Source organism: Phyllobates terribilis, unplaced genomic scaffold (genome assembly GCF_046119375.1).
Source record: "Phyllobates terribilis strain yellow unplaced genomic scaffold, ASM4611937v1 Scaffold_4__5_contigs__length_816908805, whole genome shotgun sequence".
In the NCBI taxonomy this organism is placed as follows: Eukaryota; Metazoa; Chordata; class Amphibia; order Anura; family Dendrobatidae; genus Phyllobates; species Phyllobates terribilis.
The window spans coordinates 782639163-782701107 of record NW_027362764.1 but is presented as its reverse complement, the minus strand read 5'-3'; the positions used below and the strand labels follow the sequence as shown (position 1 = coordinate 782701107).

Below are 61945 nucleotides of genomic sequence, written 5' to 3'. Positions count from 1 at the left end.
AATCCTCTCCTGTGAGATACCGACTGCTGAGCCGTGTATCTAATCCTATCCTGTGTGATACTGTCTGCTGAGCCGCGTATCTAATCCTATCCTGTGTGATACTGTCTGCTGAGCCGCGTATCTAATCCTATCCTGTGTGATACTGTCTGCTGAGCCGCGTATCTAATCCTATCCTGTGTGATACTGTCTGCTGAGCTGTGTATCTAATCCTCTCCTGTGTGATACTGTCTGCTGAGCTGTGTATCTAATCCTGTCCTGTGTGATACTGTCTGCTGAGACGTGTATCTAATCCTCTCCTGTGTGATACTGTCTGCTGAGCTGTGTATCTAATCCTGTCCTGTGTGATACTGTCTGCTGAGACGTGTATCTAATCCTCTCCTGTGTGATACTGTCTGCTGAGCTGTGTATCTAATCCTATCCTGTGTGATACTGTCTGCTGAGCCGTGTATCTAATCCTATCCTGTGGGATACTGTCTGCTGAGCCGTGTATCTAATCCTATCCTGTGAGATACCGACTGCTGAGCCGTGTATCTAATCCTATCCTGTGTGATACTGTCTGCTGAGCCGCGTATCTAATCCTATCCTGTGTGATACTGTCTGCTGAGACGTGTATCTAATCCTCTCCTGTGAGATACTGTCTGCTGAGCCGTGTATCTAATCCTCTCCTGTGTGATACTGTCTGCTGAGCCGTGTATCTAATCCTATCCTGTGAGATACCGACTGCTGAGCCGTGTATCTAATCCTATCCTGTGTGATACTGTCTGCTGAGCCGCGTATCTAATCCTATCCTGTGTGATACTGTCTGCTGAGCCGCGTATCTAATCCTACCCTGTGTGATACTGTCTGCTGAGCCGTGTATCTAATCCTCTCCTGTGTGATACTGTCTGCTGAGCCGTGTATCTAATCCTATCCTGTGTGATACTGTCTGCTGAGCCGTGTATCTAATCCTTTCCTGTGTGATACTATCTGATGAACCGTGTATCTAATCCTCTCCTGTGTGATACTATCTGATGAGCCGTGTATCTAATCCTGTGATACCGTCTGCTGCCTATGAGATGCAGTGATGTAGGCTCAGTGTGATAGTCATGTGACCGTGTCGCCCAATAGCAGGGCTCTATGGACTGTATGTCTCAGGCTGTGGTATAGCGCCGCCACCTTGAGGTGAGATCAGGGAATGACAGAGTCGTGCGATCAACCGTTTAATAAATAACATGTGAAGAGCTGGAAATAGAGCTGACACTGACGCCATAAATATACATGAAAGCCGCACAGAAATCCATCACATCGGAGGCAGAGAAGTGGAGGACAACAATGGAGGCGCGGAGGACGACGATGGAGGCGCGGAGGACGACGATGGAGGCGCGGAGGAGCTGACACTGACGCCATAAATATACATGAAAGCCGAACCGAAATCCATCACATCGGAGGCAGAGAAGTGGAGGGCGACGGTGGAGGCGCGGAGGACGACGGTGGAGGCGCCGAGGACGAAGATGGAGGACGACGATGGAGACGATGGAGACGCCGAGGACGAAGATGGAGACGCCGATGGAGACGCTGAGGACGAAGATGGAGACGCCGAGGACGAAGATGGAGACGCCGAGGACGAAGATGGAGACGCCGAGGACGACGATGGAGACGCCGAGGACGACGATGGAGACACAGAGGACGACGATGGAGACGCCGAGGACGAAGATGGAGACGCCGATGGAGACGCTGAGGACGAAGATGGAGACGCCGAGGACGAAGATGGAGACGCCGATGGAGATGCTGAGGACGAAGATGGAGACGCCGAGGACGACGATGGAGACGCCGATGGAGACGCCGAGGACGACGATGGAGGATGAAGCAACAGAAAAAAACAGTGTTCTGCACAATCAGAAACAGATGGAATTGAGTGACATCAGATTGCGTCCTGAGCTCCGCTCTGCCCCAGCCAAATATTACAGACACATCCAGAGCTGTCATCCACATTCTGTTTCTGGATCACTGCAGCTCTGGATGTGACTAGAGTAAAGTAAAGTATATGAAAAATCTCTGAGAAAAAAAAAAAAGGCAAAAAAGAACAATTTACCGGAAATAATGAAACACTTGTAGAAAGTCCGAGCTCCAGTGGAGAGAAAAGTTCCATCAGGAGCCGCGACAATTCACAAAAGCACAAATGACATAAAAATATATAGCCCCGCCCACATTCAAACCCAGCCCCGCCCCTTCTTTAAACCACACCCACCTTAAAGAAGCCATACCCGCCTAGACCGGTCTCACACCCGGGTCTGAATACTGATCACCTGGGCGATTCCTGTGGAATTATCCGGATGTTGTGCCCCGCCCCCGAGTTCATAAATTTCTGACTCCGCACCTTAAAGGGATTTTCCAGTTTGTGTTGCAATTTCATAAGATAAAAAAAAAAATCTCCAGCTCTCTGCTCGCTGTCAGCGGCTGAATCCATTGTTGTTTCCATCCGGAGGCTAAAATCACCCAGAACGTCTCACCGCTGAGGGTTTAGCACAATGTATCAGTCTGCAGGCAGCACATACTCATCTCCTGTCCTCCTAGTTTGTTACAGTGTATCAGTGCAGGAAAACCATATTAGTATGGAGGTGAGACAGTAACAAATCCTCCGCTGTGAACAGGTCTAGATAACATTGAAGCCTCCGGATAGCCGTGTTCACACGCACAGACAGCGGAGCAGGTCGCCGGCCCGTTACCCGACGGCGCTCCTGACGATGCCGCCGGCCACACTCCGGGGGATTGTCCTCATTTATAAATATTCATTATTAAACATTTACATTGAAATTATTTATAAATTAATATTTAATCTAAAAATCTACTTAAAGCTCAAAACCGACGACGACCAATCAGCATCCGGGAAACCGAGACCCTCTATGAAATAGAAACGTTCATGAGCTGCAGTCACAGAGATCGTAAAGTGCAACAGGTTTACCCCCAATCACAAATCTGCCCCAAGTGGTAGGGGTTGGAATGACAAAACAGCGCCACTGCTATCAACAGGTTCCATGTGGTATTGCAACACCACTCCATTAAAGTGAATAGGACTGAGCTGTAATACCACAAAGCACCTCCCGTGGCGCTATTATTCAAGTCATGATTCTGTAATAGCCCTTTAAAATAAAGGAGGTAGCTCAGGATCATTAATGTATGTACACAGTGACCACCAGCAGAATAGTGAGTGCAGCTCTGGAGTATAATACAGGATGTAACTCAGGATCAGTAATGTATGTACACAGTGACTGCACCAGCAGAATAGTGAGTGCAGCTCTGGAGTATAATACAGGATGTAACTCAGGATCAGTAATGTAATGTATGTACACAGTGAGTGCACCAGCAGAATAGTGAGCGCAGCTCTGGAGTATAATACAGGATGTAACTCAGGATCAGTAATGTAATGTATGTACACAGTGACTGCACCAGCAGAATAGTGAGTGCAGCTCTGGAGTATAATACAGGAGGTAACTCAGGAACAGTAATGTAATGTATGTACACAGTGACTGCACCAGCAGAATAGTGAGTGCAGCTCTGGAGTATAATACAGGATGTAACTCAGGATCAGTAATGTAATGTATGTACACAGTGACTGCACCAGCAGAATAGTGAGTGCAGCTCTGGAGTATAATACAGGAGGTAACTCAGGAACAGTAATGTAATGTATGTACACAGTGACTGCACCAGCAGAATAGTGAGTGCAGCTCTGGAGGATAATACTGGATGTAACTCATGATCAGTAATGTAATGTATGTACACAGTGACTGCACTAGCAGAATAGTGAGTGCAGCTCTGGAGTATAATACAGGATGTAACTCAGGATCAGTAATGTAATGTATGTACACAGTGACTGCACCAGCAGAATAGTGAGTGCAGCTCTGGAATATAATACAGGAGGTAACTCAGGATCAGTAATGTAATGTATGCACAGTACAGACCAAAAGTTTGGACACACCTTCTCATTTAAAGATTTTTCTTTATTTTCATGACTATGAAAATTGTACATTCACACTGAAGGCATCAAAACTATGAATTACCACATGTGGAATTATATACTTAACAAAAAAGTGTGAAACAACTGAAAATATGTCTTTTATTCTAGGTTCTTCAAAGTAGCCACCTTTTGCTTTGATGACTGCTTTGCACACTCTTGGCATTCTCTTGATGAGCTTCAAGAGGTAGTCACCGGAAATGGTTTTCACTTCACAGGTGTGCCCTGTCAGGTTTAATAAGTGGGATTTCTTGCCTTATAAATGGGGTTGGGACCATCAGTTCTGTTGTGCAGAATTCAGGTGGATACACAGCTGATAGTCCTACTGAATAGACTGTTAGAATTTGTATTATGGCAAGAAAAAAGCAGCTAAGTAAAGAAAAACGAGTGGCCATCATTACATTAAGAAATGAAGGTCAGTCAGTGCGAAAAATTGGGCAAACTTTGAAAGTGTCCCCAAGTGCAGTTGCAAAAACCAGCAAGCGCTACAAAGAAACTGGCTCACATGAGGACCGCCCAGGAAAGGAAGACCAAGAGTCACCTCTGCTTCTGAGGATAAGTTTATCCGAGTCACCAGCCTCAGAAATCGCAGGTTAACAGCAGCTCAGATTAGAGACCAGGTCAATGCCACACAGAGTTCTAGCAGCAGACACATCTCTACAACAACTGTTAAGAGGAGACTTTGTGCAGCAGGCCTTCATGGTAAAATAGCTGCTAGGAAACCACTGCTAAGGACAGGCAACAAGCAGAAGAGACTTGTTTGGGCTAAAGAACACAAGGAATGGACATTAGACCAGTGGAAATCTGTGCTTTGTTCTGATGAGTCCAAATTTGAGATCTTTGGTTCCAACCACCGTGTCTTTGTGCGACGCAGAAAAGGTGAACGGATGGACTCTACATGCCTGGTTCCCACCGTGAAGCATGGAGGAGGAGGTGTGATGGTGTGGGGGGGCTTTGCTGGTGACACTGTTGGGGATTTATTCAAAATTGAAGGCATACTGAACCAGCATGGCTACCACAGCATCTTGCAGCGGCATGCTATTCCATCCGGTTTGCGTTTAGTTGGACAATCATTTATTTTTCAACAGGAAAATGACCCCAAACACACCTCCAGGCTGTGTAAGGGCTATTTGACCAAGGAGGAGAGTGATGGGGTGCTACGCCAGATGACCTGGCCTCCACAGTCACCAGACCTGAACCCAATCGAGATGGTTTGGGGTGAGCTGGACCGCAGAGTGAAGGCAAAAGGGCCAACAAGTGCTAAGCATCTCTGGGAACTCCTTCAAGATTGTTGGAAGACCATTTCCGGTGACTACCTCTTGAAGCTCATCAAGAGAATGCCAAGAGTGTGCAAAGCAGTCATCAAAGCAAAAGGTGGCTACTTTGAAGAACCTAGAATATAAGACATATTTTCAGTTGTTTCACACTTTTTTGTTAAGTATATAATTCCACATGTGTTAATTCATAGTTTTGATGCCTTCAGTGTGAATGTACAATTATCATAGTCATGAAAATACAGAAAAATCTTTAAATGAGAAGGTGTGTCCAAACTTTTGGTCTGTACTGTATACAGTGACTGCACCAGCAGAATAGTGAGTGCAGCTCTGGAGTATAATACAGGAGGTAACTCAGGATCAGCAATGTAATGTATGTACACAGTGACTCCACCAGCAGAATAGTGAGTGCAGCTCTGGAGTATAATACAGGATGTAACTCAGGATCAGTAATGTAATGTATGTACACAGTGACTGCACCAGCAGAATAGTGAGTGCAGCGCTGGAGTATAATACAGGAGGTAACTCAGGATCAGTAATGTAATGTATGTACACAGTGACTGCACCTGCAGAATAGTGAGTGCAGCTCTGGAGTATAATACAGGATGTAGCTCAGGATCAGTAATGTAATGTATGTACACAGTGACTGCCCCAGCAGAATAGTGAGTGCAGCTCTGGAGTATAATACAGGATGTAGCTCAGGATCAGTAATGTAATGTATGTACACAGTGACTGCACCAGCAGAATAGTGAGTGCAGCTCTGGAGTATAATACAGGATGTAGCTCAGGCTCAGGATAGTTACATTTCACGTTATCTTGATGGTGTTTTGCGAGGAGACGATCTGATATTTATATTGTCTGTGATTTAATGAGACCTGGATCTGAGCCAGAAAAAAAACTAATGAAGAACTTTGTACAGTTAAACTTTGAATTTACAACCAAGGAAACAGCAAGATCTGGGGGAAAGTCCAGACGAGCTCCAGCACATGATCTTGACAGTCACATCTTACTGTAAACTCACATTCAGAGCTGCATTCACAATTCTGCTATTATATCAGGTCCTGAACTCCAGTCACACCAAGAGCAGATTTTATTTCTTCTGACCCTGAGCAAATGACTCTGCAGCATAATCTACACACAAGGAGCCGGCGGGGGGAGGGGGACATGCTGTCGCTGCAGATGAGTCCTCCGTGGCTCGGACGCCGGACTTTGTAGGAAGCAGATGCAACTTTCTTTACAATGGTTGCGCATTTAGGACGCCCCCTTTTTGTACAGCAGCTTCCCTGAAAATAAAATCATTGGCTTTCTATCCAAAATAGATGGTGGGGGTAGTAGTGCTGCTATGTTCAGCAGCCCAGTCAGGTCCGCGCCATGGACTTCAGCCCCAGATGACCACGAGCCCACCAGCACTCACGCATTTCACATCACACCGCCGTCGATCATCTATACGTACGCACGTGCGGCTCCGCATGCATCGCAACCGGATAAATACAAGAAAGATCATAATAAATAAAACACAGAGGAGCGCCCCCTGGTGTCGCCCCTGGAGACGCGTTTCGCTCCGCAATATTGCACAGAACATCTTTTTAAAGCGGCCGTCGCTCTACCTGAGGGTCACGGACAGGAATGGTACATGGGCTAACACTCTAGACCTGGGTGATGGTCCTAATCCTAATAGCTGCTCCGGTCTATGCAGGTTCAGCAGGTACAGAGTTGGGGGGGCACAGGCACCCGGCGGCGGGGGCTGCGCTAGTCGTCCTTGGAGTTCATGGTGACCCCGCTCTCGGCTCTCAGCTTCTGGCTGCTGTTGTCATTGTAGTCGATCCAGTGCAGGACCTCGTCCGGGAACTCAGGAGACTCCACCTGCGGATACAGCACAAGCAAAACATCCGTCAGACCTAACGAGGGTCTTCTTCAGACATGGTCAGGGGTCTCCCAACCATTGGGTAACTGTCCATCTAACACGGCCTGGATGACTGCATAGAATATATACCTGCCCCTCCGAGATGGAGGATACAGCAAAATGAGTAAGCAAAGATGCCTCTGAATAGTCACTCTGAATAGTCGTCATCTGTGATCTGCGGAGGGACGTAAATACTGAAATAGCCAACAACAGATCTGGAAACATGTCGGTTCCTCCAGTCGCATCCAGAGCTGTATTCACAATTCTGATCCTAATCTGCACAGATATGGAAAACAACAGGGGTCCTGCAACCTGGGGGGATACATCTGCAGTACAAGGTGCGATGCAACCTAAAGCGTACCTGGAGCTATAGGTGACTGTTCAGACTAGCCTGTCGTGCGTACATAAGGAATAACATTTTTTTCTGGCCATTATAGGTCTTGTATCCTGAATTTTTCACCAGTTTTCCCTCTGCAGGCTCACTCTCTAATTTTCAGTTGTCTCTGAGCTAGTGGGTAGAGACTGATAAGATGTCTCCTACACACATCACAAAGACATGAGGGAGTCCAGCTCTCCTGTCTCTATGTAGCACATGCTCAATAGTAGCAGAATGGAGACCGTTATACAGCAGTACTGAGCAGTATAGCTGTGAACCCAGCGCTAAGGTGAGAAAAACATTTACTAGAAAGTAAGAGCATGAAAAACATTATACAGCAACATTTACTAGGAAGAAGAAGCAACACGGCAAAAATTATACAACAGTACTGAGCAGTGTAGCTGTGAATGAGGCACAAGAGCAAGACACTTACTAAAAATTACTAACAGCATGTTTGACATTATATTGTAGTAATGAAAAGTGTAGCTGTGAATCCAGCACTGAAGTGAGTGAAAACACTTACTAGAAAGCAGCAGCATGCAAGATAAAGAACAGTGCAGCTGTGAATCTGGCTGTGGGGTGAGATAATTCACTTATTAGGAAGCAGCAGCATGGAGGAAATGATACAGTTCTGGAGTAGCTGTGAATCCAACACTTGGGTGAAATAAAAAGAAAAAAACTCACTAGAAAGCAGCATGGAAAAACATTAAAGAGCAGTACTGAGCATTGTAGCTGTGAATCCAGAACTGAAGTGAGAGAAAAATTTACTAGAAAAAGTTGTACTGAGCAATGTAGCTGTGAATCCAGCACTGAAGCGAGATAAAACACTTCCAGTAAAGCAGCAGCTCGGTCTGTGTGTGTCTGTCCCTCTCCCTAAAGTGTATAATCTACCAGTCATATGTCGCCCCCGGCAGGGTGTTACGTCGCTGCGTACCTTTCTCTTACACATGGTCTGCACCACTTTATCGGGAGAGTTTCCTATGAGGTGCTGCCGACTCAGAAGAATAGCACAGACGAACCCGTCCCTGGGGGCTACGAATCGTTGCTCCACGTAGAAGGCCTTCTCATCCCAGCAGATCAGACGCGTGCGTATCTCGAAAGCCTCCAGAAGACGAAGAGAGCGCCGGTAGCGTATGGTGCAGGCCGCCATCACCATCCCCGCGCCCATAGCATGTATGGCCCCAAAAAGTCCACTGCGCGTAAAGAAGGAAAGCCGGGCGAAGTCGGCCTCTCGGAGGTATCGGGAGTTATTCATGTGCAGGAGGAAGTCCAAGTCATGAGGAAGGACCAGACCGGAGAAGATGTGCTCCTTCAGGAGGTCCTTCACCACCGGCTGCAGACGAGACCTCAGCACGGACAAAAACGCTCGGACGAAATACCAGACGTCCAGCAGGGAGAACAAGACCGTGGTCAAGGCCAGAACCAGCACCGCGACCCACATGTCCTCAGAGATGGGGAGTCCGAGGTCAACGAGCGGGAGAACGACTATGGAGGACCTACGGGAGGAGACAAGATGGAGAGATCACGGTTAAATGTGGTGACACAGGAGGACTGGGGGTTATACAGGCAGATGAGCGCAGTCACCATAAAGTAACGGACAGAAAAAGGGGCTCCAGCATCGCCGGTTACCATGGAGACCTTGTGTGACTTCCCAGCACCGTCCACAACTATAACCCATAGCTGATGTAGATATTGATGAGGACAGTGATCTGGTCTCCATGACAACGCTGATCCTCTCAGTAGTGCAGTCTCAGGCTTCGGTCCTGGAAATCTCAACATGGAAGAAAAATAGATAATCTCCCCCAAATGCAAACACCAGTGAAAATGAGGGGTATCCATCCGACCGAAGAACTGAACTCAAATGTATCCAGCACCTCTAATGGCTGGAGATGAACTATAAGAGGCGGGAAACATCCCTGACGGGAATAACTATGGCGAACCTGCCCAGCAATATCAGACATGGCCGACGGGAGGCTACACATAAAAGAAAGGATGTATTCATCCTCGTCGCTATGGAGACCAAGATGGCAGCCAGTAACTCTGCTCTGGGTCATGGATGACAGGGACTTTTTTGCAGTTTGGGGGGAGGTCATGGAGTGGAAGCAGCGGCGCTCACTGTCAGACTGGAGATCTTCTGCTCCTTCACCACTGATTACCTGGGGTGCGGCTCCGCCATTACCCCTCCCTGCCGCCGTATGCCCTGATGGAGGCTTCTGCGTCCTGCGCCATACATCTACAGCACCGGCACTAACACGGGCCGCCATACGTGTACACTGCAGGGAGGGCGCGGGCTCAAGAGATGCGGGTGTCAGCCATAACATGCAGCTACAAAAGACAGGATCAGATGGAGAGTCAACCCCCGAGACGACACGGTCACCATCAACCGGGGCATCTAAGAGGTTAGAAAGGAGGGGCGGCCGGTCTGTGTCCAAATCAGCACCACCGCAAGACGTCAATGGGTTTCTATAGCCACTAGGGCATCGGAAAGACCTCCATGTCTTCCTGGTGCAGGGACTTCATCAGGGGGCAGACACGGCCCCTGGAAATGACGGAAAGACCTGAACTGCTGATTTACCAAATCATTTATTTCGTCCTCCAACCCTACAACAAAAAAATAAAAAGTGGAAACAAAGTCAAATCTTTTGTATATTCCACCTAAGAAAAAAAGTTGCATAAACCGAAAAGTGGTACCCTGTATTAACCCCCCCCCCTCACACTCACACTCACACTCACCCCCCGAAAAAAAACTTTATAGATGGGAAATGTTACGGCTCTAATAATTGGGCTTATATTTTTCATAAGTAGTAAAATCTAAAAAAAAATAAATGAAACTTGGCGTCGCTGTAATCGCACTGAGCTGCTCAATACCGTCCTCAGTATTTTTTCCGCCTGCTCTCTTGGCAATAAAGAAGCAACGTAAACAAAAAAAAAAAAATCAGGTTTTGATGTGTTTTTTTTTGCTGCATTTTTGTCACTGTCCATTTGTCTCTTGTGCTGATAAAGTTTAGAGCATAAAAAAATAAACTAATTCAACTTCCTCAGGTTTTGCAACCAAAAACGCAGCAAAACCTGAGACCTGAATTTTTTGCAGCATTTTGCACTTACTCGTTGCTTTCAATGGGTGAAAAACGCTGCAAAAATGCTGAAAGATGTGACTGCTGCATTCTGCAAAAAACACTGCAGTTTTCCAATTCAGTCAGAAAAAAAAAACGTGTGTGAGATTTCTGAAATGTCACAGACTTTGCTGGACTGTAAAGACTGTAAAAAGCAGATGAAAATTTGCATAAAAAAAAAAAAAAAACGCTGCAAAAATGCAACGTGTGAACATGGCTTTATAAGTATCCAAAGGACCCCCCAACACAACGGAAGAACAACGGCTCCAACAACAAGCAGGAAAAACTGCTACGCGCGGTCAGCAGTATAATGCGGCAGACCGGACGGCGAAAGACCGGACGGCGAGAGACCGGACAGGCGCAGGTTGAAGTCCACAAGGGGATAGAAAAATAATAAGCACATGTCATAGGTCTGCCATCGCAGCACAGGGCACAGGTCCGCCATCGCAGCACAGGTCCGCCATCGCAGCACAGGGCACAGGTCCGCCATCGCAGCACAGGTCCGCCATCGCAGCACAGGGCACAGGTCCGCCATCGCAGCACAGGGCACAGGTCTGCCATCGCAGCACAGGGCACAGGTCAGCCATCGCAGCACAGGTCCGCCATCGCAGCACGGGGCACAGGTCCGCCATCGCAGCACGGGGCACAGGTCTGCCATCGCAGCACGGGGCACAGGTCTGCCATCGCAGCACGGGGCACAGGTCCGCCATCGCAGCGCGGGGCACAGGTCCGCCATCGCAGCACGGGGCACAGGTCTGCCATCGCAGCACGGGGCACAGGTCTGCCATCGCAGCACGGGGCACAGGTCCGCCATCGCAGCACGGGGCACAGGTCCGCCATCGCAGCGCGGGGCACAGGTCCACCATCGCAGCACGGGGCACAGGTCTGACATCGCAGCACGGGGCACAGGTCCGCCATCGCAGCACAGGGCACAGGTCAGCCATCGCAGCGCGGGGCACAGGTCCGCCATCGCAGCACAGGGCACAGGTCTGCCATCGCAGCACGGGGCACAGGTCCGCCATCGCAGCACGGGGCACAGGTCTCTGCTGTCAGCATCGGGGTCCCTGCAGGTGAATCCCCTTCTGCCCTCACCAGAAAGTATGTGCACCCCCCACGCACCTGCAGCGGCTCCAGCAATAACAGGCGTCACTACAACTCCCAGGAGGCTGACGTGCATATTGGGAGTTGTAGTTCCTCCCCAGCCATAGATTGCAAACCCCTCATAGACCAATGGCGGTGCAAAGTGCCGGCAGCTCAGGCGCCCCCCCACAGCCAGAACCCCCGGAGACCACCCGACAGCGAGCGGCGGATGAATGGAGGAAGCGTCAGACCTTGTCCTGCAGCGTCCGGGGACTGACAGCTCCCGAGGACCGTACCACCTCAGCCGGGAGGGGGAGCGCCGCACAGGAAGTGGGCGCCGGAGAGGAGCAGAGGCCACAGCGGCCGCGGCCAGGGCGGGACCCACAGCGTAATACTGGGGCGACTGTGCGGGAGAATGCGAGCTCGAGAATCAGGGTTATTACAATCTCCCCTCTACCAGGATCCTAATGGAATCTTCCACCGTCTATAACTGGAGCTAAGCGGAGGAAACTGCGCGTGTCCGGGAGAGGAGAGCAGGGGGAGAGCAGGGGGAGAGCAGGGGGAGAGCAGGGGGAGAGCAGGGGGAGAGCAGGGGGAGAGCAGGGGGAGAGCAGGGGGCGGCCCCGCTTGTCCGGGGGAGGAGAGAGACTAAGAGTGACCCCTGCTTGTCCTGGAGGAGGAGAGAGAGAGAGAGTGTGACCCCCGCGTATCCAGGGGGGGGGAGAGAGAGAAAGAGAGTGACCCCTGCATAGCTGGGGGGAGGAGAGAGAGAAAGAAAGTGACCCCCGTGTATCCAGGGGAGAGGAGAGAGAAAGAGAGTGACCCCTGCGTATCCAGGGGGGGAGGAGAGAGAGAGTGACCCCCGCGTATCCAGGGGGGGAGGAGAGAGAAAGAGAGTGACCCCTGCGTATCCAGGGGGGGAGGAGAGAGAAAGAGAGTGACCCCTGCGTATCCAGGGGGGGAGGAGAGAGAAAGAGAGTGACCCCCGCGTATCCAGGGGGGGAGGAGGATAGAGAGAGTGACCCCCGCGTATCTAGGGGGGAGGATAGAGAAAGAGAGTGACACCCGCTTGTATGGGGGGGGGGAGAAAGAGAGTGAACCCCGCGTATCCAGGGGGAGGAGAGAGTGAAAGAGAGTGACTCCCGCGTATCCAGGGGGAGGAGAGAGAAAGAGAATGCCCCTCGCGTATCTAGGGGGGGAGGATAGAGAAAGAGAGTGACCCCTGCGGATCCAATGGGAGGAGAGAGAGAAAGAGAGTGACCCCCGCGTGTCCAAGGGGAGGAGAGAGAGAAAGAGAGTGACCCCCGCATGTCCAAGGGGAGCAGAGAGAGAAAGAGAGTAACACCCGCTTGTACGGGGGGGGGGGAGAGAGAGAAAGAGTGACCCCCGCTTGTACGGGGGGAGGAGAGAGAGAGAAAGAGTGACCCCCGCATGTCCGGGGGGGAGGAGAGCAAGAAAGAGTGGCCCCCGCGTGACCGGGGGGAGGAGAGAGAGAAAGAGAGTGACCCCCGCGCGTATCCAGGCGGAGGAGAGAGACAGAGAGTGACCCCCCGCGTATCCAGGGGGAGGAGAGAGAGAAAGAGAGTGACCCCCGCTTGTACGGGGGGAGGAGAGAGAGAGAAAGAGTGACCCCCGCTTGTACGGGGGGAGGAGAGAGAGAGAAAGAGTGACCCCCGCATGTCCGGGGGGGAGGAGAGCAAGAAAGAGTGGCCCCCGCGTGACCGGGGGGAGGAGAGAGAGAAAGAGAGTGGCCCCCGCGTGTCCGGGGGGAGGAGAGAGAGAAAGAGTGACCCCTGCTTGTCCGGGGGGAGGAGAGAGAAAGAGAGTGACCCCTGCTTGTCCGGGGGGAGGAGAGAGAAAGAGAGTGACCCCCGCGTGTCTGGGGGGAGGAGAGAGAGAGAAAGAGAGTGACCCCCGCGTGTCTGGGGGGAGAGGAGAGAGAAAGAGAGTGACCCCCGCGTGTCTGGGGGGAGAGGAGAGAGAAAGAGAGTGACCCCCGCGTGTCTGGGGGGAGAGGAGAGAGAAAGAGAGTGACCCCCGCGTGTCTGGGGGGAGAGGAGAGAGAAAGAGAGTGACCCCTGTGTATCCAGGGGGGGAGGAGAGGGAAAGAGAGTGACCCCCACGTATCCAGGGGGAAGGAGAGAGACAGAGAGTGACCCCCGCGTATCCAGGGGGAGGTGAGAGAGAAAGAGAGTGACCCCCGTGTATCCAGGGGGGAAGAGAGAGAAAGAGAGTGACCCCAGCGTATCCAAGGGGAGGAGAGAGAGAGAAAGAGAGTGACACCCGCTTGTACGGGGGGGAGGAGAGAAAGAGAGTGAACCCCGCTTATCCAGGGGGATGAGAGAGAGAAAGAGAGTGACCCCCGTGTATCCAGGGGGAGGAGAGAGAGAAAGGGAGTGACTCCCTCGTATCCAGGGGGGGGGGGGGGGAGAAAGAGAGTGACCCCCCCGCGTATCCAGGGGGAGGAGAGAGAGAAAGAGAGTGACCCCCGCTTGTACGGGGGGAGGAGAGAGAGAGAAAGAGTGACCCCCGCTTGTACGGGGGGAGGAGAGAGAGAGAAAGAGTGACCCCCGCTTGTACGGGGGGAGGAGAGAGAGAGAAAGAGTGACCCCCGCATGTCCGGGGGGAGGAGAGCAAGAAAGAGTGGCCCCCGCGTGACCGGGGGGAGGAGAGAGAGAAAGAGAGTGGCCCCCGCGTGTCCGGGGGGAGGAGAGAGAGAAAGAGTGACCCCTGCTTGTCCGGGGGGAGGAGAGAGAAAGAGAGTGGCCCCCGCGTGTCTGGGGGGAGGAGAGAGAGAAAGACAGTGACCCCCGCCTATCCAGGGGGGGAAGAGAGAGAGAAAGAGAGTGACCCCCGTGAATCCAGGGGGGGAGGAGAGAGAGAGTGACCCCCGCATATCCAGAGGGGAAAGAGAGAGAGAGTGACCCTCGCGTGTTCGGTGGGAGGAGAGAGAGAGAGTGACCCCCCGCGTATCCAGGGGGAGGAGGGAGAGAAAGAGAGTGACCCCTGCGTATCCAGGGGGAGGAGAGAGAGAAAGAGAGTGACCCCCGCGTATCCAGGGGGAGGAGAGGGAAAAAGAGAGTGACCCCCGCGTATCAAGGAGGAGAAAAGAGAGAGAGTGACCCCCACGTGTCTGGGGGGAGGAGAGAGAAAGAGAGTGACCCCCTAGTGTCTAAATCAGAATACAGGGGTTATTACAGATATCATAAGATGACGTCTGCCACCTCATCAGAAACATCACATTCTGTTCTTCTCATTATCCTGATGACATCACATTCTGTTCTTCTCATTATCCTGATGACATCACATTCTGTTCTTCTCATTATCCTGATGACATCACATTCTGTTCTTCTCATTATCCTGATGACATCACATTCTGTTCTCATTATCCTGATGACATCACATTCTGTTCTTCTCATTATCCTGATGACATCACATTCTGTTCTCATTATCCTGATGACATCACATTCTGTTCTCATTATCCTGATGACCACATTCTGTTCTTCTCATTATCCTGATGACATCACATTCTGTTCTTCTCATTATCCTGATGACATCACATTCTGTTCTTCTCATTATCCTGATGACATCACATTTTGTTCTCTGCTCATTATCCTGATGACATCACATTCTATTCTTCTCATTATCCTGATGACATCACATTCTGTTCTTCTCATTATCCTGATGACATCACATTCTGTTTTTCTCATTATCCTGATGACTTCACATTCTGTTTTTCTCATTATCCTGATGACATCACATTCTGTTCTTATTATCCTGATGACATCACATTCTGTTCTTATTATCCTGATGACATCACATTCTGTTCTTCTCATTATCCTGATGACATCACATTCTGTTCTTCTCATTATCCTGATGACATCACATTCTGTTCTTCTCATTATTCTGATGACATCACATTCTGTTCTTCTCATTGTCCTGATGACATCACATTCTGTTCTCATCTCATTATCCTGATGACATCACATTCTCTTCTCATTATCCTGATGACATCACATTCTGTTCTCTGCTCATTATCCTGATGACATCACATTCTATTCTTCTCATTATCCTGATGACATCACATTCTGTTCCCTTCTCATTATCCTGATGACATCACATTTTGTTCTCTGCTCATTATCCTGATGACATCACATTCTATTCTTCTCATTATCCTGATGACATCACATTCTATTCTTCTCATTATCCTGATGACATCACATTCTGTTCTCTGCTCATTATCCTGATGACATCACATTCTATTCTTCTCATTATCCTGATGACATCACATTTTGTTCTTCTCATTATCCTGATGACATCACATTCTGTTCTTCTCATTATCCTGATGACATCACATTCTGTTCCTTTCTCATTATCCTGATGACATCACATTCTATTCTTCTCATTATCCTGATGACATCACTTTCTGTTCCTTTCTCATTATCCTAATGACATCACATTATGTTTTTCTCATTATCCTGATGACATCACATTCTGTTCTTCTCATTATCCTGATGACATCACATTCTGTTCTTCTCATTATCCTGATGACATCACATTCTGTTCCTTTCTCATTATCCTGATGACATCACATTCTGTTCCTTTCTCATTATCCTGATGACATCACATTCCATTCTTCTTATTATCCTGATGACATCACATTCTGTTCCTTTCTCATTATCCTGATGACATCACATTCTGTTCCTTTCTCATTATCCTGATGACATCACATTCTGTTCCCTTCTCATTATCCTGATGACATCACATTCTGTTCCTTTCTCATTATCCTGATGACATCACATTCTGTTCCTTTCTCATTATCCTGATGACATCACATTCTGTTCCTTTCTCATTATCCTGATGACATCACATTCTGTTCCCTTCTCATTATCCTGATGACGTGACATTCTGTTCTTCTCATTATCCTGATGACGTGACATTCTGTTCTTCTCATTATCCTGATGACATCACATTCTGTTCCTTTCTCATTATCCTGATGACATCACATTCTATTCTTCTCATTATCCTGATGACATCACATTCTATTCTTCTCATTATCCTGATGACATCACATTCTATTCTTCTCATTATCCTGATGACATCACATTCTGTTCTCTTCTCATTATCCTGATTACATCACATTCTGTTCTCTTCTCATCCTGATGACATCACATTCTGTTCTTCTCATTTCCTGATTACATCACATTCTGTTCTCTTCTCATTATCCTGATGACATCACATTCTGTTTTTCTCATTATCCTGATGACATCACATTCTATTCTTCTCATTATCCTGATGACATCACATTCTGTTTTTCTCATTATCCTGATGACATCACATTCTATTCTTCTCATTATCCTGATGACATCACATTCTGTTTTTCTCATTATCCTGATGACATCACATTCTATTCTTCTCATTATCCTGATGACATCACATTCTATTCTTCTCATTATCTTGATGACATCACATTCTGTTCTTCTCATTATCCTGATGAAATCACATTCTGTTCCCTTCTCATTATCCTGATGACATCACATTCTGTTCTTCTCATTATCCTGATGACATCACATTCTGTTCTCATTATCCTGATGACATCACATTCTGTTCTCATCGCATTATCGTGATGACATCACATTCTCTTCTCATTATCCTGATGACATCACATTCTGTTCTCTGCTCATTATCCTGATGACATCACATTCTGTTCTTCACATTATCCTGATGACATCACATTCTGTTCTTCTCATTATCCTGATGACATCACATTCTGTTCTCATCTCATTATCGTGATGACATCTCATTCTCTTCTCATTATCCTGATGACATCACATTCTGTTCTCTGCTCATTATCCTGATGACATCACATTCTGTTCTTCACATTATCCTGATGACATCACATTCTGTTCTTCACATTATCCTGATGACATCACATTCTGTTCTTCTCATTATCCTGATGACATCACATTCTGTTCTTCTCATTATCCTGATGACATCACATTCTGTTTTTCTCATTATCCTGATGACATCACATTCTGTTCCTTTCTCATTATCCTGATGACATCACATTCTGTTCTTCTCATTATCCTGATGAAATCACATTCTGTTCCCTTCTCATTATCCTGATGACATCACATTCTGTTCTTCTCATTATCCTGATGACATCACATTCTGTTCTTCTCATTATCCTGATGACATCACATTCTGTTCTCATCGCATTATCGTGATGACATCACATTCTCTTCTCATTATCCTGATGACATCACATTCTGTTCTCTGCTCATTATCCTGATGACATCACATTCTGTTCTTCACATTATCCTGATGACATCACATTCTGTTCTTCTCATTATCCTGATGACATCACATTCTGTTCTCTGCTCATTATCCTGATGACATCACATTCTGTTCTTATTATCCTGATGACATCACATTCTGTTCTTCTCATTATCCTGATGACATCACATTCTGTTCTTCTCATTATCCTGATGACATCACATTCTGTTCTTCTCATTATTCTGATGACATCACATTCTGTTCTTCTCATTGTCCTGATGACATCACATTCTGTTCTCATCTCATTATCCTGATGACATCACATTCTCTTCTCATTATCCTGATGACATCACATTCTGTTCTCTGCTCATTATCCTGATGACATCACATTCTATTCTTCTCATTATCCTGATGACATCACATTCTGTTCCCTTCTCATTATCCTGATGACATCACATTTTGTTCTCTGCTCATTATCCTGATGACATCACATTCTATTCTTCTCATTATCCTGATGACATCACATTCTATTCTTCTCATTATCCTGATGACATCACATTCTGTTCTCTGCTCATTATCCTGATGACATCACATTCTATTCTTCTCATTATCCTGATGACATCACATTTTGTTCTTCTCATTATCCTGATGACATCACATTTTGTTCTTCTCATTATCCTGATGACATCACATTCTGTTCCTTTCTCATTATCCTGATGACATCACATTCTATTCTTCTCATTATCCTGATGACATCACTTTCTGTTCCTTTCTCATTATCCTGATGACATCACATTCTGTTTTTCTCATTATCCTGATGACATCACATTCTGTTTTTCTCATTATCCTGATGACATCACATTCTGTTCTTCTCATTATCCTGATGACATCACATTCTGTTCTTCTCATTATCCTGATGACATCACATTCTGTTCCTTTCTCATTATCCTGATGACATCACATTCTATTCTTCTCATTATCCTGATGACATCACATTCTGTTCCTTTCTCATTATCCTGATGACATCACATTCCATTCTTCTCATTATCCTGATGACATCACATTCTGTTCCCTTCTCATTATCCTGATGACATCACATTCTGTTCCCTTCTCATTATCCTGATGACATCAAATTCTGTTTTTCTCATTATCCTGATGACATCACATTCTGTTTTTCTCATCCTGATGACATCACATTCTGTTCTCTGCTCATTATCCTGATGACATCACATTCTGTTCCTTTCTCATTATCCTGATGACATCACATTCTGTTCCTTTCTCATTATCCTGATGACATCACATTCTGTTCCTTTCTCATTATCCTGATGACATCACATTCTGTTCCTTTCTCATTATCCTGATGACATCACATTCTGTTCCCTTCTCATTATCCTGATGACGTGACATTCTGTTCTTCTCATTATCCTGATGACGTGACATTCTGTTCTTCTCATTATCCTGATGACATCACATTCTGTTCCTTTCTCATTATCCTGATGACATCACATTCTATTCTTCTCATTATCCTGATGACATCACATTCTATTCTTCTCATTATCCTGATGACATCACATTCTATTCTTCTCATTATCCTGATGACATCACATTCTGTTCTCTTCTCATTATCCTGATTACATCACATTCTGTTCTCTTCTCATCCTGATGACATCACATTCTGTTCTTCTCATTTCCTGATTACATCACATTCTGTTCTCTTCTCATTATCCTGATGACATCACATTCTGTTTTTCTCATTATCCTGATGACATCACATTCTATTCTTCTCATTATCCTGATGACATCACATTCTGTTTTTCTCATTATCCTGATGACATCACATTCTATTCTTCTCATTATCCTGATGACATCACATTCTGTTTTTCTCATTATCCTGATGACATCACATTCTATTCTTCTCATTATCCTGATGACATCACATTCTATTCTTCTCATTATCTTGATGACATCACATTCTGTTCTTCTCATTATCCTGATGAAATCACATTCTGTTCCCTTCTCATTATCCTGATGACATCACATTCTGTTCTTCTCATTATCCTGATGACATCACATTCTGTTCTTCTCATTATCCTGATGACATCACATTCTGTTCTCATCGCATTATCGTGATGACATCACATTCTCTTCTCATTATCCTGATGACATCACATTCTGTTCTCTGCTCATTATCCTGATGACATCACATTCTGTTCTTCACATTATCCTGATGACATCACATTCTGTTCTTCTCATTTTCCTGATGACATCACATTCTGTTCTCATCTCATTATCGTGATGACATCTCATTCTCTTCTCATTATCCTGATGACATCACATTCTGTTCTCTGCTCATTATCCTGATGACATCACATTCTGTTCTTCACATTATCCTGATGACATCACATTCTGTTCTTCACATTATCCTGATGACATCACATTCTGTTCTTCTCATTATCCTGATGACATCACATTCTGTTCTTCTCATTATCCTGATGACATCACATTCTGTTTTTCTCATTATCCTGATGACATCACATTCTGTTCCTTTCTCATTATCCTGATGACATCACATTCTGTTCTTCTCATTATCCTGATGAAATCACATTCTGTTCCCTTCTCATTATCCTGATGACATCACATTCTGTTCTTCTCATTATCCTGATGACATCACATTCTGTTCTTCTCATTATCCTGATGACATCACATTCTGTTCTCATCGCATTATCGTGATGACATCACATTCTCTTCTCATTATCCTGATGACATCACATTCTGTTCTCTGCTCATTATCCTGATGACATCACATTCTGTTCTTCACATTATCCTGATGACATCACATTCTGTTCTTCTCATTATCCTGATGACATCACATTCTGTTCTCATCTCATTATCGTGATGACATCTCATTCTCTTCTCATTATCCTGATGACATCACATTCTGTTCTCTGCTCATTATCCTGATGACATCACATTCTGTTCTTCACATTATCCTGATGACATCACATTCTGTTCTTCTCATTATCCTGATGACATCACATTCTGTTCTTCTCATTATCCTGATGACATCACATTCTGTTTTTCTCATTATCCTGATGACATCACATTCTGTTCCTTTCTCATTATCCTGATGACATCACATTCTATTCTTCTCATCATCTTGATGGCATCACATTCTATGCTTCTCATTATCCTGATGACATCACATTCTGTTCTCTGCTCATTATCCTGATGACATCACATTCTCTTCTCATTATCCTGATAACATCACATTCTGTTCTCTTCTCATTATCCTGATGACATCACATTCTGTTCTCTGCTCATTATCCTGATGACATCACTTTCTGTTCCCTTCTCATTATCCTGATGACATCACATTCTGTTCCCTTCTCATTATCCTAATGACATCACATTCTATTCTTCTCATTATCCTGATGACATCACATTCTCTTCTCATTATCCTGATGACATCACATTCTCTTCTCATTATCCTGATGACATCACATTCTGTTCTTCTCATTATCCTGATGACATCACATTCTGTTTTTCTCATTATCCTGATGACATCACATTCTGTTCCTTTCTCATTATCCTGATGACATCACATTCTATTCTTCTCATCATCTTGATGGCATCACATTCTATGCTTCTCATTATCCTGATGACATCACATTCTGTTCTCTGCTCATTATCCTGATGACATCACATTCTCTTCTCATTATCCTGATAACATCACATTCTGTTCTCTTCTCATTATCCTGATGACATCACATTCTGTTCTCTGCTCATTATCCTGATGACATCACTTTCTGTTCCCTTCTCATTATCCTGATGACATCACATTCTGTTCCCTTCTCATTATCCTAATGACATCACATTCTATTCTTCTCATTATCCTGATGACATCACATTCTCTTCTCATTATCCTGATGACATCACATTCTCTTCTCATTATCCTGATGACATCACATTCTGTTCCTTTCTCATTATCCTGATGATATCACTCTGTTCCTTTCTCATTATCCTGATGACATCACATTCTGTTCCTTTCTCATTATCCTGATGACATCACCCTGTTCCTTTCTCATTATCCTGATGACATCACATTCTGTTCCTTTCTCATTATCCTGATGACATCACATTCTATTCTTCTCATTATCCTGATGACATCACATTCTGTTCTCTGCTCATTATCCTGATGACATCACATTCTGTTCTCTGCTCATTATCCTGATGACATCACATTCTGTTCTCTGCTCATTATCCTGATGACATCACATTCTCTTCTCATTATCCTGATGACATCACATTCTGTTCTTCTCATTATCCTGATGACATCACATTCTGTTCTTCACATTATCCTGATGACATCACATTCTGTTCTTCACATTATCCTGATGACATCACATTCTGTTCTTCACATTATCCTGATGACATCACATTCTGTTCTTCACATTATCCTGATGACATCACATTCTCTTCTCATTATCCTGATAACATCACATTCTGTTCTTCTCATTTTCCTGATGACATCACATTCTGTTCTTCTCATTATCCTGATGACATCACATTCTCTTCTCATTATCCTGATGACATTATATTCTCTTCTCATTATCCTGATGACATCACATTCTCTTCTCATTATCCTGATAACATCACATTCTGTTCTCTTCTCATTATCCTGATGACATCACATTCTGTTCTCTTCTCATTTTCCTGATGACATCACATTCTGTTCTTCTCATTATCCTGATGACATCACATTCTCTTCTCATTATCCTGATGACATCACATTCTCTTCTCATTATCCTGATGACATCACATTCTGTTCTTCTCATTATCCTGATGACATCACATTCTGTTCTTCTCATTATCCTGATGACATAACTCTCTGTTCTCTTCTCATTATCCTGATGACATCACATTCTGTTCTTCTCATTATCCTGATGACATCACATTCTGTTCTTCTCATTATCCTGATGACATCACATTCTCTTCTCTTCTCATTATCCTGATTACATTCTAGTTTACATTTTTGGATGGAATCAGTTAACAATCAGCGCTCTGCTCCGGCTCCTCCATTATTTCGCCCTCAGTCTGTAGATATCTGCGCATAATAAAACCTGATCAATAATTCACCTCCATCCTGCAATGTAATATCCTCAGCAAACTGCAGGAGAACGGGTGCTCCGCTGCGCCACCTTATGGCCGATACCTGACAGGACACTTACCATGTTATTATTTGTATCAGAAGTTTCAGTAACTGTGGAATCTTTTATATTAACTTGTAACTTATCGCCGTTATTATTTTATTTTCACTCTGCGAAGTCTTGATTTTTATTTTCTTCATTTTTATTGTCGGAAGAGGGGAAGGCGAAGATTCCAGTTTTTATCATTTTGTATTTTTATTTTCCTTTTTTTGTGTGTGTGTTTTACAGATGCTGCATTTTTAGTTTTTTGGGGTTTTTTTGCCGCTCTCTAAGAGAAACCTCAGTCTGCTGCTTCTCTCGTTTCATGGTAGATACGGCCTTCTCTAGTCGCTGCCAAAGCTGCAATCAGAATCTCATTTATAATTCCACAATTACAATTTACATTTACAATTTTACAATTACAATACAAATCTGACTGTCTTTAAAAACTGTTTCTATCATCTGTCTCCTGATACGTTCCCTGTATCCACTCTATGCGCTGTCTATCCACTGATCCCTGCTAATTTCATTCTATCTGTCCTCGGTATGTTTTGTCTAATCTGCATCTCAATCCTTTGATCCCAATACACACTGGTCCCTTTCTGTCTGTTTCCTGAATTCATTAGCCTCTGTGTCCTAATTACTCCCCCCCCCTCCACCCATGCTTTTGTGAGCAGTGTTCCTGCGACTCCCCTACCGCACACCTGACCCACCTCATGTGCTGGTCAGAGCTCCATAAATCAAAGGAGCCAGGTGTGGCTTTCAAAGGGTCGCTTTTTAAAGGGCTAGAAATGAAATATGCCAGAAATGGGCCAGAAGGTACAAAGAACTATTTACTACTTGTACTTAGATTCTCTCTCATTCTTCCTTACACTTTCATTATGCTTACATATGCCCTTACTGTTTTTGCCCCCCTAATCCTCACTCTCCTTCGCTATCCCCACACCCCAGCACCTTCTAACCAAATCATCATCTCTCCTTCCCTCCTACCTCCCCACCTAACCTCATCTACAGACCTGCTCCTCATCCTCAGATCTATCCTACCAAAACATAAAACAAGCCGGACACTCTCTTTCTCCCACCTGTTCTCCCTCTCTCTGCTTCTCCTCACTGCTGGCGACATATCTCCCAATCCTGGACCCCCACAGCGTGCACCTTCCACCAATTCCCCCACCTGTCGCATCAAACCAACTGAAAACTACCACAACCCCTCTTACGCAAAACCTGTCCCCCTGACGCGCACCCCGCTGCTCCCTATCTCTGGAGCACTGTGGAATGCACGCTCTGTCTGCAACAAGCTCCATTTTGTCCACGACCTCTTTACCTCTCGTCATCTCTCCTTCCTGGGCATCACAGAGACATGGCTGACACCCTCTGACACTGCCTCCCCTGCTGCGCTGTGTTACGGTGGCCTCCACTTCACCCACACTCCTCGCCCTGGAAACAGAGGAGGAGTGGGTCTTCTCCTCTCTAACAACTGCACCTTTAGCCCTACTCCTCCTCTTCCCTCCCTTATTCTCCCTTCTTTTGAAGTCCACTCTGTCCGCATTTACTCTCCCTCCAACCTCCAAGTGTCTGTCATATACCGACCCCCGGGCCCGATCACTGCCTTTATCGACCAATTCTCCACCTGGCTTCTTTACTTTCTGTCTGCTGACATTCCCACAATCATCATGGGCGATTTCAACATCCCCACTGACACTCGCCAGTCAGCAGCATCAAAACTCTTGTCGCTTACTTCATCCTTTGGACTTACTCAGTGGTCCTCCTCAGCCACCCACACAGACGGACACACACTAGACCTCATCTTCACCCGACTAAGCTCCCTATCTAATCTCACAACCTCCCCCCTACCCCTATCTGACCACCATCTACTCACCTTCTCATCCCTGTCCTCCTCACCTGTCACCCATGTCCGGCAGCTAGCACACCCCAGAAGAAACCTTGCACATCTAGACAATCACACACTCTCTGACTCTGTTCTACCACTGACATCCATATCCTCACTCCACGACACAGAAAGCGCCACTGCTTTCTACAATGCCACTCTCGGATCAGCTATTGATGCAGTCACCCCTCTTGTGCATGGCAGAGCGCGACGAGCCAACAGGCAACCCTGGCACAACAACCTCACTAAACAGCTTCGACAAGCGTCCAGGGTTGCAGAGCGGCATTGGAAGAAAACACTCAAGATGACTTCACTGCATTCAAACAAGCAACACTTGCATTCAAATCAGCACTCGCCTCTGCTAAACAGGCCTACTTCACAACCCTCATATCCTCCCTATCCCACAACCCCAAACAGCTATTCAACACTTTTAACTCTCTCCTCCGCCCTCCACTGCCCCCTCCGACCTCCCTCATTTCCGCCGAGGAGTTTTCCACACACTTCAAAAACAAGATTGCCCAAACACGGCAAGTCTTTACTGTCTGACCACCACAACCCCTTTGTTTTCCACACAATTACCCCCATAACCTCCCTTCCCAACATCACGGAAAGAGACCTTACTCGCCTTCTCTCCAAATCACACCTCACCACTTATGCACTCGACCCCATCCCAACCCACCTCCTCCCTAACATCACCCCCACACTCGTCCCATCACTAACCCATCTCTTCAACCTATCACTATCCTCTGGTACTTTTCCTGCTGCCCTCAAACATGCCACAATCATGCCCATCCTCAAAAAGCCATCCCTCGACCCATCCGCCCTGTCCAGCTATCGCCCCATATCGCTGCTCCCATTTGCCTCCAAACTCCTTGAGCAACACGTTCACGTCGAACTTTCCTCCCACTTTTCATCTAACTCTCTCTTCGACAACCGACAATCCGGCTTCCGCCCCCATCTTTCCACCGAAACTGCCCTTACCAAAATCACCTATGACTTACAGCCAAGGCTAACTGACAATTCTCTGTACTCCTTCTTCTTGACCTGTCCTCCGCTTTCGATACAGTTGACCACTGCCTCCTACTACAGATCCTCCCTTCCTTTGGCGTCAAAGACCTCGCCCTATCCTGGATCTCCTCATACCTTTCTAATCGCACATTTAGCGTCTCCCACTCCACCTCCTCACCCATCCCTCTCTCTGTTGGAGTCCTTCAAGGCTCTGTCCTAGGACCCCTACTCTTCTAAATCTATACCCTTGGCCTGGGAAAGCTCATAAAATCCCATGGCTTCCAGTACCATCTGTACTCTGATGACACCCAGATATACCTCTCTGGTCCAGACGTCACCACTCTGCTGTCCAGAATCCCAGCATGTCTAGCAGCCATATCCTCCTTCTTCTCCTCCAGCTACCTCAAGCTCAATGTGGACAAAACTGAACTCATCATCTTTCCCCCATCTCGCGTATCTTCCCCACCTGATCCTTCTCACAATAAATGACATCACTCTTTCCCCTGTACCGGCAATCCGCTGCCTCGGAGTAACCCTTGACTCTGCCCTGTCCTTCACACCCCACATCCGAGCTCTCGCCACCTCCTGTCGCCTCCAGCTCAAAAATATTTCCAGAATCCGTCCTTTCCTCAACCCTCAATCTACTAAACTGCTTGTGCATGCCCACATCATCTCCCGCCTCGACTACTGCAACATCCTCCTCTGTGGCCTACCTGCTAACACTCTCGCACACCTCCACTCCATCCTTAACTCTGCGGCACAACCAGTTCATCTCTCTCCTCACTACTCCTCTGCTACTCCCCTTTGCAAATCCCTTCACCGGCTCCCATTTCCCCAGCGTATCCAGTTTAACCCCTTACTTACCGGGGACGTATTAGTACGCATATCTGCGTACCGCCGGTTCAGTGAGGGCTCCGGCGCTGAGCCCTCACTGAACCGAGCACATGTCAGCTGATTCTTACAGCTGACATGTGCCCGCAACAGCCGCGGGTGGAATCGCGATCCACCCGCGGCTGTTAACCAGTTAAATGCTGCTGTCAATCTCCGACAGCAGCATTTAACGCGCGCTTCCGGGTAGCGCGTCATAAGCCCCGCCCACCGGCGACCCCGTCACGTGATCGCGGGTCGCCGATGGGCGTGCATGACAACCCAGGGTCTGCAGCAGACGCCTGTGGTTGTCATGATCTTGTCGCTATGAGCGCCACCTAGTGGTCGGCGCTCATAGCACAGGACCATTTCTGCTGCATGCAGGGGATCTGCTGGTCCCCTGTATGTAGCAGAGGCGATCGGACAGTTGCTGCTTCTAGTCTCCTATGGAGACTATAGAAGCATGCAAAAAGTAAAAAAAAAAAGTTTTTAAAAATATAAAAAAAAATAAAAAAATATAAAAGTTTAAATCACCCCCCTTTCGCCCCATTCAAAATAAAATATATAAAAAAAACCCCCACATACACATATTTGGTATCGCCGCGTTCAGAATCGCCCGATCTATCAAAATAAAAAAAGAATTATTCCGATCGGTAAACGGCGTAGCGAGAAAAAAATTCTAAACGCCAGAATTACGTTTTTTGGTCGCCGCAAAATTGCAATGAAATGCAATAACGGGCGATCAAAACATCGGATCTACCCCAAATGTTATCAATATAAACGTCAGCCTGGCACGCAAAAAATAAGCCATCAACCAGCCCCAGATCACGAAAAATGGAGACGCTACGGGTCTTAGAAAATGGCGCTATTTTTTTATTTTTTTTTTTACCAAATTTTGGAATTTTTTTTCACCACTTAAATATAAAAGAACCTATACATGTTTGGTGTCTATGAACTCGTAATGACCTGTAGAATAAGAAGGGAAGGTCAGTTTTAGCATTCAGTGAACATGGTAAAAAAAATAAATAAAAAACAACTGGGGTATTGCACTTTTTTTGCAATTTTACCGCACTTGGAATTTTTTTCCTGTTTTCCCGTACAGGATATGATAAAACTAGTAATGGCGTTGAAAAGTACAACTCGTCCCGCAAAAAATAAGCCCTCACATGGCCATATTGACCAAAAAATAAAAACGCTATGGCTCTGGGAACAAGGGGAGCAAAAACGAAAATGCAAAAACGAAAAATGCTCCGGGGCTTAAGGGGTTAAACTACTAACACTGACCTACAAAGCCATTCCTAACCTTTCTCCTCTGTACATCTCTGAACTAATCTCCCGATATATTCCCTCACGTAACCTCCGGTCCTCCCACGACCTCCTTCTCTCCTCCTCACTTATTCGCTCCTCAATGCAATCGCCTCCAAGATTTCTCCCGAATATCCCCCGTCCTATGGAATTCTGTGCCCAACACGTCCTATTATCCACCACATCCGGATCCAACAGACGGAACCTGAAAACCCAACTCTTCAAGAAAGCTACAGCCTGCAATGACCCCGCTGCCTCCTCAACACCGGAGCTGCTGCAACCCCCCAACCTACTGTCTCCTCCCCCATCCTGTAGAATGTAAGCCCACAAGGGCAGGGTCCTCTCCCCTCCATACCCGTCTATCAGAGTTCACTGTATTGTTTACTGTAAGTGATATTTGTATTTTGTATGTAACCCCTTATGTACAGCACAGGGGAATCAATGGCGCTATATAAATTAATAATAATAATTCTTGTTCTCGGCTTCCCAAGTCAAGTGACTTATCGTCTCCTCTCTAAATACAGAGGTGTCATCTGGACTCCCACAATGCACTGCTTCCAGGTAACAGAAAAGCAGCAGAATTGTGATTGCAGCTCTGGATGTAATTGGAGACGTGCAATAGGTAAAGCGAAATATTTTCCTATAAAATGCTCCGGACACTGAATCCCAGACCAGTAAACGATGACGAGGAAATACTGTTTGACGACATTTATTAAAGTGACATTTGCAAATTTTGCTTCTACATTAAGTATTGATGGTGCAGCCGATACAGTCGCCCCTGTGATTCGCTTTATCTGGATCATCTCCCTGTAGATCTGACCCTGCGATGCACCCGCGGCTCGGGGCGAGGCTTCTGGACCTCCTGCCTCGCCGATGTCACCTGTTCCCCGTCCCGTCCTCCATCACACAGCAGCGATGGATCCGTTCATTCCCAGTGCTGGCGCTTTACACGGCACAGACGGCGCTCAGGAGGCCGGAGACGGCGATCAGCAGGAAGGCGCCGCCTGCCAAGACACTGCTGCCGCTTCCCACATACGGACTGTTAACGTCTCCGAGCTTCTCATTGTTACACAGGTCCGAAGTGCAGCAGCTTTCTGTGGCTGACACAATGGTGAAGTTCTGGGAAGCATTAATGCAGGCGGCGGAGCAGAACTTATTCATATACGTCACTATGACACCATCAACTGCGAGAGAAGAAGAGAGAAGATGTGAGGCCAGACAAGAATACCATCATCACTGTGTACAGCCGGTACGATACTCCAGAGCTGCACTCACTATTCTGCTAGTGCAGTCACTGTGTACATACATTACATTACTGATCCTGAGTTACATCCTGTATTATACTCCAGAGCTGCACTCACTATTCTGCTGGTGGAGTCACTGTGTACATACATTACATTACTGATCCTGAGTTACCTCCTGTATTATACTCCAGAGCTGACCTCACTATTCTGCTGGTGGAGTCACTGTGTACATACATTACATTACTGATCCTGAGTTACATCCTGTATTAAACTCCAGAGCTGCATTCACTATTCTGCTGGTGCAGTCACTGTGTACATACATTACATTACTGATCCTGAGTTACCTCCTGTATTATACTCCAGAGCTGCACTCACTATTCTGCCGGTGCAGTCACTGTGTACATACATTACTGATCCTGAGTTACATCCTGTATTATACTCCAGAGCTGCACTCACTATTCTGCTGGTGCAGTCACTGTGTACATACATTACATTACTGATCCTGAGTTACATCCTGTATTATACTCCAGAGCTGCACTCACTATTCTGCTGGTGCAGTCACTGGGTACATACATTACATTACTGATCCTGAGTTACCTCCTGTATTATACTCCAGAGCTGCACTCACAATTCTGCTGGTGCAGTCACTGTGTACATACATTACATTATTGATCCTGAGTTACATCCTGTATTATACCCCAGAGCTGCATTCACTATTCTGCTGGTGCAGTAACTGTGTACATACATTACATTACTGATCCTGAGTTACCTCCTGTATTAAACTCCAGAGCTGCACTCACTATTCTGCTGGTGCAGTCACTGTGTACATACATTACATTACTGATCCTGAGTTACATCCTGTATTATACTCCAGAGCTGCACTCACTATTCTGCTGGTGCAGTCACTGTGTACATACATTACATTACTGATCCTGAGTTACATCCTGTATTATACTCCAGAGCTGCACTCACTATTCTGCTGGTGCAGTCACTGTGTACATACATTACATTACTGATCCTGAGTTACCTCCTGTATTATACCCCAGAGCCGCACTCACTATTCTGCTGGTGCAGTCACTGTGTACATACATTACATTACAGATCCTGAGTTACATCCTGTATTATACTCCAGAGCTGCACTCACTATTCTGCTGGTGCAGTCACTGTGTACATACATTACATTACTGATCCTGAGTTACCTCCTGTATTATACTCCAGAGCTGCACTCACTATTCTGCTGGTGCAGTCACTGTGTACATACATTACATTACTGATCCTGAGTTACATCCTGTATTATACTCCAGAGCTGCACTCACTATTCTGCTGGTGCAGTCACTGTGTACATACATTACATTACTGATCCTGAGTTACATCCTGTATTATACTCCAGAGCTGCACTCACTATTCTGCTGGTGCAGTCACTGTGTACATACATTACATTACTGATCCTGAGTTACCTCCTGTATTATACTCCAGAGCTGCACTCACTATTCTGCTGGTGCAGTCACTGTGTACATACATTACATTACTGATCCTGAGTTACATCCTGTATTATACTCCAGAGCTGCACTCACTATTCTGCTGGTGCAGTCACTGTGTACATACATTACATTACTGATCCTGAGTTACATCCTGTATTATACCCCAGAGCTGCACTCACTATTCTGCTGGTGCAGTAACTGTGTACATACATTACATTACTGATCCTGAGTTACATCCTGTATTATACTCCAGAGCTGCACTCACTATTCTGCTGGTGGAGTCACTGTGTACATACATTACATTACTGATCCTGAGTTACCTCCTGTATTATACTCCAGAGCTGCACTCACTATTCTGCTGGTGCAGTCACTTTGTACATACATTACATTACTGATCCTGAGTTACATCCTGTATTATACCCCAGAGCTGCACTCACTATTCTGCTGGTGCAGTCACTGTGTACATACATTACATTACTGATCCTGAGTTACCTCCTGTATTATACTCCAGAGCTGCACTCACTATTCTGCTGGTGCAGTCGCTGTGCACATGTATTACATTACTGATCCTGAGTTACCTCCTGTATTATACTCCAGAGCTGCACTCACTATTCTGCTGGTGCAGTCACTGTGTACATACATTACATTACTGATCCTGAGTTACATCCTGTATTATACCCCAGAGCTGCACTCACTATTCTGCTGGTGAAGTCACAGTGTACATACATTACATTACTGATCCTGAGTTACCTCCTGTATTATACTCCAGAGCTGCACTTACTATTCTGCTGGTGCAGTCACTGTGCACATTTATTACATTACTGATCCTGAGTTACATCCTGTATTATACTCCAGAGCTGCACTCACTATTCTGCTGGTGCAGTCACTGTGTACATACATTACATTACTGATCCTGAGATACATCCTGTATTATACTCCAGAGCTGCACTCACTATTCTGCTGGTGCAGTCACTATGTACATACATTACATTACTGATCCTGAGTTACATCCTGTATTATACTCCAGAGCTGCACTCACTATTCTGCTGGTGCAGTCACTGTGTACATACATTACATTACTGATCCTGAGATGCATCCTGTATTATACTCCAGAGCTGCACTCACTATTCTGCTGGTGCAGTCACTGTGTACATACATTACATTACTGATCCTGAGTTACATCCTGCATTATACTCCAGAGCTGCACTCACTATTCTGCTGGTGCAGTCACTGTGTACATACATTACATTACTGATCCTGAGTTACATCCTGTATTATACTCCAGAGCTGCACTCACTATTCTGCTGGTGCAGTCACTGTGTACATACATTACATTACTGATCCTGAGTTACATCCTGTATTATACTCCAGAGCTGCACTCACTATTCTGCTGGTGCAGTCACTGTGAACATACATTACTTTACTGATCCTGAGTTACATCCTGTATTATACTCCAGAGCTGCGCTCACTATTCTGCTGGTGCAGTCACTGTGTACATACATTACATTACTGACCCTGAGTTACCTCCTGTATTATATTCCAGAGCTGCACTCACTATTCTGCTGGTGCAGTCACTGTGTACATACATTACATTACTGATCCTGAGTTACATCCTGTATTATACTCCAGAGCTGCACTCACTATTCTGCTGGTGCAGTCACTGTGTACATACATTACATTACTGATCCTGAGTTACATCCTGTATTACACTCCAGAGCTGCACTCACTATTCTGCTGGTGCAGTCACTGTGTACATACATTACATTACTGATCCTGAGTTACATTCTGTATTATACTCCAGAGCTGCACTCACTATTCTGCTGGTGCAGTCACTGTGTACATACATTACATTACTGATCCTGAGTTACATTCTGCATTATACTCCAGAGCTGCACTCACTATTCTGCTGGTGCAGTCACTGCGTACATACATTATATTACTGATCCCGAGTTACATCCTGTATTATACTCCAGAGCTGCACTCACTATTCTGCTGGTGCAGTCACTGTGTACATACATTACATTACTGATCCTGAGTTACATTCTGTATTATACTCCAGAGCTGCACTCACTATTCTGCTGGTGCAGTCACTGTGTACATACATTACATTACTGATCCCGAGTTACATCCTGTATTATACTCCGGAGCTGCACTCACTATTCTGCTGGTGCAGTCACTGTGTACATACATTACATTACTGATCCCGAGTTACATCCTGTATTATACTCCAGAGCTGCACTCACTATTCTGCTGGTGCAGTCACTGCGTACATACATTACATTACTGATCCTGAGTTACATCCTGTATTATACTCCAGAGCTGCACTCACTATTCTGCTGGTGCAGTCACTGTGTACATACATTACATTACTTATCCTGAGTTACCTCCTGTATTATACTCCAGAGCTGCGCTCACTATTCTGCTGGTGCAGTCACTGTGTACATACATTACATTACTGATCCTGAGTTACATTATGTATTATACCCCAGAGCTGCACTCACTATTCTGCTGGTGCAGTCACTGTGTACATACATTACATTACTGATCCTGAGTTACATTCTGTATTATACCCCAGAGCTGCACTCACTATTCTGCTGGTGAAGTCACAGTGTACATACATTACATTACTGATCCTGAGTTACCTCCTGTATTATACCCCAGAGCTGCACTCACTATTCTGCTGGTGCAGTCACTGTGTACATACATTACATTACTGATCCTGAGTTACATCCTGTATTATACTCCAGAGCTGCACTCACTATTCTGCTGGTGCAGTCACTGTGTACATACATTACATTACTGATCCTGAGTTACATCCTGTATTATACTCCAGAGCTGCACTCACTATTCTGCTGGTGCAGTCACTGTGTACATACATTACATTACTGATCCTGAGTTACATCCTGTATTACACTCTAGAGCTGCACTCACTATTCTGCTGGTGCAGTCACTGTGTACATACAGTATATTACTGATCCTGTGTTACATCCTGTATTACACTCCAGAGCTGCACTCACTATTCTGCTGGTGCAGTCACTGTGTACATACATTACATTACTGATCCTGAGTTACATTCTGCATTATACTCCAGAGCTGCACTCACTATTCTGCTGGTGCAGTCACTGCGTACATACATTATATTACTGATCCCGATTTACATCCTGTATTATACTCCAGAGCTGCACTCACTCTTCTGCTGGTGCAGTCACTGTGTACATACATTACATTACTGATCCTGAGTTACATTCTGTATTATACTCCAGAGCTGCACTCACTATTCTGCTGGTGCAGTCACTGTGTACATACATTACATTACTGATCCCGAGTTACATCCTGTATTATACTCCGGAGCTGCACTCACTATTCTGCTGGTGCAGTCACTGTGAACATACATTACATTACTGATCCTGTGTTACATCCTGTATTACACTCCAGAGCTGCACTCACTATTCTGCTGGTGCAGTCACTGTGAACATACATTACATTACTGATCCTGAGTTACATTCTGTATTATACCCCAGAGCTGCACTCACTATTCTGCTGGTGAAGTCACAGTGTACATACATTACATTACTGATCCTGAGTTACCTCCTGTGTTATACTCCAGAGCTGCACTCACTATTCTGCTGGTGCAGTCACTGTGTACATACATTACATTACTGATCCTGAGTTACCTCCTGTATTATACTCCAGAGCTGCACTCACTATTCTGCTGGTGCAGTCACTGTGTACATACATTACATTACTGATCCTGAGTTACATTCTGTATTATACCCCAGAGCTGCACTCACTATTCTGCTGGTGCAGTCACTGTGTACATACATTACATTACTGATCCTGAGTTACATTCTGTATTATACCCCAGAGCTGCACTCACTATTCTGCTGGTGCAGTCACTGTGTACATACATTACATTACTGATCCTGAGTTACATTCTGTATTATACCCCAGAGCTGCACTCACTATTCTGCTGGTGAAGTCACAGTGTACATACATTACATTACTGATCCTGAGTTACCTCCTGTATTATACCCCAGAGCTGCACTCACTATTCTGCTGGTGCAGTCACTGTGTACATACATTACATTACTGATCCTGAGTTACATTCTGTATTATACCCCAGAGCTGCACTCACTATTCTGCTGGTGAAGTCACAGTGTACATACATTGCATTACTGATCCTGAGTTACATCCTGTATTATACCCCAGAGCTGCACTCACTATTCTGCTGGTGAAGTCACAGTGTACATACATTACATTACTGATCCTGAGTTACCTCCTGTATTATACCCCAGAGCTGCACTCACTATTCTGCTGGTGAAGTCACAGTGTACATACATTACATTACTGATCCTGAGTTACATCCTGTATTATACTCCAGAGCTGCACTCACTATTCTGCTGGTGGAGTCACTGTGTACATACATTACATTACTGATCCTGAGTTACCTCCTGTATTATACCCCAGAGCTGCACTCACTATTCTGCTGGTGCAGTCACTGTGTACATACATTACATTACTGATCCTGAGTTACCTCATGTATTATACTCCAGAGCTGCACTCACTATTCTGCTGGTGCAGTCACTGTGTACATACATTACATTACTGATCCTGAGTTACCTCATGTATTATACTCCACATTATGTGGTGCTCTTCCCCGTTCACCTCTTGTGATAAGACAGCGCCCAGCCCGACATCTGACGCCTGTCTGGACAACAAACTCCTTAGAGAAATCCGGTGCCTCTGGCGCAGGCTGTTTTCACAGGGCTTACTTCAGTTCCTGGAAGGCCGTCTCAGCTTCTGGAGACCATTTAGCCATAGCTTCAAGGAGGTCCATCAGAGGGGTGGCTATCATGGCGAAGTTAGTGATGAACCGGCAGTAGTAACCCACGATGCCCAACAACATCCTGACCTGCTTCTTTGAGATAGGTTGCGGCCAACTCTGGATCGCGTCAACTTTACTTATTTGGGGCTTTATTTCGCCCCTGCCTACAACAGCCCAAATATTTGGCTTCCTCCATGCCCATGGCTCATTTCTTCAGGTTTATGGAAAAAAAACCCTTCCATAGAGCATAAAGTATCTCCTGGATTTTGTGCAGATGGCTTCCCCAATCCTGGCTGTAGATCACGATGTCACCCAGGTAGGCCACTGCGTACTTTTTGTGGGGAGCTAGGATCTGGTCCATGGCTCTCTGGAAGGTGGCCGGAGCTCCCTGCAACCCAAACGGCATCCTTGTGTGCTGGAAACAACCGTCTGGCATTGAGAAGGCCATCTTCACCGAGGTACCTTGAGACATGGGAATTTGCCAATACCCTTTCGTGAAGTCAAGGGTGGTAATGTTACTAGCCTTTCAATCAGTTTATCTACTCTGGGCATTGGGTAGGTGTCGAACTTCGAGACCTCGTTGAGCTTCCTGTAGTCATTACAGAACCGCCACTCCCCATTTGGTTTTGGCACCAAGACTATGGGACTGAATCAGCTGCTCTTGAACTCATCAATGACCCCCAGGCTAAGCATCTGCTTCACCTCTTTCAAGATCACTTCTCGACTTGGCTCCGGAATCCGATAAAGTTTCAGGTTGACGCGAACATGAGGCTCTGTGAGTACCTTATGCTCTATGACCTGAGTGAGATCTGGCAACTCAGAAAACAGGTCTTTATGCAGCTGCAACAGCTCCCGACATTGCTGTTTCTGTGAGTGAGACAAGGTGTCCGCTACCTTAACATCTTCCACGCTGACTTCAGACTTGGCCACCAGACAAGGAGCCTCTATGGGTTCTCTGTCATGCTATGGTTTAATCAGGTTGACATGGTAAACCTGATAGAGCTTCCTTGGTTGGTGGATTTTATAGTTGACTTCACCAACTTTCTCTATCACCTTATTGGGGCCCTGCCACTTGGCCAGGAACTTGCTCTCCACCGTGGGTGAACTGTCTCACCCTGGCTGATGTATTATACACCCTGGACTGTGCTTCCTGTGGCTTGAGTAGGTGCTCCTTCACAATGGGCATCATGTTGGTAATCCTTTCTTGCAACTGGGCAACATTCTCCACCACGGTTCTATACGGTATAGTCTCAGCTTCCTAGGACTTTTTGTCTACATCCAAGAGTTCTCAAGGCTATAGAGTAATTCAAACAAGGAGAAGTCTTTAGAAGCTTGGAAAACTTCCCTGACGGAGAATAACAGATAGGGAAGCAGACAGTCCCAGTCATGGCTGTCCTTCGCTGCTTTCCTCAACATAGCCTTCAAGGTTTTGTTAAACCTCTCCACCAGTCCATTCGTCTGGGGACGGTACACTGAGGTTCTGAGTTGTGAAATCTGCAGTGCCTTGCACAATTCCCTCATGACCTTCGACATGACGGGGCTCCCTTGATCCGTCAGTATCTCTTTTAGCAGACCTGTTCAAGAGAAGATATAGAGCAACTCCCTAGAGATACACTTTGCTGATGAATTTCTTAGAGGTACCACCTCTGGGTACCGGGACCACCAATAAATATTGTTATCCTCTTGTGGACTTCACCAGGGGCCCACTAAATCCGTCGCTATGCGTTCAAATAGAACCTCGATAATGGGCAATGGTAGTAGGGCAGCAATGGTAGTAGGGCACTGCGAAAGTGGGCCACCGAGGAGGTCATCTGGCATGTGGGGCAGGAACGACAATAGCTCATATTTTCTCTCTAACACCCTGGCCAGTAGAATCTCTGGAGGATCCGTTCCTGCGTCTTATCTGCCCCCAGGTGACCACCCAACACATGGGAATGAGCCATGTCCAACACCTTGCGTCTATAGGGCCCTGGCACCAGTAACTGCTCTATCACCTCACCCCTTGGCTTGGTTCTTTTATAAAGCAGATCCCCATTCATAGCAAAATGAGGTAACTGACTTATCGGCCCTCGGCTCATGAGGCACTCTATTTAACACTGTCACATTTTCAAACGCCCCTTTAAGAGTTAAGTCCCTGAGTTGGCAGTTCCAAAGTTTCCATCGGACAACTCCAACTCAGGGATGTTGGCCTCAGGGGATGCTACCTCATCCTCATTGCCAATAAGCACACACAAGGGAAACTTGTCCACTACGGTCTGCGATGAGGCTTCTTTAGGGGTGACCTGGTTGTTGTTCGAGCAACCAGGCATCCCTGTTTTCCTCTACATGTCCCAGAACAATGCAAAGTCCCATCCAATTATTATGGGGTGTAACAAGTCCCTGACGACCCCGATCTCATGGGACTTGGTACCACAGTCTGTTCCAATGGTCACTCTGGCCCTGGGTAGTTCTTGGCGTCTCCGTCTATACAGTGAACGCCCACGAATTTGTCAGGGATCAACTGGTGGGGAAGTGTAGCGCTGCTCATGGTCACCAGACTTCCCGAGTCCAAAAGTCCAAGTACCCTTTCCCCATTAACTGACACGGCACACGCCTGCGGCCCCTCGCCGGGTTGACAGTCCACACTACAGGCCGGGTAGGCGTAATAGGAACAACGTTGCCCTAGGTTGCAGACCATCGGTTCCGAGGACATAGGACACCGGCTATGTGTCCAGGATTGTGACATCGCCAACAGACTACATCCTTAACAACAGCCTTTGGCGGAACCTCAGCTGAATTTTGACTCCCCCCGTATGTGGCTCTAGCCCTCCTCCGTAGTGAGCCCGCCCCCTTTTGGGTATTCCAGTACTGGGTAGTGATGGTGTCCTGTTTCCTGAGGGATTTCTAGACAACCTGGTACCTCTCCACTAGACCAACTAGGTCGTCCGCGTTCCGAGGGTCATCCTGGGCAACCCAAGTCTGCACCGTCCTGGGAAGGGAATGAATGAATCTGTCCATCACCACACGTTCGATCATTTGGTCAGGAGTAGAAAACTCTGGCTGCAACCACTTTTGGACCAGCAGCAAGTCAAACATTTGTGACCTAGGGGGTTTTGTCGCCGGCATATGCTCAGTGGTGGACTCGTTGGGCTTTAACTGACATAGTCACTCCCAGGCGTGCCAAGATTTCGGCCTTTAACTTGGCATATTCCTTGGCATCCTGTAATGCTAAGTCATAATATGCCTTTTTGGTTTTGCCTGTTAAATATGGCGCTAGCAACTCTGCCCACTGCCCTGGTGAAAGTCTCTCGCTCTCAAAAAACATGAGAAAAGCTTCCACGTCATACCAAGAGGTCATCTTCTGCATGGCCTGTCTTACCACCTTCTGGACGTCGGTGTCGTCACCTGGATTTGGGGGAGGGGCGGTTCCTCTGCTGCGGACCTCCCCTGCCAGGAGTTCCATCTACAGCATCAGGAGTTTATTTGTCTCTTGCTGGGCCTGCTGCTGCTCTCGGTGCTGCTGGAGCTGCTGCTGCTGTACCTGCTGCTCTCTGTGCTGCTGGTGCTCCTCTCGGTGCTGCTGGAGCTGCTGCTGCTGTACCTGCTGCTCTCTGTGCTGCTGCTGCTCCTCTCGGTGCTGCTGGAGCTGCTGCTGCTGTACCTGCTGCTCTCTGTGCTGCTGCTGCTCCTCTCGGTGCTGATGCTCTCGATACTGCTGGAGCTGCTGCTGCTATTGGCTTAGGATCAGGTGCTTGATCAGCTCCTCCATTTTGTCTGACCACTGTTCCATCCTTATAGCCGCCTTTACCCAGGACATGCAGTTTTCTGTAGCAGCTACACGTGTTCCTAGAACGTTGCCCGCATTCGAAACACCAACTGTGAGGGATCGACTCTGTGGGAGATGCTGGTTCACACACAAGATTCAGTTCGTTGATTCAAAACAAACAGGTGGTTTATTAAAAATTCAGGGTTAAAAAAATCAAACAGCCTCTTCCAAGTACAAAAAGGTATAACAGCGAGACAGCACTAGCAGCCTTAAATCAGATATTCCAAGACCTGGACTGGAGGTAAGTGAGCAGCTGATCCCACCCAGCTCTTTCAGCTGCTCGTAAAACCCGGACCCATAATCCGGGACAATTAAACACCTCTCAGCACTATGTGTGCTGGAGCCTGCTTCTCCGAGTCCTACATCACTGGCACCTCGGGGACACATACCTTCCATCCAGCTGCCACCTTACAAAACGAATACATGTTTGATATTTTCGTACTCGTACTGATGTGGGGAATCATATTACCAGGTCAGTTTTACCATTTAGTGACTATGGTAAATCAAAAAAAAAATTGTGGAATTGCACTTTTTTTACAATTTCACTGCACTTTGGATTTTTTTCCCATTTTCTACTGCACGTTATGGTAAAATCAATGGTGTCATTCAAAAGTACAACTCGTCCCGCAAAACAATAAACCCTCACACTGCTATATTGAAAGAAAATAAAAAAGTTATGGCTCTGGGAAGAAGGGGAGGAAAAAACAGAAAATCACAAGGTCATGAATGGGTTAAGTGAAGTAATAAGAATAATGTTTTCTGTAGTGTAATTTCTGTGACCGTCCATTCTGCACTTACTTCTCGCTGTCCCGCAATACGGGGTGGTGCCGCTGCAGTTTGCCACCGTCAGGCAGCGATCATCATAGAGCGCCATAGTGCAGGTGTAACAGAGCGCTGAGGAGCCTGAAAGCACAAGAACAACAATCATGGTCGGCACAAAGACTGACGGCAGCATCCGGCTGAGCTGTGTCTGATCTCACCGGCTGCGGCGCCCATAAGAGGGCGAGATTAGTGACATTCACAACATTCACAACGTCCACAATGTCCACAACATCCACAACGCTCACAACATCCACAAAGCTCACAACATCCACAATGCTCACAACATCCACAACGCTCACAACATCCACAACGTCCACAACGCTCACAACATCCACAACGCTCACAATGTCCACAACATCCACAACGTCCACGTCTACAACATCCACAACGTCCACAACGCTCACAACATCCACAACGTTCACATGCACAACATCCACAACGTCCACAACGCTCACAACATCCACAAAGTCCACATGCACAACATCCACAACGTCCACAACGCTCACAACATCCACAACGTCCACAACATCCACAACATACACAACATCCACAACATACACAACATCCACAACATACACAACATCCACAACGTCCACAACATCTACAACATCCACAATGTCCACAACATCCATAGCGTCCACAACATCCACAGCATCCACAACATCCATAGCATCCACAACATCCACAACGTCCACAACATCCACAATATCCACAATGTCTACAACATCTACAACGTCCACAACATCCACAACGTCCACAACATCCACAATGTCCACAACGTCCACAACATCCACAACGTCTACAACATCCACAACGCTCACAACATCCACAACGTCCACAACGCTCACAACATCCACAAAATCCACATGCACAACATCCACAACGTCCACAACGCTCCCAACATCCACAACATCCACAACCCTCACAACATCCACAGCATCCACAACGTCCACAACGTCTACAACATTCACAATGTCCACAACATCCACAATGTCTACAACATCCATAGCGTCCACAACATCCACAACGTCCACAACATCCACAACATCCACAACGTCCACAACATCCACAACATCCACAACGTCTACAACATCCATAGCGTCCACAACATCCACAACATCCACAATGTCTACAACATCTACAACGTCCACAACATCCACAACGTCCACAACATCCACAACGCTCACAACATCCACAACGTCCACAACGCTCACAACATCCACAATGTCCACATGCACAACATCCACAACGCTCACAACATCCACAACGTCCACAACCCTCACAACCTCCACAGCATCCACAACGTCCACAACGTCTACAACATCCACAATGTCCACAACATCCACAACGTTTACAACATCCATAGCGTCCACAACATCCACAACGTCCACAACATCCATAACATCCACAATGTCCACAACACACACAATGTCCACAACATCCCCAACGTCTACAACATCCATAGCGTCCACAACATCCACAACGTCCACAACATCCACAGCGTCCACAACGTCCACAACATCCACAATGTCCACAACATCCACAACGTCTACAACATCCATAGCGTCCACAACGTCCACAACATCCACAATGTCTACAACATCTACAACGTCCACAACATCCACAACGTCCACAACATCCACAACGTCTACAACGTCCACAACATCCACAATGTCCACAACGTCTACAACATCCACAACACTCACAACATCCACAACATCCACAACGCTCACAACATCCACAACGTCCACATGCACAACATCCACAATGTCCACAACGCTCACAACATCCACAACGTCCACAACGTCCACAACATCCACAACGTCCACAACGTCTACAACATCCACAATGTCCACAACATCCACAACGTCTACAACATCCATAGCGTCCACAACATCCACAATGTCCACAACGTCCACAACATCCACAACGTCTACAACATCCACAACGTCCACAACGTCCACAACATCCACAACGTCCACAATGTCTACAACGTCCACAACATTCACAACATCTTAAACGTCCACAACATCCACAACATCCACAACGTCCACAACGCTCACAACATCCACAACGTCCACATGCACAACATCCACAACGTCCACAATGTCTACAACATCCACAATGTCCACAACATCCACAACGTCTACAACATCCATAGCGTCCACAACATCCACAACGTCTACATCATCTACAATGTCTACAACATCCACAACGTACACAACATCTACAACATCTACAACATCCACAACATCCACAGCGTACACAACATCTACAACGTCCACAACATCCACAACGTCTACAACGTCTACAACGTCCACAACATCCACAACGTCTACAACATCTACAACGCTTCTATAGAGGGAAGTTCACACAAGTGTTTAAAACATCATCCGATTTTCATGCAGGAAGCGCAGACTCCTCAGCAGTGAATGTACAGAGCACATACAGCGTCCTGTAGAAATAATCACGATGTTACAATCAGATGCTGCAGGGAAGATCATTGTGTTTTCTCCTGATGAAGACCTGGGAGACTTCGAAACGCGCTGACAAATAACCTGTATTCCTGGATCTCCGACTCCTGTTCATCATTCATCAACTGGCAGCACAGAATTAACACATTTTTCTCCAGCCTATGCTGATATTACGGGACAGTACGGATATCACTGTGCATATCACTGTTATGGGGGCACTGTGGATGTCGCTGTTATTATGAGGGCACTGTGGATATCACTGTTATTATGGGGGCACTGTGCATATCACTGTTATGGGGGCGCTGTGGATGTCGCTGTTATTATGGGGGCACTGTGGATATCACTGTTATTATGGGGGCACTCTGGATATCATTGTTATTATGGGGGCACTGTGGATGTCGCTGTTAATATGGGGGCACTGTGGATGTTGCTTGTCAGTTTGTGTTCACATCTCATTCAGGGACATTCGTTATCAGACCAGACCAAAAGTTTGGACACATCTTCTCATTTAAAGATTTTTCTGTATTTTCATGACTTTGAAAATTGTACATTCACACTGAAGGCATCAAAACTATGAATTACCACATGTGGAATTATATACTTAACAAAAAAGTGTGAAACAACTGAAAATATGTCTTATATTCTAGGTTCTTCAAAGTAGCCACCTTTTGCTTTGATGACTGCTTTGCACACTCTTGGCATTCTCTTGATGAGCTTCAAGAGGTAGTCACCGGAAATGGTTTTCACTTCACAGGTGTGCCCTGTCAGGTTTAATAAGTGGGATTTCTTGCCTTATAAATGGGGTTGGGACCATCAGTTGTGTTGTGCAGAAGTCTGGTGGATACACAGCTGATAGTCCTACTGAATAGACTGTTAGAATTTGTATTATGGCAAGAAAAAAGCAGCTAAGTAAAGAAAAACGAGTGGCCATCATTACTTTAAGAAATGAAGGTCAGTCAGTCCGAAAAATTAGGCAAACTTTCAATGTGTCCCCAAGTGCAGTTGCAAAAACCATCAAGCGCTACAAAGAAACTGGCTCACATGAGGACCGCCCCAGGAAAGGAAGACCAAGAGTCACCTCTGCTTCTGAGGATAAGTTTATCCGAGTCACCAGCCTCAGAAATCGCCGGTTAACAGCAGCTCAGATTGGAGACCAGGTCAATGCCACACAGAGTTCTAGCAGCAGACACATCTCTACAACAACTGTTAAGAGGAGACTTTGTGCAGCAGGCCTTCATGGTAAAATAGCTGCTAGGAAACCACTGCTAAGGACAGGCAACAAGCAGAAGAGACTTGTTTGGGCTAAAGAACACAAGGAATGGACATTAGACCAGTGGAAATCTGTGCTTTGGTCTGATGAGTCCAAATTTGAGATCTTTGGTTCCAACCACCGTGTCTTTGTGCGACGCAGAAAAGGTGAACGGATGGACTCTACATGCCAGGTTCCCACCGTGAAGCATGGAGAAGGAGGGGTGATGGTGTGGGGGTGCTTTCCTGGTGACACTGTTGGGGATTTATTCAAAATTGAAGGCATACTGAACCAGCATGGCTACCACAGCATCTTGCAGCGGCATGCTATTCCATCCGGTTTGCGTTTAGTTGGACCATCATTTATTTTTCAACAGGACAATGACCCCACACACACCTCCAGGCTGTGTAAGGGCTATTTGACCAAGAAGGAGAGTGATGGGGTGCTACGCCAGATGACCTGGCCTCCACAGTCACCAGACCTGAACCCAATCGAGATGTTTGGGGTGAGCTGGACCGCAGAGTGAAGGCAAAAGGGCCAACAAGTGCTAAGCATCTCTGGGAACTCCTTCAAGATTGTTGGAAGACCATTTCCGGTGACTACCTCTTGAAGCTCATCAAGAGAATGCCAAGAGTGTGCAAAGCAGTCATCAAAGCAAAAGGTGGCTACTTTGAAGAACCTAGAATATAAGACATATTTTCAGTTGTTTCACACTTTTTTGTTAAGTATATAATTCCACATGTGTTAATTCATAGTTTTGATGCCTTCAGTGTGAATGTACAATTTTCAAAGTCATGAAAATATAGAAAAATCTTTAAATGAGAAGGTGTGTCCAAACTTTTGGTCTGTACTGTACATTGTGACCCCTTGTAGATTGTATACTGGCTCCAGATTCTGGAATATTATATGAATCTGCAGCTGATTTCGGCACGTTACTGATGGAAGGAGGATCAGGGTTTTTTCTGCAGACTTTAACTGTCATACGGTTATTTTGAAGCCGCAGCCACAATCCACAATGAGCACTGAGACCACTGGAGGGGATCAGGTCCCTGTACCCCTATAACCTAACACACAGCCCTTTCCGTGCAGACGCCCCTCTCACGCTTCTTCTTTGTACCTCTGGGACGTTCATTCTTCGTGCTCTGAAGAGCAGGAGATCTTTCCACTGGGCAGAACAGAGCAGTTATTGCTTGTCAAACCAGTAATGACAAAACCATCCCAGTCACGTAGACGAACCCGTACCCAGAACAAGCAGTAAACCAAAAACATTAAAATAACACAAACTGGTTCCTAACAGCAAAAACTGCACGATACACTGTGCCGAAATATCTCCTCTAGATACCACGGGTCACAGATACAATTCAAAAGCATGAAGTCTAAAGATATCATCTCTGCTCAGAAATCCTCCATCGCCAGAAGTCTGTCCTCCACCATCTAGAAGCTCCAAATCAGAAAACAAGGGACGGTGGAACCACTTTGAGGGTCACATCACCCTACTTTTCTACCATGGATGGACACAAAAGGCAGAAGATAAAGCACCAAGTAACTTTTATCCTAGGATGGGTCAGAGGGTCTTGATGATAGTCCACCTTTACTATCTATGCCCTAGTCTACTTCCCATGGTCTCTAGCAAGCAGTAAGATATTGTGTAGAGATATCATCTCTGCTCAGGTCTTCTCCATGACCCTAAATGTGTTCTCCACTATCTGGTAGCTCTGAATCAGAAAACAAGGGAGGGTGGAACCACTTTGAAGGTCACATCACTCTTCTTTTCTACCATTGCTGGACATGAAAGTCAGAAGAACAAGCATCAAGCCCCTCTTATCCTAGGAGGGGGTAGGGTCTTTGAGAAGGATCACCTCCATTTTGTCAACCTCCCATAGTCTATAGCAGCCAGCAACTAGTCTCAGATAACTCAGTTCTTCAACTTCAAGTCAGCTTGCTGAAGGTTGAAGGTATTCTACAAGGATTTGGCTCACACACACCCATACAAGTCTATGAGGGCATGTGACACATCGGACTGTCCTCGAATGTCATCAGAGTGCAGTCCGATGTACTCACACAGAGTCAATGGAGAAGATGGAGAAATTAAGTTCTCCATGTCCTTCTCACCTGTGCTGCAATTCTCTCATGGAACTCAGTACACTAGGTATTAGCATAATCAGCCCCGATACTCTCGGACTGCTGCGTGACCCCAGCATTAACATCCGCCACTGAAGGGTTTTCAGTTTAGACTATATGATATAGTAAATTGCTTATGTGTTGCAAGGTGCGACATAGTTTTTATGTCTGATCAGATGTCCAGAGATCTTATGCAAATACCTTTGGCCATGTAGACTCACGAGGAACAATAAAAACTCCAAGAATAACTGGAAAGTTGAAGGAACTTCAAACTTCCTGGATGGATTGGGACTCACGACTACTTGTCACATTGAGGATTAAGTCTATCTCATCCGCCTTTTCCCCTTCTTTACTACATTAGTCACATACCCCCGGCCTTACCTAGTTGGGCCATGCCGAGCAGCAACACAACGCTAAACACAAGGGTCTTCATCTTTTGTAGAGTCAAGTTCTTTGAGGGTTCCTTGAGAAGATTTTTTTGCCAACTGAGGCGTGAGACACCAGAAATAGAGTTTTATGAGAGGTGGACGGACCAGTTTTTCTTTGTTTCTTCCTTTTTTGCATATTTTTGTGCCTCAGTTATAGGTGTGACTTTCATCCTGCTGACCTTACCCACCCGCTACCTCCATTGTGTTATATCACTCCCTTCCTTCTACAAACACAACATATCTATATTAATGTAGGCTATAGGTAAAGTGAGACATTTCTGACAGGTCCATACATTATCTGTATACAATATTATATAATGAGGGTCGATGTTAATGATTGGCAGGATAATGGGGCTCGGTGAGAAGAGCACAGACGTCAGGAGAGGTTGCGATGACTCTTTCTAGGGTGATAAAAATAGCTGGGTAATAAGATTCTCCAGATCAGTGCAGTTACAGAGATGCCATTTTTATTTTTCCATCGATGGAACCTTGTAAGGCCTTGCTTTTTTGAGTCCCGAGGTGCAGTTTTTATGGTTACCAATATGATCATTTTTTATTGCATTTTTGGGGTAGGGTGCAGTGACGGAAAAACTTTAATTTACTCTACAGGTTCATTAACTTTATATTTTCATGGATTGGACTTTTTGCAGCAAATATGTTTGATGGTGAATCAAACTTTATCTTTTTTTATATTTTTAAACACTTTGTTACTAATTTTTTTAACTCCCTCTAGGGCAGGGTTCCCCAACTCCAGTCCTCAAGGCCCACCAACAGGTCATGTTTTCAGGATTTCCTTAGTATTACACAGGTGATAATTCCATCACCTGCACAGGCAACAATCCCATCACCTGTGCAATACTAAGGAAATCCTGAAAACATGACCTGTTGGTGGGCCTTGAGGACTGGAGTTGGGGAACCCTGCTCTAGGGGACATGAACCCGTGATCAATATATTGTAATACTTAAGTATTGTAGTATATCATAAACTTAGCTGAGCACTACAAATATAGAGGCGACGTTGGTCTTCAGTAGGTTCCCGCCTGCCTGGTAATCACATCGGCACCCACAATCTTGTCACAGGTGGAACACATCGAAACACGCACCATCAGAACATGCTACTTAAATGACACTTGGGCGTTTCCATACACATGCAACCTACATTTGCCATGCATATATAATTTTATTTTTTTTTTGAGGGGTTATATTCAGCATTTTTTTATTTAAAATTTCAGGATGACGTCTCCATTATTGTTAATTCTCGATAAAAATATCTAACTTGTCTCCGAATCACCATCACTGAGCAGTAACCCAGCTTTCCCAGTATCAGCAGTAAAAGTATCATCCATGAATAGTAACCCAGCTTTCCCAGTATCAGCAGTAAAAGTATCATCCATGAATAGTAACCCAGCTTTCCCAGTATCAGCAGTAAAAGTATCATCCATGAATAGTAACCCAGCTTTCCCAGTATCAGCAGTAAAAGTATCATCCATGAATAGTAACCCAGCTTTCCCAGTATCAGCAGTAAAAGTATCATCCATGAATAGTAACCCAGCTTTGTGAGCGTTATCACCAGTATCAAAGAGTATAATCTCTGAGCTGCAACTCGACTTTCTTAAAATCAGTAGCAGTCGCACAAAATATCGTCACTATACTAGTAGGTGGAGGAGAGGAATGAGTGACAGGATGACAGCTCCATTGTTCTCTTGATAAGACTTGATAAACATGTATAAGTTGTAAACAGTCAGCGCTAGTTTACAGAAGAAATCACCCATTTAAAGTTCTCTTAAAATAAGTAAAAACAAGAGAAATCAAATTTCTTATCCCCAAGTTTTATAGATTGGACGTTTTCTATATTACTCTGTGCTCCTCCTCCTCCTAGACCCGTCCTCTGCCTTCTACATTACTCTGTGCTCCTCCTCCTCCTAGACCCGTCCTCTTCCTTCTACATTACTCTGTGCTCCTCCTCCTAGACCCGTCCTCTGCCTTCTACATTACTCTGTGCTCCTCCTCCTAGACCCGTCCTCTGCCTTCTACATTACTCTGTGCTCCTCCTCCTCCTAGACCCATCCTCTTCCTTCTACATTACTCTGTGCTCCTCCTCCTAGACCTGTCCTCTGCCTTCTACATTACTCTGTGCTCCTCCTCCTAGACCTGTCCTCTGCCTTCTACATTACTCTGTGCTCCTCCTCCTAGTCCTGTCCCCTGCCTTCTACATTACTCTGTGCTCCTCCTCTTAGACCCGTCCTTTGCCTTCTACATTACTCTGTGCTCCTCCTCCTAGACCCGTCCTCTGCCTTCTACATTACTCTGTATTCCTCCTCCTCCTAGACCCGTCCTCTGCCTTCTACATTACTCTGTATTCCTTCTCCTCCTAGACCCGTCCTCTGCCTTCTACATTATTCTGTGCTCCTCCTCCTAGACCTGTCCTCTGTCTTCTACATTACTCTGTGCTCCTCCTCCTAGACCCGTCCTCTGCCTTCTACATTACTCTGTGCTCCTCCTCCTAGACCCGTCCTCTGCCTTCTACATTACTCTGTGCTCCTCCTCTTAGATCTGTCCTCTGCCTTCTACATTACTCTGTGCTTCTCCTCTTAGACCTGTCCTCTGCCTTCTACATTACTCTGTGCTCCGCCTCCTAGACCCGTCCTCTGCCTTCTACATTACTCTGAGCTCCTCCTCCTCCTAGACCCGTCCTCTGCCTTCTACATTACTCTGTACTCCTTCTAGACTTGTCCTCTGCCTTCTACATTACTCTGTGCTCCTCCTCTTAGATCTGTCCTCTGCCTTCTACATTACTCTGTGCTTCTCCTCTTAGACCTGTCCTCTGCCTTCTACATTACTCTGTGCTCCTCCTCCTAGACCTGTCCTCTGCCTTCTACATTACTCTGTATTCCTCCTCCTAGACCCGTCCTCTGCCTTCTACATTACTCTGTGCTCCTCCTCCTAGACCCATCCTCTGCCTTCTACATTACTCTGTGCTCCTCCTCCTAGACCTGTCTTCTACCCTCTACATTACTCTGTACTCCTTCTAGACTTGTCCTCTGCCTTCTACATTACTCTGTGCTCCTCCTCCTAGACCTGTCCTCTACCCTCTACATTAATCTGTACTCCTTCTAGACCTGTCCTCCACCTTCTACATTACTCTGTGCTCCTCCTCTTAGACCCGTCCTCTGCCTTCTACATTACTCTGTATTCCTCCTCCTAGACCCATCCTCTGCCTTCTACATTACTCTGAGCTCCTCCTCCTAGACCCATTCTCTGCCTTCTACATTAATCTGTGCTCCTCCTCCTAGACCCGTCCTCTGCCTTCTACATTACTCTGTGCTCCTCCTCTTAGACCTGTCCTCTGCCTTCTACATTACTCTGTGCTTCTCCTCTTAGACCTGTCCTCTGCCTTCTACATTACTCTGTGCTCCTCCTCCTAGACCTGTCCTCTGCCTTCTACATTACTCTGTGCTCCTCCTCCTTCTAGACCCGTCCTCTGCCTTCTATATTACTCTGTGCTCCCTCTCCTAGATCTGTCCTCTGCCTTCTACATTACTCTGTGCTCCTCCTCCTAGACCAGTCCTCTGACTTCTACATTACTCTGTGCTCCTCCTCCTAGACCCGTCCTCTGCCTTCTACATTACTCTGTGCTCCTCCTTCTAGACCTGTCCTCCACCTTCTACATTACTCTGTCCTCCTCCTCTTAGACCTGTCCTCTGCCTTCTACATTACTCTGTGCCTCTCCTCCTAGACCTGTCCTCCACCTTCTACATTACTCTGTGCTCCTCCTCCTAGACCTGTCCTCTGCCTTCTACATTACTCTGTGCTCCTCCTCCTAGACCTGTCCTCTACCTTCTACATTACTCTGTGCTCCTCCCCCTAGACCTGTCCTCTGCCTTCTACATTACTCTGTTCTCCTACTCCTCCTAGGCCTGTCCTCTGCCTTCTACATTACTCTGTGCTCCTCCTCCTAGACCTGTCCTCTGCCTTCTACATTACTCTGTGCTCCTCCTCCTAGACCTGTCTTCCTCCTTCTACATTACTCTGTGCTCCTCCCCCTAGACCTGTCCTCTGCCTTCTACATTACTTTGTGCTCCTCCTCCTCCTAGGCCTGTCCTCTGCCTTCTACATTACTCTGTGCCCCTCCTAGACCTGTCCTCCACCTTCTACATTACTCTGTGCTCCTCCTCTTAGAACTGTCCTCTGCCTTCTACATTACTCTGTGCTCCTCCTCCTAGACCCATTCTCTGCCTTCTACATTACTCTGTGCTCCTCCTCCTAGACCCGTCCTCTGCCTTCTACATTACTCTGTGCTCCTCCTCTTAGATCTGTCCTCTAACTTCTACATTACTCTGTGCTTCTCCTCTTAGACCTGTCCTCTGCCTTCTACATTACTCTGTGCTCCTCCTCCTAGACCCGTCCTCTGCCTTCTACATTACTCTGTGCTCCTCCTCCTCCTAGACCCGTCCTCTGCCTTCTACATTACTCTGTACTCCTTCTAGACTTGTCCTCTGCCTTCTACATTACTCTGTGCTCCTCCTCTTAGATCTGTCCTCTGCCTTCTACATTACTCTGTGCTTCTCCTCTTAGACCTGTCCTCTGCCTTCTACATTACTCTGTATTCCTCCTCCTAGACCCGTCCTCTGCCTTCTACATTACTCTGTGCTCCTCCTCCTAGACCCATCCTCTGCCTTCTACATTACTCTGTGCTCCTCCTCTTAGACCTGTCTTCTACCCTCTACATTACTCTGTACTCCTTCTAGACTTGTCCTCTGCCTTCTACATTACTCTGTGCTCCTCCTCCTAGACCTGTCCTCTACCCTCTACATTAATCTGTACTCCTTCTAGACCTGTCCTCCACCTTCTACATTACTCTGTGCTCCTCCTCTTAGACCCGTCCTCTGCCTTCTACATTACTCTGTATTCCTCCTCCTAGACCCGTCCTCTGCCTTCTACATTACTCTGTGCTCCTCCTCCTAGACCCATTCTCTGCCTTCTACATTACTCTGTGCTCCTCCTCCTAGACCCGTCCTCTGCCTTCTACATTACTCTGTGCTCCTCCTCTTAGACCTGTCCTCTGCCTTCTACATTACTCTGTGCTTCTCCTCTTAGACCTGTCCTCTGCCTTCTACATTACTCTGTGCTCCTCCTCCTAGACCTGTCCTCTGCCTTCTACATTACTCTGTGCTCCTCCTCCTTCTAGACCCGTCCTCTGCCTTCTATATTACTCTGTGCTCCTTCTCCTAGATCTGTCCTCTGCCTTCTACATTACTCTGTGCTCCTCCTCCTAGACCAGTCCTCTGACTTCTACATTACTCTGTGCTCCTCCTCCTAGACCCGTCCTCTGCCTTCTACATTACTCTGTGCTCCTCCTCCTAGACCTGTCCTCCACCTTCTACATTACTCTGTCCTCCTCCTCTTAGACCTGTCCTCTGCCTTCTACATTACTCTGTGCTCCTCCTCCTAGACCTGTCCTCTGCCTTCTACATTACTCTGTGTTCCTCCTCCTAGACCTGTCCTCCACCTTCTACATTACTCTGTGCTCCTCCCCCTAGACCTGTCCTCTGCCTTCTACATTACTCTGTTCTCCTACTCCTCCTAGGCCTGTCCTCTGCCTTCTACATTACTCTGTGCCCCTCCTAGACCTGTCCTCCACCTTCTACATTACTCTGTGCTCCTCCTCCTAGACCTGTCCTCCTCCTTCTACATTACTCTGTGCTCCTCCCCCTAGACCTGTCCTCTGCCTTCTACATTACTTTGTGCTCCTCCTCCTCCTAGGCCTGTCCTCTGCCTTCTACATTACTCTGTGCCCCTCCTAGACCTGTCCTCCACCTTCTACATTACTCTGTGCTCCTCCTCTTAGAACTGTCCTCTGCCTTCTACATTACTCTGTGCTCCTCCTCCTAGACCCATTCTCTGCCTTCTACATTACTCTGTGCTCCTCCTCCTAGACCCGTCCTCTGCCTTCTACATTACTCTGTGCTCCTCCTCCTAGATCTGTCCTCTAACTTCTACATTACTCTGTGCTCCTCCTCCTAGGCCTGTCCTCCACCTTCTACATTACTCTGTGCTCCTCCTCTTAGACCCGTCCTCTGCCTTCTACATTACTCTGTGCTTCTCCTCTTAGACCTGTCCTCTGCCTTCTACATTACTCTGTGCTCCTCCTCCTAGACCTGTCCTCTGCCTTCTACATTACTCTGTGCTCCTCCTCCTTCTAGACCCGTCCTCTGCCTTCTATATTACTCTGTGCTCCTTCTCCTAGATCTGTCCTCTGCCTTCTACATTACTCTGTGCTCCTCCTCCTAGACCAGTCCTCTGACTTCTACATTACTCTGTGCTCCTCCTCCTAGACCCGTCCTCTGCCTTCTACATTACTCTGTGCTCCTCCTCCTAGACCTGTCCTCCACCTTCTACATTACTCTGTCCTCCTCCTCTTAGACCTGTCCTCTGCCTTCTACATTACTCTGTGCTCCTCCTCCTAGACCTGTCCTCTGCCTTCTACATTACTCTGTGTTCCTCCTCCTAGACCTGTCCTCCACCTTCTACATTACTCTGTGCTCCTCCCCCTAGACCTGTCCTCTGCCTTCTACATTACTCTGTTCTCCTACTCCTCCTAGGCCTGTCCTCTGCCTTCTACATTACTCTGTGCCCCTCCTAGACCTGTCCTCCACCTTCTACATTACTCTGTGCTCCTCCTCCTAGACCTGTCCTCCTCCTTCTACATTACTCTGTGCTCCTCCCCCTAGACCTGTCCTCTGCCTTCTACATTACTTTGTGCTCCTCCTCCTCCTAGGCCTGTCCTCTGCCTTCTACATTACTCTGTGCCCCTCCTAGACCTGTCCTCCACCTTCTACATTACTCTGTGCTCCTCCTCTTAGAACTGTCCTCTGCCTTCTACATTACTCTGTGCTCCTCCTCCTAGACCCATTCTCTGCCTTCTACATTACTCTGTGCTCCTCCTCCTAGACCCGTCCTCTGCCTTCTACATTACTCTGTGCTCCTCCTCCTAGATCTGTCCTCTAACTTCTACATTACTCTGTGCTCCTCCTCCTAGGCCTGTCCTCCACCTTCTACATTACTCTGTGCTCCTCCTCTTAGACCCGTCCTCTGCCTTCTACATTACTCTGTATTCCTTCTCCTAGACCCGTCCTCTGCCTTCTACATTACTCTGTGCTCCTCCTCCTAGACCCATTCTCTGCCTTCTACATTACTCTGTGCTCCTCCTCCTAGACCCGTCCTCTGCCGTCTACATTACTCTGTGCTCCTCCTCCTAGACCCGTCCCCTGCCTTCTACATTACTCTGTGCTTCTCCTCCTAGACCCGTCCTCTGCCTTCTACATTACTCTGTGCTCCTCCTCCTAGACCTGTCCTCTGCCTTCTACATTACTCTGTGCTCCTTCTCATAGACCTGTCCTCTGCCTTCTACATTACTCTGTGCTCCTCCTCTTAGACTTGTACTCTACCTTCAAGATTACTCAGTACTCCTACTCCTAGACCCATCCTCCAGCTTCTACATTACTCTGTGCCCCTCCTAGACCTGTCCTCCACATTCTACATTACTCTTTGCTCCTCCTAGACCTGTCCTCCACCTTCTTCATTACTCTGTGCTCCTCCTCCTAGACCCGTCCTCTGCCTTCTACATTACTCTGTGCTCCTCCTCCTAGACCCGTCCTCTGCCTTCTACATTACTCTGTGCTCCTCCTCCTAGACCTGTCCTCTACCCTCTACATTACTCTGTACTCCTTCTAGACCTGTCCTCCACCTTCTACATTACTCTGTGCTCCTCCTCTTAGACCCGTCCTCTGCCTTCTACATTACTCTGTATTCCTCCTCCTAGACCCGTCCTCTGCCTTCTACATTACTCTGTGCTCCTCCTCCTAGACCCATTCTCTGCCTTCTACATTACTCTGTGCTCCTCCTCCTAGACCCGTCCTCTGCCTTCTACATTACTCTGTGCTCCTCCTCCTAGACCCGTCCTCTGCCCTCTACATTACTCTGTGCTCCTCCTCCTAGACCCGTCCTTTGCCTTCTACATTACTCTGTGCTTCTCCTCCTAGACCCGTCCTCTGCCTTCTACATTACTCTGTGCTCCTCCTCCTAGACCTGTCCTCTGCCTTCTACATTACTCTGTATTCCTCCTCCTAGACCCGTCCTCTGCCTTCTACATTACTCTGTGCTCCTACTCCTAGATCCGTCCTCTGCCTTCTACATTACTCTGTATTCCTCCTCCTAGACCCGTCCTCTGGCTTCTACATTACTCTGTGCTCCTCCTCCTAGACCTGTCCTCTACCTTCTACATTACTCTGTGCTCCTCCTCCTAGACCTGTCCTCTACATTACTCTGTACTCCTTCTAGACTTGTCCTCTGCCTCCTACATTACTCTGTGCTCCTCTGCCTAGACCTGTCCTCTACCTTCTACATTACTCTGTACTCCTTCTAGACCTGTCCTCTGCCTTCTACATTACTCTGTACTCCTTCTAGACTTGTCCTCTGCCTTCGACATTACTCTGTACTCCTTCTAGACTTGTCCTCTGCCTTCTACATTACTCTGTACTCCTTCTAGACCTGTCCTCTGCCTTCAAGATTATGCTGTACTCTGTCAGAAAAGATGCTTCATTTCATGGCAGTCAGTATGGAAGGAGGGACAGTAGGGAAGAGCTGAGCTTTATCTCGTTACAAACACATCTGTAACTGCAGCTCTCCTCTGACAGTGCTGTCAGCTCTGCTGTATCCCCTCCCCCCTCACTGACTGCTGTAAGATAAAAGCTGAAAGGTGTTATTAAGTTCTGCTCTACGCCCAGCACTTGTAATCACTCAGCAGTGAGAACAGTGAGAAGAGCATACTGTCTGTCATTATATGTCTCACACAGGAGAAAGCCTGGTCAAAGCTACAGGGGGTGTGTGTTCTTCTTCTCCCTGTATGTTGCTGCCTGCTTCTGATTGGTCAACATCATACAGGGGAAAAAGTAAAATAACTACAAAAATTCCCCAGAGACAAATTTCTGGTAGCATAAAATAAGTTATAACCTAAACTTTACAAGTTACAATCTCCATAACTGAGAGGAGAAATAAAAAAAACATTAAAATATGTTTTATTCAGCTCCACAGCTGCTATTCCATGATGTGGCCAGGTCTATCATGGTGAAAGGTCCTCATTAAACACAAGGTCAGTAATATGTCTGTGCATGAAGAGATGATCTCTGTCACAAAAAGGGGTTATTTGCACTTACATAACGTGTTTTACTCCATTTACTTCCAAAGCTGCTGGTTGTGCTCCAGCTCAGAGTCTGAAGACCTCGAGGGGCTGCCTGTCCTTATTTTGCAGGCAGGTCGTTAGGTTTTGACCCAAGTTCCTCTGATCTATTCATTAGATTTACATTATTTTACAATTCTTGTTCTGCAAAGAAATTACAAAATAATTAAGAATCTACATAACAATGTGACAAAATATACGACAGAAAAAAAACTATTTTGAACAATGGATGATATCAGGTTTCAGGTTCTTTTATAGACAGATAGAAAACGGCAAAGAAAAGAATGGGGGATGGGAAAGGGGAAGAGAAGGGGAGGCAGAAAACACCACAAGATGCAGCAACGGGAAAGTGTTTGAGCATTCTGATACTGAAATATCGGGTATCGGCCGATATTCGCGGTATCGGAGTTCCGATACTGAGTTCCGATACTTTTAGAATATCGAATACCGGAATTGGAAGTTCCCATAATGCAATGAGCCAGTTTGATTTTATTCAGCCAATGAGGATCCTAAGAAGTGTGGGCACATCCTGTTAGGCATGTAGGCATGTTAACTAATGGCATGACTGTGATTGGCTGCTGAAATGATGTCATGATGCACTATAAAAGCCGCCGCCATTTTGGGTTCACTCTGCAGTGAATTCAATTAGGGACAGGACGCTGCTGTTCTGAGGGACAGTTTGAGCTGGCGATTTGCTTTATTGTGCTTTACCCAGGCTACTTTATAAACCGCTGTGCGAGAAGCTTTCTTTTGCCTTGCAGCGCTAGTGCACAGTTCTCTGCACTGTTCACGGCTGTCTGCGAGGTCTCTGTGTGTGAGTGCAGCTCACCCTGTAGTGTGTGCTTCAGCCACGTCTGGTTGTAGTCCGCTCAGCGTGCGTCACTGCCTCATACATTGTGCTTTTTCGCATTAGTGCTACTCATTTTTTCTGATTTCTCCTATTAGTGTGGTGGTTCCATCCGTATTCAGCTAGATTGGTTCCAAACACACTATATAGGAGTAGTTAGAGGAGCCTTTCTGCAGCATTGGGCCCTGCAGCCCCAGCCAGATTAGTATTAGGCTATTTTTTGTAGCCTCATCTATTGCATTGTAGGTTACCTTCCTACATTGTAATAGCTACAAAAAGTTTGTGATACTATCGGTATTACATCTTTGGGCACATCCAGTGTCTTTTTGTGAAAAAAAAACCCCATAAATAAAGTTCACCAAACACTCCACTTTACAGTTGTGTAGGCCACATTAGCTCATATTAAAGTCTAGTCCACACTTTATAAAATTAGTGTTTCTTATACCTGTTAGCAGCTGTTCAGGAATAAGCACACTAAGCCCTTAGTACTTTTCTGCCTATCTTTATCAGTCTACCAAGATGAAGAAGGCAGGGAGTAAGGCATGTGGTCGTGGGCGTTGAGTTTCTGCAGGGAGAGGACGTGAGGATTCTGTGCCTGCAGGGAGAGGACGTGAGGATTCTTTGCCTGCAGGGAGAGGACGTGAGGATTCTGTGCCTGCAGGGAGAGGACGTGGGGATTCTGTGCCTGCTGCGGGCACCAGTGACTCAGCATCCCCCAGTTTTACCAGGGAACAGTCCTTTATGCGCAGCTTTGTAGAAGCTAGCCGTACCCCACTGCTGCGGGAAGACCAAATTGAAGCCGTTGTCGGATGGATGGCATCTAACGCATCAACTTCAATTAGTTCCAGATCCTCTCAGGTCCTGAGCACTAAAGAGCACCCATCTGTCTCTTCACCACCTGCCAAATTGCCCAGGCAGTCAGAGAGTCCTGGACCTTGAGCCATCTCCACTTCTGTTCTCTGAATCTCTTGGTTTGGAAAGAGGGGGCCAGCCAAGCAGAATTCTAGAATTTGAAGAAGAGGTAGTATGCAGTGATGCGCAACCGCTTTGTCTCTCTGAATCTGAAGAGGCGGGTGGGCCAGTGCCTATGGTCAGCACACCTCAGTACGCATCTGATGATGAGACTCAGGTGCCACTTTCTGGTGCGTACTGTGCTCTCGAGACTACCCAGGAGAAGCAGTTGTTTGAAGAGGGTGGTGTAGATGATGAGGTCCTTGACCCATCATGGCGTGAGGTACAGGAAGGTTGTGGGAGCAGCTCTGAGGAAGAGATTCCCCGAACGGCCTAAAAAGGAGGGAGAGGGAGGGGGCAGACTTGGTTGCCTGTAGCATCCACTTCGGCACCCATTAGGAGCATGCACCTTCCAAAACCCAAAGCGGGCGCTCCCAAGACTTGCAGTGCCTGGTCCTTTTTTGACACAGTTGAAGATGACATTTGCTTTGTCAAATGCAAGCTGTGTAATCAGAAAGTGAAAAGAGGGAAAAGTGTCAGCAACCTCAATACCACAAATATAATAATAATCTTTATTTTTATATAGCACTAACATATTCCACAGTGCTTTGCATACATTATCATCGCTGTCCCCATCGGGGCTCACAATCTAGATTCCCTATCAGTATGTCTTTGGAGTGTGGGAGGAAACCAGAGAACCCAGAGGAAACCCATGCAAACACAGGGAGAACATACAAACTCCTTGCAGATGTTGTCCTTGGTGGGATTTGAACCCAGGACCCCAGCGCTGCAAGGCTGCAGTGCTAACCACTGCACCACCGTGCCGCCCATGTGGAAACATGTGCAGACCAAGCACGTGGTGGAGTTACAAAGACACACTGAACACCTAGGCCAACCGACAGCGCCACCTACCACCTCTTCAGCTCGTGTTGTAGCCTCTTCCTCCTGCTCACACATAGCTGGTTCGGCTTCCTCACAGGATCACCATGGAAGAACCTCTGGCACTGTTGTACAGAGACACAGTGTCATTCCACCCATAGCACCACGTTCCCTGTCATCCTTACACTCCCAGGCTAGACTACAGCCATCGCTAGCACAGGCATGGGAGAAAAGGCGCCCATACTCGGCAAACCACCCCCGAGCACAGGCTCTGAATGCTGGCATTGCAAAACTTCTGGCCCTTGAAATGCTATCATTCAGGCTGGTGGAGACTGACACATTCCGTAACTTTATGGCATTGGCAGTCCCACAATACAACGTGCCCAGCCGATTTTATTTCAGCAGGCAAGCCGTCCCTGCCCTGCAACAGCATGTGGAGGGAAAAATGAAACATGCGCTACAAAACGCCGTCAGTAGCAAGGTCCACCTGACCACCGATGCGTGGACCAGTAAGCATGGACAGGGATGATACTTTTCCCTCACTGCCCATTGGGTAAATGTTGTGGAGCCGGGTACTGATCTTGAGAGTGGCGCTGTACGTGTTCTGCCAACTCCAAGGATTGCAGGAATCCAGTCTGTACACATTGACTCCTCCTCATACTCCAGTTCCTCTGAATCAGCACTGCAGGAGCCGTCACGGTCTACCTCCACATCGACCCGTGAATGGTTACCTGTTACGACCGATATAAGCACAGCCATGGCCAAATATCAACAGGCCGTTTTGAAATTAATTTCTTTGGGGAATCGAAGCCACACAGCGCAGGAGCTCTGGAATGCCATCAAGCAGCAGAGCGACGTGTGGTTTGTGCCAGCGAATCTCCAGCCAGGCATGGTAGTGTGTGACAATGGCCGAAATCTGGTGGCAGCTCTGGGCCTAGGCAACCTCACTCACATCCCATGTCTGGCACATGTGCTCAACTTGGTCATGCAGAGTTTTTTGAGGGACTATCCGGATCTTGATGCACTGCTGCACAAGGTCTGCATACAGTGCGCTCACTTGCGGCGTTCCAGCATCGCAAGATCACGCATTGCAGCTCTGCAGCGCCAATTATGCCTTCCGGAACATCGCATCATATGTGACCTACCCACCAGGTGGAATTCAATGTTACATATGTTGGAGAGGTTGTGTGAGCAGCAGGCAGCAGTAATGGAGTACCAGCTGCAGCAGGCGCAAACAAGTCGCACTGCGCGCCGTTCACACTTCACCACCACTGAGTGGGCCTCTATGAAGGACACTTGCCACGTTTTGCATGCCTTCGATTATTCCACGCGGATGGCGAGTGCAGATGATGCACTAGTCAGCATGACTATCCCCCTTATCTGCCTGCTTGAAAAAACACTGCAAGCACTAAGGGAGGAGGTTTCGGAAGAGTTGGAGAATGAGGAGTCACAAATGCCATCTGCTTCTGTACAGTCTGCACAACGTGGTTCCTCTCAAAGGCCTAGGCAGGGGACATTTTGTGAGGAGGATGAGGAGGAGTCAATGGAGGAGGAAGACATCTGTCCAGAGGAGGGAGGTGCACAATGCTCTAGTAGTCAGTATCTAGAGCGAGGGTGGGGTGATGCAGAGCAGGCAGAGATCACGCCTCAAGCAGGGGACAGCGTTTCTTGGCCAGTTGGCAGTCTGCAGCACATGGTTGATTTCATGCTGCAGTGGATGAGAAACGACCGCCGCATCGCCCACATTCTCAACACGGCTGATTATTGGGTGTCCACCCTCCTAGATCCTCGCTACCGGGACAACTTACAAAGCCTCATAACACAGTTGAAGCGGGAGCGTAAAATGCGGGAGTACCAAGACACACTGGTGCATTCCATCATGTTCTCCATTCCACCCGAGAGCAGTGCTGCCAGTGCTTTACAAAGCAGCTCAGTGCGTCGAGTCAGCTCTGCACAAAGAGGGAGCAGAAGCAGCGCCTCAGTACAAGGCAAGACCAGTATGGCCCAAATGTGGCAAAGTTTTGTGTCCCCGCCACAAATGTCTACACAATCACAGACGGCTCCAGTCAGCAGGAGGCAACGTTTCCGTCAGATGGTGACAGACTACATGTCTTGCCCTCTCAGTGTACTCCCAGACGGCTCTTCCCCCTTCAAGTTTTGGGTCTCTAAGCTGGATACATGGCCAGAGCTTAGCCAGTATGCATTGGAGGTGCTGGCTTGCCCTGCTGCTAGTGTATTATCGGAACGCGTCTTTAGTGCCGCAGGTGGTGTACTAACAGACCGTCGCATCCGACTATCCTCCGATAACGTTGACCGGCTTACTTTTCTGAAAATGAACAAGGCCTGGATCTCGCATGAATTTTCCAGTCCTCTTCAAGATTAAATAATTGGTTGTCAACAGTATCCAGGTCTCCTGTTGTGTTCATGTTTCTACCACCTGAACTGTAATCCCTGGGCTCCAACACCGCAAGTTGCTGCTCAGAAGTGCCATCTGCACAGTCAACACTTGCTCCAGTGTTATTGGGGTTCAGTAATGTCAGCTGATCCCCTGCTGTGTGTCCGTCAATTCCTCCTGCTCTGTCCACATTCACACTACTACTGATTTTAAACTTGCTCCAATTAGGCCTCTGGCTCCTCTCTGTTTTCAGTATTTACCCTGGGCTCCAACACCGCCAGTTGCTGCTCAGAAGTGACGTCTGCACAGTCAACACTTGCTCCAGTGTTATTGGGGTTCAGTAACGTCAGCTGATCCCCTGCTGTGTGTCCGGCAATTTCTCCTGCTCTGTCCACATTCACACTACTACTGATTTTAAACTTGCACCAATTAGGCCTCTGGCTCCACTCTGTTTTTAGTATTTACCCTGGGTTCCAGCACCGCCAGCTGTTTCCCAGCAGTGTCTTTGGCACGGGTACTCCCTCCTTCCCAGCCTGGTTCCAGCACACCAGCTGTTTCCGGGTAGTGTCAACGTCACTTTGCCTCCAATACGTTGTCCTGTCGTGTTGCAGTCGGGTTAGCCGACTCTATGGTGCCTGCAGTTTAGGTGACTCCTATGTGGGCTGCGGGATCTGCCAATGAAGGCTGGTTCCATAGTGCCAATAGGACAAGCACCCCCTGTAGGACTGTGGGTTTTGGTAACTCCGGCCGGCTCGCGGCCTTGCAACTTTTTTTTTCATGTGTACCTTCTGCTGCCTATCTGAGTTCCAGTTCCATTAGCTGGTTCTTTGGAAGTCAATCTTGAATATGTCCCCCTGGGTTCCAGTAACATCAGCTGGTTCCAGGCAGTGCCTTTGACTTAGGTGCCTCCTTCTCGGTAT

The 61945-nt window shown here is 46.7% G+C and overlaps 2 protein-coding genes across 3 annotated transcripts; both read right to left on the bottom strand.

The window, feature by feature from the left end:
• Positions 1-5496: 5496 nt before the first annotated feature.
• THEM6 (thioesterase superfamily member 6) lies at positions 5497-12260 on the bottom strand. Of its 2 annotated transcripts, none has more exons than XM_073679941.1 (3): positions 11989-12260; positions 8479-9040; positions 5497-7128 (listed from the first exon to the last, which is right to left on the bottom strand). In XM_073679941.1, exons 2-3 carry the CDS (start codon positions 8983-8985, stop codon positions 7015-7017), a joined length of 621 nt encoding a protein of 206 aa, XP_073536042.1. In that variant the 5' UTR covers positions 8986-9040; positions 11989-12260; the 3' UTR covers positions 5497-7014. The 2 variants fall into 2 exon arrangements, with proteins under 2 accessions (XP_073536042.1, XP_073536043.1); XM_073679942.1 differs by lacking the exon at positions 11989-12260 and adding an exon at positions 11777-11978.
• A 16818-nt stretch (positions 12261-29078) lies between these two features.
• On the bottom strand, positions 29079-56094 carry PSCA (prostate stem cell antigen). The gene is made up of 3 exons (XM_073679947.1): positions 55931-56094; positions 40421-40525; positions 29079-29451 (listed from the first exon to the last, which is right to left on the bottom strand). Exons 2-3 carry the CDS (start codon positions 40494-40496, stop codon positions 29213-29215), a joined length of 315 nt encoding a protein of 104 aa, XP_073536048.1. The 5' UTR covers positions 40497-40525; positions 55931-56094; the 3' UTR covers positions 29079-29212.
• Positions 56095-61945: the final 5851 nt, after the last annotated feature.

Excerpts from the sequence above, each read along its gene's own strand:
- THEM6 (XM_073679941.1), bottom strand. The coding sequence starts at position 8,985 with ATGTGGGTCGCGGTGCTGGTTCTGGCCTTGACCACGGTCTTGTTCTCC. Across the intron at positions 7,129-8,478 it reads AGACCATGTGTAAGAGAAAG|GTGGAGTCTCCTGAGTTCCC; the intron begins GTACGCAGCGAC and ends CTGTATCCGCAG.
- PSCA (XM_073679947.1), bottom strand. The coding sequence starts at position 40,496 with ATGGCGCTCTATGATGATCGCTGCCTGACGGTGGCAAACTGCAGCGGC. Across the intron at positions 29,452-40,420 it reads GTATTGCGGGACAGCGAGAA|TTGATGGTGTCATAGTGACG; the intron begins GTAAGTGCAGAA and ends CTTCTCTCGCAG.